The following is a 72089-nucleotide window of genomic DNA, read 5'->3' as shown; positions in this document are numbered from 1 at the left end:
GGTTCTTTCCAGGCCATCACTAACAAGGGTGGCAACAAGGGTTGCAATGGGAAGCCAAAAGCCAAATTTTTTGACACTTTGTGATCAGAACTTGTAGCACTACAGTGTATCCCTTGCAACTTTGCAAGGTCGGAAAAGTTTGTACAACATGACCAAATATACAGAGTTGTAGGCACGACGAAAAGAGGCATTAACACAGTGTTTACCCTAAACATATTTTTGTCACATCCAATAAACTTTAATTCAGGCCTCTTTTGTACCAGCTGTGCTGATTTCACCCCCCAAAATAACGCACCTGCAGCTAGGCCTTTCTATGCACAGAAAGTATGGTGATGTTGCAAAACATTTCAGGCTGCTGCGCGAAAACTACACGGACAAAAACGCTGGTGTTCAGCGGCGCGTACTAGAGTGCACAAGAGCCACAAAATAAGCTTATTTAGTGGAAGATCTAGTGGGCACCAGTAATCTAGGCCCAAGAGAAATCTTGTCAAATGAGGGCCTTTAAAGGTATTTCTTCCGCCTATTCTTCTCCCCACAAAAGCCACAGATTCTATGATCGAAATGGGAGCGGAAGCAGCCTTCCTGCAACACTATTTAGACCTTTGCCGGCAGCCTCTTCAGCCAGCGCCCACGTTTGAGGACACAGACCCATTCTTCCCTATTGAACCATAGCAGATCAAACCTAACGGTGTGAAATGGCGCGCGCACACACCTAAAATAAAAAAAGAAAGAAGTGCGGTTACAAAAAAAAATCGCGCCAATCAACCCCGTGAATGTGGTTGGAAAGCAAAGCTGTAAACGGCACCCATAACCATTACCCATGCGACGTCACTTAAATTCACTCACAGCGCTCTACAAACAGTAAAACCAGAGAAAAGTGAAATGCACTTAACCACGCCATTTATTACTTCAAATGAATAAATGAATTTATTGACAAGGAAAAGGAAAGGAAAGACCAGCAGCAGGCGTAAATTGTCACACCTAGGGGTGGACACCGGAATGCCTGCTGGTGTGGGAGTTGGGGCAGGGGTGAGATATTCATAGAGAGGAGAGACGGAGGATTGCAGTGACATATTTACAGAAGACAAGGGAGAGAGGGGCATATGTACAAGTTAACGCACACTCACACACGCACACACAACGTCTGGTCCACAAGAGGGAAAAAAGAAAGTAAAAGTCTAGACACACAGTCACTGGCTCCTCAGTCACAGGGAGTGTAGCGCCGGGCGGAGCCCAGAGGCGTCCAGGTATCCGCCAAGCGCCCCATGGACGCTGTCCCTCTCCCTGGTTTTGCCCGGTGGCCATAGGAGCTCGTCTAGCGGCCGAGCCCTTCCCCCAGGGATGCCAGCAGGTCCGGCCACCCTGCCGCATACTCAGGGCACTCGAAGAGCAGGTGCGGCAGGGACTGAACAGGTGCGCGGCAGTGCTGGCCGGCAGGGCTGTCGGCCAGCCCCAAGCGGTGTTTCCGTTCAGCCGTCCAGACAGACCCAACGCGGAGGCGCAGGATGGCCGAATGCTGCTGTCGGGGCAGCCGGGCAGCCCGCACCGGTGGTGGTGCCTCTCCAGCGGCCAGCCGTGGGTCCGGGTGCTGTGCCCGCACGTGCCGTTGTATAAGCAGGCAGGCGTCGTCCGCCGCTGCCTGGTCATCCGTGGCCGAGGGGGTCAGCTCGTGCGCCTCGGCGGCTAGCTCGTCCGCCCGCTCGTTGCCCTCGCGCCCGATGTGGCCGGGCACCCACTGCACCCGCAGCCGGGCACCCCTATCTGCCAGCCGCTCCACCTTCTCGCGCACGCCCCGAACAAGAGGGGAGTGCGGGTCGCCCTCCCGGATGCGCAGCAGAGCCACCCGGGAGTCGCACAGCAGGGCGCAGCGCTCGGGTGCTGGCTCCAGCTCCAGCAGCAGGTCCAGGCGCAGCTGGAACCCACAAGCTCTGCCGTGGCCGAGGATGCGGCGTAGTGCAGCCGTGCCTGCCGGGTGGCCTCTCCCAGCACGGCGGCCGCTGTAGCCGAGCCTGCCACTGTCACACAGAGCCATCCGAATAGGCCAGGGTGTGGCCCTCCAGGTCTTTCCACACGATGGCCCGGGCCAGCTGCAGCAGCCCGCATTGGGGAGTGCGCCGCTTGCTGGGCAGGCCCGGAATCTCCAGGTGCAACTCGGCCGCCAGTTCCGGAGGGTGGCTGGAGGGCCCCATGTCTATGGTGCCTACCACCTGCTCGTACCGGACCAGCTTGCGCCCCATGCGTGAATGCCGGTGGGTGCGCAGCCGCTGCAGCAGGGGTTCTCCCCCCCACGGCTCGGCGCAGCCGGTCGATGTGGCCCAGGGCACGCTGCTCGGCCGTCATCTCCAGCGTCCACACCCCTGCCTCAGCCAGCGTCTTGTCGCACTGCGAGTTTCGGGGCAGGCCCAGGCAGGCGCGGACACCCCTCCGATGGTCGCCCTCCAGCTGCCGCCAGTTTGGTCTCCGCAGGGTGACCAGTGGCAGCGCGTACATCAGTATCTCCACTGCCGAGGCACTGTACAGACGCAGGGCTGTCTTCTCAGAGAAGCCTTTGTCTCGGGCGACCATCTTCCGCACGGCCGATGTGGCGAGCTGTGCCCTGTTACGGAGCTCATTGGCGGCCTCGCGGAAGTCCACCCTGTGGTCCAGCGTGAGCCCCAGGTAGCGCACCCTGGTCTTCCACTCGAGGTCCGCGCCATCTATTTGGAGTTTCCTCGTCCGTCCGCGGGCGGCTGCACTCGGGTGTACCAGCATGGCCTCTGTCTTTGCAGCTGACAGCTGCAGGCCAACACCTTTGAGCTTGTACCGCACCGCATCCATGGTTGCCTGCAGCTGTTGCACGACTGCCTTTCTGCCTCCTTTCGGTCCCAGCGCCCACAGGGCAATGTCGTCGGCGTAGACCGACATGTGTACGTTGTGCACCCCTCCTCTGGGTAGGCAGCCTGGCAGGGCTGCCATCACCAGGTTGAAGAGGAAGGGGCTGATAACGGAGCCCTGTGGGGTGCCGACATCCTCTGGCCGAGGTTCCCCACCTGCACCTGTGCCGTTCGGCCCGTCAGGAACGCCTCGATGAAGCCCCGCAGCTTCCCCGCAATGCCAGCCTCCTCCATGGCATAGGAGATGGCGGGGCGCTGCAGGTTGTCGAAAGCGCCCTTCACGTCGAGCGGCAGCAGGGCAGCCACCTGCCTAGTATCACGGGTGTGCTCCAGGGCCGCCACCACGTCAGTGATGGAGTCGGTCGCCGCTCGGTGCTTCCGGAACCCCGTGAGCTGCTCCGGGATCACGTCCTGCTCCACCACGTAGGCCTCCATCCTGCGCAGCGCTACCCGCTCCAGCAGCTTGCACCCGCAGGAGGTGAGAGCCTTTGGGCGATATGCCGTGACCGCGTCGAGGCCCCTCCCCGGCTTGAGGATGGGCCTCAGGATGGCGAGCAGCCACTCGGGCGGCAGCTGCCCCGTCTACCAGGTGCGGTTGTAGGCCACCAGGAGCTTGCCGAACCCCACTTGATCCAGATTCCACATCATCTGGTAGGTAAGGCCGTCTGCCCCTGGTGCCGACTTACGCTTGCAGCTGCGGAGGGCACTGCGGAGCTCAGTCTCTGTGATGGGGGCATTGCTGAGGGGGTGGCGCACCTCCCCCGTCCCAGCAGCAGCGGGCCCTGATTCCACCTGGTGTGGTGGCAGGAATTGTGCAGCGAAGAGTTCGGCCAACTCCGTAAAGCTGGCCTGCTTGCGGATGGCCATGGCAGCCAGGGGGGTTGCGATTTCTCTCGGGCTTCAGGATGGAGTTGAAGATGCCCCAGAGGTGGCGGCAGCGTGGGTCGGCCTCCGAGCTAACGCATAGCTCAGCACAGCGCTGCCGGCTCAGGCGGTTGGCGTGACGGCGGCAAGCCGCATCCACTCGCCGGTACGCCGTCCAGTCCGCCCGCTCCCTCTTCGCGCGGTTGCGCACCGCCCGCAGCTGCAGCAGCTTCACGTCCGGCGAGTTGGCCCCCTCGGCTACTGTGCAGCTCTGGGTGGCTTGCCTGGCGCAGCAAACCAGGCCCCGGAACAGCTCGGCTCCTTCCCCCAGGTCCTGCTCGGCGAAGCAGCGCCGGAACTGGTCCCAGTGGGTGACGTGGTGCAGTGCGGCTCGCTTGGCTGTCCTGTCGGGTGGTGCGATGTGCAGCGGGTAGTGGTCGGAGCCCCAGGTGCTGGGCTCCCTCCTCCAGGTGGCCTCAACCCCGGCTGACACTAGTGTGAGATGTGGCTGCGCAATTGCCACAGGGGTGGCTGCGCAATTGCCACGCCGGAAGGTGCTCTCACCAGTGTTCAGCACAGACAGATTGAGGCGCAGCATGGCGTCCCACAGATGCTCTCCGCAAGCGTCCATCCGGCCATCTCCCCACACAGTGTGGTGTGCGTTGAAGCCACCACAGAGGAGATGGCGGGCTGCGCACAGGGACACCAGCCGATCCAGGAGGCACGCGTCCCAGGGCTGACCAGGGCGCACATACACACTGCACACTGTAATAACTGCACCACCCGCACTGAGCCTTAGCGTCACTGCCGCGCACTCCTGCACCACTGTCGTCACCGCACTGGTATCCAGCCCTGCGTGCTGCACATCGTTCCGCACAAACAGTGAGGCACGCGAGGTTCCTGGGGGGTGTGACGGGTCGCTACACACCACTGCCGAGCACTGGGCACTGTCACACGCCGTGGGGCTGTGATAGCCGATGTAGCCCGGCAGGCGAATCCCCCCCGAGCCGTCCCTTCCCACTCACACATAACTCTCCTGTAGAGCCACGACATGGGGCTCGTGCTGGAGCAGAAACGCACTCAGCTCCGCACGACGCAGTCGCAGAGAATTGACGTTCCACTGCAACACTGTAGGCACCAGCGGCTGTGTGCGGCGGCTCCTAGCCCTGGGGGTGCTCGGTGTGTGGCTGTCCCCGCGAGGGCGGCTGCTTGCGCAGACTCTTCTGACCTCGCTGGGCTGTCTGCTGCGTCCCGGCGGCATCGCTGCTGCTGCCTGGCTGCTGGCGCACCGTAGCGGGAGCGACAGGCGTCGGCTGGGGCTGGGTGGCCGCTCGCAGGGCCACACGGACATCGAAGCGAGAGGCAGGCGCCGGGCCTCGTGCTAGTTCTGCACATACATGGCGCTCGTCCTGCCAGCGCGGGCAGGAGTGGTCGAGCACGACGTGGGGGCCCCCGCAGTTGGTGCAATAAGGCTTCGCGGCCTTGCACGCTGTCTTCAGGTGGGAACCCCCGCATCGCCAGCACCTCCTCTCGCGATTGCAGCTCGCGGTGGCGTGGTCCAGCCTGCCACACCTGCCGCACTGCAGTGGTCGCGGTCGGCACACTCTCACCGGCCGTCGGAGCTTGTGAAGCGCAACCTGCGCAGGGGGGATGGTCGCTGAAAAGCGTAGGTACACTGCAGTCCCCGCGCGAACAGCTGACTGCACGGGGACGGGCGTTTCGAGGCTGGTGGCAACTGCCTCGGCCGTGATGCCCATGTCCTCGACCACGATGACGCCCGTGCTGCTCGACGAGGGCTCTCGCGGGCTCACGTGGATGCCACAGATGGTGGTAATGGCCAGGAGCCCCTCCATGGCCTCCTGGGTGCCCGCGTCCGCCGCCACGACGTTACGTTGCGCATTCACGCGCACGTCCAACACGCCAGGCTGCGCCGTGAGCTGCCCAGCGATTGCGTTGCGCGGCAGCTTCGCGAACGTTGCCTTCAGATCCTTCGGACAAAAAAAGGACTGTCCCGAGGGCTGTGGGGCGTGGGGGAAGCTTTTTTCCTTGTTGCGAAGCCTTCGTGCCGGTCTCTTACGTTTAGAAAGCGACACTACCTCCTGCTAGCCGTCCTGGGCGGTTTGGTTATCATTTCCGCCGCTGGCCACCAAGGCAGGAGGCCACGCTGCGCTTTCAACCGCTTCAAAGTCAGCGATCATGCAGCATACAAATAACACGCAGTATTTTCCTTTCATGATTGGCAATAAAATAAAAATTACTTGCTTGGCGTAACCGCAACATAAGAGGGCAGTACAAGCCTCTCCATGACAAAGAGAGCCCAATGTATGTCATTTGTCCCCACTTGTCCTAGTAAGCTGTTCGGTCATATGATCGAACTCAAGAGAAAAATTACAAAGAAAAGTGACTATTGGGTTCATTACAGCGCTGATTGAAGTCGGGCTTGACGAATGAGTGAATCGGCGACATCGGTGCGCTCAGCGTTTTTCAGGCCTAGCGCTTCGCTGCTCTTATGTGTCATAGAAGCGATGGTCGCGGCTGTCTTTTTCTGTGATCAGGGGCCCTATTCTCGACTGCACAAATTGCCGGCATTTCGCCCATGTTTTTTGCGTAAGCACGACGGAAGCAATCAGTGACGTACTGCACCTATAGCTATGACGACATGCAGTGTAATTTGACGAGTCACTCATAAAGATCGCTACCAAGGTATCAAATATTGTGCAAGAAAGATATAAAAACACTTGGCGTGTAATATAAAAATTAAGACGGTAGCTGAGGCTGACAAGAAAAACACATTTCTGGAGGTCACATTTGGCGCCAACACCACAAGCCGATCGAGTAACGTTGATCCAAAAGCGAGCGAAAGGCGGATGTCGAGCTAAAAAACATCACACATTTTTTTACCGTATCTATTTATTTCTTTCAATCGCTTTTATTAACATAGCTGGGCTCTCTGCTTCAATGCAAGCTTTGTTGCGTTATCACCTTCCCTGCCGCCACCACCGCCACGCCATCGTCTGCTGCTATATTACAAGTTTATGGCGTGATAACAGAAAAAGACGGCCGTGACCATCGCTTCTATGACACAAAAGAGCAGCGAAGCGCTACGCCAGATAACCGCGGAGCGCACCGATGTCGCCGATTCACTCATTCGTCAAGCTCGACTGCAATCAGCGCTGTAATGAACCAAATAGTCACTTTTCTTTGTTATTTTTCTCTTGAGTTCGATCATGTGACCCAACAGCTTACTAGGACAAGTATGGACAAATGCCATGCATTGGGTTCTCTTTGTCATGGAGAGCCTTGTACTGCCCTCTTATGTTGCGGTTACGCCAAACAAATTATTTTTATTTTATTGCCAAACATAAAAGCAAAATACTGCATGTTATTTGTATGTTCCATGATCGCTGACTTGGAAGCAGTTGAAACTATAATTTGTTTCGGTAGGAAACATGCTTTAAACAGCGCGCATGCGAAACTGCGCCTGCTGCAATTGCCGCACATTTCGCGGCGCCGTAAGCCGGGGCAATATTGTGCCCTATTTTGCTTGTATTTTGCGACAAAAACAGCCGCCATTTTCAAGCTGTTACGTAGCATTACGTCACTTTTACGCAGGCTGAAGTTGCCAATGCATGACGTAATCGTTCCCGCCAACTGTTTAAATTACGTCACGCCTTCTCTGCCAATCATAGAGGGGGTGTGTATTACGAGCAGTATTGTTGTTGAATAGCAAAGACAGGCTTACGTTGTCATGTCCGCCGCATTTTGTCTGGTTTTTCATTGCCGGCCAAGAATTATGCGCCTTTAGTAACGAGACATAAGGCAAACTTTAGAACTGGTGTCCGTAGACGACATGAAACGTCAAAATGACGACAGCACACACAACCGCTTTGTCAACCGGAAGCACGTGACCAAAATTGAAAGCCAATCAGAAAAGACTTCCGGAAAATTGCCTGAATTGCCGGCAATTTGTGCAGTCGAGAATAGGGCCCCAGGCCACAAACTTGTAACATAGCAGCAGACGATGACGTGGCGGCATTGGCGGCAGGGAAGGTGATAACGCAACAAAGTTTGCATTGAAGCAGAGAGCCCAGCTATGTTACTAACAGCGATTGAAAGAAAGAAATAGATACGGTAAAAAAGATTTTGTGATGTTCTTTAGCTCGACATCTGCCTTTCGCTCGCCTTAGGATCAACGTTACTCGATCGTCTTGTGGTGTTGATGCCACATTTGACCTCCAGAAATGTGTTTTTCTTCTCAGCCTCAGCTACCGTCTTAATTTTTATAGCACATGCCAAGTGTTTCTATATCTTTCTTGCACAATATTTGATACCTTGGTAGCGATATTTACGAGCGACCCGACAAATTACACTGCATGTCGTCATAGCTATAGGTGCAGCACGTCACTGATTGCTTACGTCATGCTTACGCAAAAAAAACATGGGCGAATTGCCGGCAACTTGTGCAGTCGAGAATAGGGGCCCTATTTTCGACTGCACAAGTTGCCGGCAATTCAGGCAATTTTCCAGAAGTCTTTTCTGATTGGCTTTCAATTTTGGTCACGTGCTTCCGGTTGACAAAGCGGTTGTGTGTGCTGTCGTCATTTTGACGTTTCATGTCGTCTACGGAAACCAGTTCTAAAGTTTGCCTTATTTCTCGTTACTAAACGCGCATAATTCTTGGCCGGCAATGAAAAACGAGAAAAAATGCAGCGGACATGACAATGTAGTCCTGTCTTTGCTATTCAACAACAATACTGCTTGCAATACACACCCCCTCTGTGATTGGCTGAGAAGGCGTGACGTAATTTAAACTGTTGGCGGGAACAATTACGTCATGCATTGGCAACTTCAGCCTGCGTAAAAGTGACGTAATGCTACGTAACAGCTTAAATATTGCGGCTGTTTTTGTCGCAAAATACAAGCAAAATAGGGCACAGTAGAAGCATTTTTTTAAACCTGCAGTGGTGCAGGTCAGTGCAGTGCGGACCAGTGCAGTAAGGTCATGACGTCAAGCTTCACTCGGCGTTTATCCAATCAAACGAGACGAACCGTCGTCTGCTGGAACAGCAGATGACGACAATAAAATTGCGCCACCGCAGACATTTTTCAATGCAATAAAGAAAATGCAACCATTTTAAAATTTGTTTTTTGGTTGTAGTTAACAAAATACATTCACAAAACACACATTTACAGACCTCACCCTCATCGTGCGTTATAAAAAACCGAATGTGTCATCTCAGAGAGCAAACATGGATGCTGTGAGAGCCCTCGCCGCCGAACTTCTCGACCACAGCTCTTCGTCTGACGAAGAGTCGGGCTCCGAAACAACCATGCTAATGCATGAGCTGTCCTTGTTACTGTACAGGGTGCAACGCAACCGAGTGCCCTTGTACGTGGAAACGGTAGTACCGCGCTACATGGACTTTGAATTCCAGCGACTTTTCCGGCTACCGCGCGACGCGGCCAGGCACCCCATCGAACGTTTTGAGGCGTCTCCTTTTTACCCCAAGGCAGTGCATGGAAGACCGCGAATGTCGGCCGAGAAAACATTTTTGATTGGGCTGAGGTATTTGGCCACGCAGATGACGATGAACCATATCGCCGACAAGTTTGATGTGGCCGAGTCGTCGGTACAGAACAGCCTCAACCGCCTGCTGGACTTCCTCTTCAGCATTTCAGAGGAAGTTATCCGCTGGCCGACAGAGACCGAGCGCGAACGCAGCTTCCAGGCTTTCCGCACCATGGCAAAGACGAAAAGCGGCAAACAGGGGTTGCCGAACGTCATCGGCTGCATCGATGGCTGTCACATCGAAATACCCAAGCCAGCGGTGTCCGAACACTCGTACTACAACCGCAAGAAATACCACTCGGTCCTTCTGCAGGGAATATGTAACGAACAGAAACAGTTCATCGACGTGTTCGCCGGCTGTCCCGGATCTGCGCATGATGCCCGGGTCCTCAAGAAAAGTTTCTTTTATGAGGACGCTGCTGCCAAGTGTGAAGGTGAGCGCTAGATATTCCTCTGTTGAACTGAAGAAAACGGTGGAAGCAAGACCACTAAGTTGCGTAGGAACATGCGTGCGTGCGTACGTTTGCGTACATATATAAGTGACGAGGGTTCGACAGTCCTCTGTGCCGGATGGCGAAAAATGGGAACAGCTCAAGGGGGAAAGTCAGATGTATATGTATATGGCAACCGAGAAGAAACTCATATTTTTTATATTGAACCAGAAATAGGCAGAATTTAATTCTATAGCTAGAAATTCAGTTTTTAGCTTATTTTTGCCTGGATTGAAATTTTGTTCCGGCTTGCCGCTATTACTTCCAGTGAGCATTTGTCATTCCAGCTCTAAGCAAAAAACTCTGCAAGTTGGAAATAATCGTCTCTAGCTAGACTAAGAATATTTCTAGTTTCAAGCTGCAGATTCCAGTTAGAATCTGTAAATGTAGACAGAAATGAAGCTGGCAAGTATGTTTTGTTGCTAGGAATGCGCTTCCCAAGTTTCATGGGGGAAACATGGGAACATTTAGCGGGAGCATCAGCTGCTGTAAACACATGCCCCCTTTGTAAAGTGACTACATTGACATGTTTTTTGTCGCAATATTGAGGTCACTTGTGTCCAGCTTATTTTGGTTCTCTTGCATGGTCAACAAGCATGCATGCATGTCGCTCAAAGCTCCATTATCTTTGGTTTAGGCACTCCCACACGCTCTAGCCTCCGTAAGCCTTCCTTATAAGGAGGGGCTAAGGAGGCTAGACTTTACCTAACTGTTCGATACACTGTTTGTAAAAATCATAACGGTTATGTCAACTTTTTTTATCTGAGTAGACAGAAATAAAATAAAATATATTCAAGTATGCGGCAAACATAGGTCTTGTTATAACTCGACTATTGTACTGGTTAGTGTTTGTGTGTAATCCTCCTCAGCACTGTGTCAGTGCTTTGGCACGCTAAATTACTTTTGCTGAAGACATGCCCTGACGTGGAAAAGTTGGTGCTAGCTTTAATGTTTTGTTTCCAGCTGCTTGCTCACCGTCCTTCTAGCTTCATCCATCCCTGAATAATAATTCGAACGCAGCACTTGCCAATGTTCAACAGTGTGCTGCACGTACAGTGTAAGGTTCGATGTAAAAAATAGCACAACAGCATTTTTTTTTCTTTTTGAACACGGGTACAGGAGCCACATATGCAGAACAATAACTCAGTGGGGTGTTTCGAAGGTTTTTCTTGCGCGCAGCATTGGTGAGGGTCATTACACAGTTTCGTTCTTTTTTAGCATTCGGCTTCCAGCAATGCTTATACATATACTGCAGTTTCATGCGTAATGTGCTTGCACATGTGTAACGCAGGTGGCTACCTCCTTGCTGATTCAGCGTACCCTCTGCTGCCCTGGCTCCTTTCCCCGTACAAAAGTACAACAAGAGGGCTCGCACAGCACGAAGAGGATTTCAACAGGCTGCACAGCCAGCAAAGGGTCACCATTGAAGGTGCCTTTGGTCTCCTGAAGAATCGCTTCCGGAGGCTGTTCTACGTCAACGCATTGTCCATAAAGCAAGCCGTTCTTATCATCATTGGGAGCTGCGTGCTGCACAACCTCTGCATACGCGCCAGTGACGACGACAACACCGAGCTGCCCAGAGCAGGACTGGATGTTCCTCTTCCTGACGACGACAGCGACCTTCAGCCCTGTGCGGGAGACCTCAGGGACGAAATAGCCCTCAGTTTGTAAGGTCCACTCAAACCACCGTACTTTACGCACGCAGTATCATGCGTACGCATAGCAAACCACTGCGTTGTACGTACCCTTTGTACACGCATTGTGCTAGGAGAGATTGTCGTGTGTAGTGTCTTACATAGGAAAAGTCTGGTTTCCATCAGTTCTAGTCATTTCGGACAAGACAAACCACTGCGCTGTACGTACAAGCATGGTGCTAGAAGAGATTGTCGTGTTTAGTGTCTTACATAAGAAAAGTCTGGTTTCCATCAGTTCTAGTCGTTTCGGACAAGACAAACCACTGCGCTGTGGGGTACACGCATGGTGCTAGGAGATATTGTCGTGTTTAGTGTCTTACATAAGCATAAGAAAAGTCTGGTTTCCACCTGTTCTAGTCATTTGCGACAAGGCAAACTACTGCGCTGTACGTACACGCATGGTGCTAGGACATATTGTCGTGTTTAGTGTCTTACATAAGAAAAGTCTGGTTTCCATCAGTTCTAGTCGTTTCGAACAAGACAAACCACTGCGCTGTACGCACCCTTTGTACACCCATGGTGCTTGGAGAGATTGTCGTGTTTAGTGTCTTACATAAGAAAAGTCTGGTTTCCATCAGTTCTAGTCATTTCGGACAAGACAAACCACTGCGCTCTACGTACACGCATGGTGCTAGGAGAGATTGTCGTGTTTAGTGTCTTACATAAGAAAAGTCTGGTTTCCATCAGTTCTAGTCGTTTCGGACAAGACAAACCACTGCGCTGTACGTACCCTTTGTACACGCATGGTGCTAGGAGAGATTGTCGTGTGTAGTGTCTTACATAAGAAAAGTCTGGTTACCATCAGTTCTTGTCGTTTCAGACAAGACAAACCACTGCACTGTACGTACCCTTTGTATACGCATGGTGCTAGGAGAGATTGTCGCATTGATGTTAATACACAAGAATAGTCTGTGTGTGGTATCACTTTCCGGGGGGGTTGTGTTTTCTTCGTCACGCTTTTATATACTGACATGCACTGTTTGGTTTATGTGTGTTTTTGCGTACACTGCAAACTGCCATACTTAGCCAAATGGTAGACCTGACTTCGCTTCTGTGGGAGCGCTTGTGAAAGTGCATAGCTTAAAAATAAAAAAATCCAAGTTTAATGCTTTTACATGCTGAATCTACAACTAGGCTACAAAGTGTGCCGTTGTGGAGGGCTTCGGATCGATTTTAATACTTGGGGATTTCTAGTTTGCTGAAACCTCGATACACAAGTGTGTTTGCGCTTCGCCTTCACCAGAGCTTCAGAGTTTTCCAGTCGCTTTTTTCCCCTTGATGTGCAAGCGCGTCCTGTATTTATGCTTGTGTTGTGTACTTGGATAGTTGCGTGGGTGCCCCTCTAAAACCTCAGTACACAAGGCACTGTTGCAATAGATGCTCAGTTATAATAAGCATCACAAAACATTTTGGTTGGTTTCCCTATTTTAGTGGTTAGCAATACTGCATACAAGAGACATGGTTACAAAAGACGCCTCTGCTACTTAGGGCAACTGTTTTACCTTCCCAGATCAAATTCTTTGCTATTTAGCAGAGGAATGATGCAAAAAAGGCTTAAATGTGGAAGTCTTGTGGATTATGGCCTTGAAGATGAAGCTTAGCTTTGCAATCAGAAGGCTGCTGTTTTGAACCTCTTGAGGAATTTGTGTGTGCAGATGTTTGCCTTTGTGCACTCGAATACTTCAGAGATCATGTGATCCTCACGCAAGTAAATGTTGCCCTGGATGATAAGAACCAGGGGAGGCCGATGAAGACATTTGCAGTGCAGGAAGTGCGGGAAGTTGAGGCCTATAACCATCACCGAACACTTTAACAGTATTGTGAGCAGCAGCCACGCTTGCACACGGCAGTGCTTTACCTCCACGAGTTAAGGAGTGCAATGCAGTCACTAAAACTACTTTGAATCACGTTTTTTTTTGTCTGGCATGACCAATTCTCCTGTGCTATGTTTAAGGAAACTGCAAAAGTCATTCATAATAACTGATGCAGGGCGACTCCTCAGTGTGTTTACAGTTTATGGTTACAAGATACCATGGCCGTCAAGACACATTTTCTGGGTCCCTCTAATGTGCCCTGTAACACCGCCTAGTTGTCCCCTTAACTGTATGCATATGCACAATTTTCAAGATTTTGTTCTTGCTTCAGTACTTGCAACGCGCTAACTGAATCTTAAGCATTACACTGTGCTAATTTTTTTCGAACTTCTCTATCTTTTTTTAATTATATACAACTCATGCTTTATTGCTCAGTTCATGTACCCACTGTTCCCAAATAGCATTATGCAACAGACGTGTATTCCTATGTGTGTTGCCAATAAACTTGCTGGCATGTTCACTACCAGCACAGTTCCAGCTTCAGCATAGCCAACCCGAGCCACATTTCTGTTCCTGTGGATGACTTCCTACCGAAGCACGGCACATTCCATGAAATGCAAAACGGGCTATTGGAAATCTAGGTCATCTACACAAGCCGATTTCAGTTTCTTAGAGATGTATCAACCAAGAAGCGATTTATGCAAGTCTTCTAGCTTTGCTACCGCAACGCAGTTTGGTGCTTGCAAGAGCTGCTACACTCACTTCGACTGACCGCTGTTGTGTGAACAAATATGCTTGCTCAAACTGGCAGACAGTGTTAAACATACTTAATAAAAGCGCATTATTGGATGCTCACATGACCTCCGTCAACTTTGTGAGCCCGCTACGTTCTTCCGAATGCACCCTATAAACAAACGTACCAAAACAGTAGCAGCATCTGCGAAAGGGTAAAAATTTAAAAATAGGCTGAGTCGAATTGATCGATCGATCGCGATTGGCTCATAGTCAAAGGTGCCTTCCATACGACTGTCTATTCCAAAAAAATACAAACAATTTACAGGTAATATTTACAGCAAATAGCTCAGAACACCACAGGATGGGCAAAGTCCGGGCCCACATCCACGATGGCTCCCCTCTCCCCTCAAAACACCAAACACCCCGGTTCGCAAACTGATTCCTACCTACCAAAGGGACATCACAACAGAGCTTGAGCTGGGACTATCAAGTAACGCACATTTGTTCTCCATTGGCAACAACTGAATGCACGTGTACGTACAAACAGTCATGAGACCAAACACTGTCTCCCTCATGACGGTATACAGAGATTGCCTTTAATCCAATGCGAACACCACCACAAACAAAACAACAACCAAACACCTGCAAACTTCCAGCTACGACCATGACACCTCCGGCCGTGAAACCCCTGAAGAAGTCTACATACAATTCATGCCTGAAATCGCACTCCTAGCAAATGATGTCATCTATTGTAGCCCACCCCTGTTGCCCACGTACTCTCATCGCACCCTTTTGACAAAAGAACCATGAGTTCCTCGTCAGCGCAAATCGTAGCCCCAGCTGTGGACCCAACCACCCCGTAACTTTGGGCAGTTGAACATTTCCAGCTGCCGTGTTGCGGCTCTCCATTCATGCTTCCTGACCCCTTTGAGGGATTTCAGACTTCTCGTAACTCTAGTTAACATAACACGCCCATTCCTGCATGCTCTAATGCGATCATGAGCCTCATTAAATTGACAAGAAACACACTCCTGTGGTTTCCCAAAACAAACGGGAAAAAATATCTGTCAATAACAGTCACTCCTCTCCTCTCAGTCCCCAACACACATACTCGCCGCGAACGACACGCATACCAGAAAGACTCCAGTGGCTGCTATTCACAACTCTTGTATACTGCAACTCAGCTGGCATGAAAACCACGAAACACTGATAAAATGATCTGCTAACAGTCCTCAACCTTACAAAAAGAGTGCAGAGAAAAACTGGTGCACAGCAAATGTCCCTGCAGGCACTACCTGATGGGCACTGATGTCTTAAAACAATTCTTTTTACTCGCACTTCATTGCGTACCACTGTTTGCTCAAAACAAAAGGGATAGCCTACCGAGCAAGTAACCTTTAGGGATATGCCTGCACTACTACTTTCGCACTTATTGCAAAATACATGTACAAACTGGCAGGTAAGCTGTAGGCACATGGGTATTTGCCTGTTTAAGAAATTATATATGAACACATCCATTCACTAAAAATAAAGAGTTCCCTTTTGCTCAATACAATATTTCATCTCCTATGCATGCCTCGAGAGAGTTAGGCTTCATATATATGCGCATGTGCTATGTGTGAAGGTACGGCTTCAGTGTGCAAAAAAATGCACTTTTGTGCATAGTCATATGCAACACGTACAGAAAGCTGTAGATCGTGGTGCAAAACTAAACAGGCGTATAAACTGGCCCTAAAAATATTTCCAGCATTGGTCACAGTACACCCACAAAGATACATAAATATATATCTAGTCACACATTAAATAAAACAGAAAAATGGAAACGGAAACAGAAATTGATACTACAGAAGCTGGGGCGAGAGGAGAAAATGGGACACGTCAAAAAACCTCACATCCTCTGCCAGCAGAGAAGAAAAAAAAACTAATGACTAGGCTTTTTTTCCACTGCCTCCACTAGCCTTCTCAACAAAGCCTCTCTCACTTTCCTGGCCTCCTTTTTTTTCCTGTGCCTCCTCTCTGTGTTTTCCTCATTTAGGCGCATGGCATCAGCAAAAGTCTGCGCCAGTTGCTGCACATCGCGGCGTCGTCCCTTGGGGTCCTTTTGGTCCCTGGGTGCAGCAGCGCCCTGGCTTGTGGCATCAGCCTCAGGAGCCTCTCGTGGTGGTGGTTCTTCAGGAGGGCTGATAGGGTGAAAGAAAAAGCTATGAGTGCATCACAGGCATCATGACTGGTTACTTATAACGGCACACTGGTCCATAGACTGAACTAAAATATTGAGAAACAAGCTTTAGAAAAGCTACACCTACTTACGTTGCGCAATACCTGCCTTGCAAACAAAAAAATCAAGCCTGTCTTTTTTGGGGAGCATGCTGTTCTGCATTTCTCATGCATTGGTGGTGCTAGCTACAAGTTGTATGAAGAGCAGGAGTGATGCTGTTTTTGTTGGCTGACATTAAACTTAGCAAGATGGGTGCCTGAAAAAGAGGTGACGTGCCTCGCTGTAGTGGAGTAAAAGCCAGTGCAACACTTCATTCAACAAATTAATAAGACGCACTTGTTCATTAGGTAACCTTATACAGGATCAGTTCGTTGAAAGTGCGGCGAAAGTACATCGTTGCGGCGGCCGCCGCATCTGAACGCATCCCCCGGTAAACAGCGCTAGACACGTGTACCTCCCGTCCAAAGTCTAGCCAAAACTAAGAAATGGTTTGTTGGTGCACAGATGACATGTACTTACAGCCGGCGTTTAGGCAAAACCATCAAAGCCTTGTTCCTCTGACTCGCTAACACATAATTCCTCAACTTCAAATGGGAGTTCCGCAGGCGAATCGCTGTCGTCCTCCGACTAACTGATGTCTTCTTCGCCAACATCGTCACCACTCGCGGACGGGACCAGTCCGGCCTTTATGATCCCAGCTACAACTATTGCGCCACATAAAGGGAAAACACCACGGCGGACCACCAGTAAATCCAACAGCCTCGGTTGCAAGTGTCTTCGCCTTGAGACCGAGCTGCACTGTACACGGCCCCCTGCCTTCGGTTCGTTGCTCGAGCACCCACATGCGCAGACCCTCCTCGAGCTCCAACCAGCGTGCGTTCTTGCCGCGGTTGGCCTCCTTTGTAGATTTCAGTCTGGAGCACGCTGGTGACTTTGCGCCACTCCCGTATAATTTTCTCACTAATCTCGAACTGCCTTCCCGCTGCGCGGTTTCTATGTTCTTGGGCAAATGCAAGTGCACGTAGCTTGAACTTCGCATCATAACGTTTTCACCTCGTAGGCGGCGTATGGTTAGCGAGACCTAGGACACCACGCAAGGTAAATGCACGACGGATGCTAGGCTTCACCTACGGGGGAAGCTCGACGCGAGCTGACACAAGATGTCACGGCGTTCGGAAGCGGCCCGAAAATTGAAACTTGTTAGCAGGAAGGCGTCATTTTAAAAAGTGCAGCACATTTACCTCCTTCAGAGTAAAACTGGCTGTAATAATTTATAAGCTTCATTTCGTTTTTGTAACCCCATTTGATGTTACTGTGAATTTATTCCTAACTGTAGTTACTCTGCGTGGTGGACGGTGGCGCGCGGTTGCAGCAGGCCGCGGCAGGCAGTTATCCTCCCTGTTCTGTACCGTTATTGTTGTTTTTGACCAGAAAAAGCTACCAATTGTTCGGTTTGACGTCCAGAGGCGACGTAGCGGCTATGAGAAACGCCGTAGCGCTGGCCTTCGGCTTCATTTAGACCATAGAAATGTGTCTCTTAACGTGCGCTGACATCACGCAGCACACAGGCACCTTTTCGAGCGCAGACCACGCGTAGGCGCCACGGACCGGATTTACTCCTTACATAAGCCCAACCGGTGGATAAGACGCATCAAAAAAAATTTCAGAAAATCCGCGACTTATACTCGGGAAAATGCGGTAATTCATCAAAAGACGGATATATATATATATTGCAGCGAACCATGTATGTGTTTGCTGATTTATTGTTTGTTTTTCCTGCGGGGCCACGCCCGGCTGTGTTATCGCATTCCAAGCAAAGCGCGTTTTCCATTCTTTATTTTTATGCCGCACGGGTTATCACATTCAGATAAGCAAACGGTTTCGCCCTAACTTCGCTAGCCCAGAATAATCGTCTGTGATCTACAATGTTCTGGATGTCAATCGACGGTTCCAGAAACACTCGCGCCGAAAGATAAAAACCTGCAGAGCAGACGCCTCCGCATTTAATTCTGCGACGCTCGCTGACGCAAATCACTTTGTTGACCGCTGCTTCGCCGCCTCTGTATTCTTTTGACTTGTTAGGGGAGCACAAGTTCGCTCCAATAAACTTGTTTCTCCTTCAAGACAACTGCGTCGTCCTTGGCTTCGTGACATTATCTGCGAGTTATTCAAACCTGGTGTTGGACAGTGTACGGCCAGGTCCAGCAACAAATTGGGGCCTGAAATGATGCTGCTTCTCCAGGATTCTTGACAGCTGCCTGTATTTTACAAATGATCAGGGCCGCAGCTAGAGAAACAGTGGCAAATAAAATCTAAGCTTAACAATTACTCACCCCTGCAACGGCATACGCCTCCTTCCTCGATCTCCGTGCTGTGGGTCTGAAGCCCTCTTGTACGCTCTTTCGAGTGATTTCCACTTGCTATCAGCTTGAATCGGGGTGATTATGTCATCCGGGAATTTCACGTTCATGTACTTCGCCACGTCCTCCCACATTGCCTTTTTGGTGCGAAAAAGTTTCGCACCGTCGCAGAGCCTGGCCTGCATGGTACAAAATAGAACGCACAAAATGTAAACAAACTTTGTTTCACGAATACAGACAAATTGTGTTTTCACTGTTTCCTTGCCCTTCAGCACTTTCCTTTGTTTCATGCTACATATACACTTGTCTCAGATATAAAATGAGACCTGACATATGTGGCCAGCCACGTATATGTACGTAAGCGCATAGAATTATGCAATTTCAAAAGATGTCTCGAACGCTACGCGAACGATACAGTGCGGGAAAACATGAGCGAAATACGTAATCCAAGAATTACATCGTGCTTTCCGACATAAGACGCCGGAGTGCGAGAATAAAACACACAGACGTACGCACCTCACACAGCTCAATGAAATGAACCGTCTTTTTGAAGCTCCAGCCAGGCTCGTCGTCGTCGCCTCCGGTAGCGCCGCAAACGTCCGCCGGGTGATGGTTCGTGTCACCGGGACGGCCCGGCGCCACGGCAGCAGCCACTTCGTCGGAAAAATCGGCCGCCTGCACGTTTGCACTCGCCAGGCCCAGCTGCTCCGGCGGTACAAGAATGGGCACCCCGTCTGCGTGTATAATATATGTGTTGGCATATACAAGTACCGCAAGCTTTTGTCAGTATACATGCATTTCCGGACAAGAGGCAACCACATTAAGCAACATTGCCAGCAGGTGCACAGCCGGAACATTATGCAGTAAGCCAAAAGCGATTTGTTGAGTATTCCCAGCGGTTGCCCAACTCAAACCGCGCGAACTCGCACATGCCAAACGTAATTAACGCACCTTCTCTGATACACACGACTTCCCTTCCTTGCCAGATGAGCTCACCAGTCTCACTGATAACCGGGTGCAGCTCCTGTGTGCGGCCGTCTTCGCTCACCACAGTAAACTTTGCCATTTTTGAACAAGTTTTTTCGCGGCCGCCTTCGTGTCGTCTGGTCGCGTCACACAGCGCAAAACAAAATGGCGGCCTATGTTTGAAGTGCTCGCGGTTTTTATCGGCGGGTCACGGGAACTCACAAAAATGAGCATGCAACGTTGTGCAGTTCTGTGCAGCCATTTTGGTTTAAAAAATGGAAACGTGCAAGTGGGCGGAGCCACGCTTCTCCTGCAGTGGTAAAAAAAATGAACATTATGCTGCACTGCTTGCACCAGGTTGCACCAGTGCAGCCAGTTCAGGTAAAAAAAATGCCTCTAATATTGCCCCGGCTTACGGTGCCGCGAAATGTGCGGCAATTTGCAGCAGGCGCAGTTTCGCATGCGCGCTGTTTAAAGCATGTTTCCTACCGAAACAAATTATGGTTTCAACTGCTTCCAAGTCAGCGATCATGGAACATACAAATAACATGCAGTATTTTGCATTTATGTTTGGCAATAAAATCAAAATTATTTGTTTGACGTAACCGCAACATAAGAGGCCAGTACAAGCCTCTCCATGACAAAGAAACCCGATTGCATGGCATTTGTCCATACTTGTCCTAGTAAACTGTTCGGTCACATGATCGAACTCAAGAGAAAAATAACAATGATAAGTGACTATTTAGTTCATTACAGCGCTGATTGCAGTCGAGCTTGACGAATGAGTGAATCGGCGACATCGGTGCGCTCCGCGGTTATCAGGCGTAGCACTTCGCTGCTCTTATGTGTCATAGAAGCGATGGTCGCGGCCGTCTTTTTCTGTGATCACGTCATAAACTTGTAACATAGCAGCAGACGATGGCGTTGCGGCGGTGGCGGCAGGGAAGGTGATAACGCAACAAAGCTTGCATTGAAGCAGAGAGCCCAGCTATGTTAATAAAAGCGATTGAAAGAAATAAATAGATACGAAAAAAAATTGTGTGATGTTCTTTAGCTCGACATCCGCCTTTCGCTCGCTTTTGGATTATCGTTAATCGATCGCCTTGTGGTGTTGGTGCCAAATCTGACCTCCAGAAATGTGTTTTTCTTGATAGCCTCAGCTACCGTCTTAATTTTTATAGTATATGCCAAGTGTTTTTTTATCTTTCTTGCACAATATTTGATACCTTGGTTGCGATCTTTATGAGTGACTCGTCAAATTATATTTGCATGTCGTCATAGCTATAGGTGCAGCACGGCACTGATTGCTTACTTCGTGCTTACGCAAAAAAACATGGGCGAAATGCCGGCAATTAGTGCAGTCGAGAATAGGGCCCTAGGACCCTTAAAGAAGCATTTTTACAGGCGCAAGTCCAATTGATCCAATCCAAAAACGCAGTGTCTAGAGTGCCGTCCGACGGCACTCTAGCTGATCGTTGCAGGCATGACTAGAGTGCCGTCCGACGACATTCGAATATTTAACACTAGGCTAGCACCGCACAAAGAGTCTGTGGTTGTAGGGTAGAGGATCCGTCTTAGCGTATTGATCCTGAAGTCGGTGGTTCGACACCGCGTCTTGCATTGGCTTTTTTGTTTTCATTCTTTATTTGAAGTGTTTTTTGTGCCTTAGGTTAGTTTTGGTGTTTTAAATGATTTCTTTGTGTGGGTTAGGTTAGCTTATGTAATGTTTAGGTTGGGTTGCCAAGCTTTACGTTATCTAGAGCGATGTACTGCCAGACGCGCAATTTTGTCATAAAACGCCGGTGGACGTCGATACAGTTGAGTGCTTATAAAACCGTCGGACGCACACTAGACACAGCCATCCAAAATTGTAGAACCGAACCGCAGCAAACTTCAAAAATCGCGCGCTGAACGGTCACTCAAAAAAAGATAAAAAGCCGTTAAAAATTTTAAGTAAAGGAGTAATTTATTTCATTTATTAAAAACTTGGCTTATAAAACGTTTTTTTGCTTTTTATTATGCGAAAATATTTTACTCTTTAGTTTATGCGTTTGTGGTAGTAGTTTTCAGCACCACCAGGGGTCCCTCTGTCGTTTCAATTCAAACACAACAACCGTTGGTGCATCCGACTAAAACATGGAGGAAAGAAAAGGTTAGGAGAGGCTCTGACGTCACATTTGCGAAGCCGAGTCCCACCATGACTTGAACCCACAGAGCCCAGCACTCTATCCTATCATCCTTTGCTGTCTCCGGTTTGATTTGACTAACATGGCGTCACCCTGTCCTCCCGCTTCGAAGCGAAAACAGCTTCGTCGCTAATTCCTCGGTGCGATGTCATGTTCTAAGCTGTTGATTTCGTCTTCAATTTGCCCATTCTAACCCCAACCCAAAGTTTCAATCGAAAAACGGCCTTCGTTTTTGAGATAGAAGGACGATTTTTCAGCTCTTAAGCCTGGCAAAGTAGCGTTTGTCGTCGTCATAGCAACAGGCTCGCGGGATGGCGAACGCAGACGACGGGAGCATTGTTTGGGGTCGTACAGCACTGCGGTCTTTGCGCGCTACGTCTCAGCAGCGATAAATTTCACTTCACTTCACAACGAAGAAACACAAAGTGAGCGAAGAACGAACTGTGGCTCTCGCCAACGCTGAGCAAAGGGGATTTTCCCGGCAGGTCGCCGGCGGTGGCAGCGGCACGCTCCGTCGATCTCGACGCGACGTAAGCGTTGCTGCGGCTGGGTAGAAGTTAAGGCCGCCTGCGACGGCGGAGTTTTCAGACTGGCCTAATTTAAAAATGTTTTTCGTAGCGACTGCGCTGGTTTGCAAGCGTAGCGAGGCAGCCACATACCAAGCGCCTTAAAAATTTGTCCGTTCTATTCGACCAGATTTGGCCGCAGCAGTTGTAAACAAGTAAGCAACATTGTCCATGGGCTTAAGAAAAATGACGTCACTTCATCCACACTTTTTGCAATGCATTGGGATGCTATGGGCCTCTCGTGAGTATTCATTCCTTCATAGACTAAAACCTGACCACAACCGCCGCCAAATCGGCCTAAACACACCCAACTATGGTGGCAACGCTGTCTTTTTGGCCTCAAAATCTCCTCAACTTTGGTGTGAAAAATCGAGGGGGTTTGTCCATGCTGACAACGCTGATAACGTTGTTTTGTACTTTTCTTGTTCGTCCGTCCGTGCTTTTGCGGCACAGTTTCAACTGAACGGACGGACAGCCTGGCCTGTATGGGGTCGTGGTTTGAAATGGCAGCTGTTATTCCAGCTGATGTTCCTAGGGTGCTACCGAGCCTCACGCCAGACCGCGCCTCAACTTCAAACATTCAGCTTCGACGACGCAAAGGCGGAGACTTTGTGGCGGTCTACGTCGGTGGTAGCGACAAGCTCGTCAGGAGGTAAGTGTCTAATCATGTCATATTGCACTTTTTATACCCCGAAGAAAACACACAAGGTGTTGCTGGCTTAAGGGCTGGTGGTAGAAGTGTAGGTTCATTTTAAAGTGGGTAAGCTAAGTGCCATATTTCTTGCGTATTATGGCACGTAGCACCCGGAAGCATAGCATCGTGATTTTTTTTCTTACGGGCTCATATGCGTAACTGAGCTCGAATCTGCTAGCTATGGTGTCACTATGCTTACTACAGGTGACAGGTATTACAACGAGGTGAACGTTCACAGCCTCAGTAAGCAGAACAGGGGTTCTGGGTTGCATCCACAAATGCAAAGCGGGCACAGTTACGGAGGTATTTCCACTACAGCCGAAAATTTCCACTACAGCCGGTGCACATGTACAAGTGGCCGACGGGTGACCTGCGCTGTTTCTAAAGGGAGGCAGACCTACCTCAAGAGACTGCTTGAGTACGAGTGGCCGACGGGTGACCTGCGCTGTTTCTAAAGAGAGACAGACCTACCTCACGAGACTGCTTGTCGATGCCTTGGGCCAAGGGCATCACTGTTCTCGTCGCTGGTGTAAGTATTTCGCGAAACCTGCGTTTCGCAGCCTGTCTTTCGTAGAGACAGTGCAGTCAAAGTATATTCCTGTTGAGAAGCTGGATTATATAAGCGTCCGTGCGTGCGTGCGTGCGTGCGTGTGTGTGCGTGTGCGTGTGCGTGTGCGTGTGTGTGTGTGTGTGTGTGCGTGTGTGCGTGTGTGCGTGTGTGTGTGTGTGTGTGTGTGTGTGTGCGTGCGTGCGTGCGTGCATGCGTGCGTGTGTGCGTGTGTGTGTGTGTGTGTGTGTGTGTGTGTGTGTGTGTGTGTGTGTGTGTGTGTGTGTGTGTGTGTGTGTAAAAATACGATTTGCACCTGTCACCACAATTTCTGTTGTAATTTTTTAGGAAACATAATTGACAATTCCTAGCGCTCGCATGCAAAAGATGGAATGGATTCCACAGGATACATGCCGCTACTTATTCTATTTAGGGGAAAGCGAAATGAAGACACTCGATGCTAACAATGAACAAATACTGCGTACCATGTGGTGCACCCACCTAGTGCACTCACATTTGGTGCCCAAACAAATGGTGTTGAGTGCATTCAAAGCTGCTGTTTCTTTTTTTTTATCGCTAAGACTGCACTGCAGAGGTTGCTGTACATGGTCGTTTTAGAATTCAGTTATTTATTGCAATTTACTAATGAAATTGCGTTTCGGCAAAACTTTTCTCAAGCAATGCAAGTGGGCTTTCAAGATTAAAAGAGCCTCAGGTAATCAAAAAATAGGTAGCCATCGCTACTTTTTTGCTGACACGGGGCACTCCTTGACCGGTCTAACAGGGCCAGACGAGAATTTTTCTCACATTGCTCATGCCGTAGTCATCATCCTGAGTTTATTTGTGTATACTTCAGAACAGAGGCGTGTCTGCTCCATTTCCGATTTCTCCTATCCTGCTTTATCCAAATCCATCTGTTGCCCATAGGTTTTCCTCTCGCACTCATCCACCGAGTGTTCTGTTTTATTGAGGCCTCTTGTCCTTGATTGCAATCTTATAGGTGTGTGCAAGTTTTCATGTAACAAAAGGTGCTTTTAAACGAGTAGTGATGCTAAATTCCTTGATGAAAAATTAATCACAATGTTTGACTTCGATCTCTATGTACAGTGCTCAGCGATTGACACGCGATACTCGGAGCGCGTGGCTGCGGTGCTTGTTGCGCCACAGGTGAGCGCTTGTGAAAGCGAGCTGATGCATTGTGGTATACGATGAGGGTTAGAGCGTTCGTGACGCATGCTTAGTGCATCCGGGGGAGAGCCCTTCAGTGTGTGGTTCTAGACGGCACCATAGGGGTGCTACATGCCATGGCTTCAAAACGCTGCGCCTGCGTGCTGCGCCGCGCCGTGCGAAGCTGGGCGAGCTGGCACCACGCGCATTATGAAGAATTTGAATGCACATTGATCGCGATGTGTTATCGTGGCGCAGCGCAGCACGCAGGCGCAGCGTTTTGAAGCCATGGCATGTAGCACCCCTATGGCGCCGTCAAGAACCACACACGGAAGGGCTGTCTCCCAGATGCACTAAGCATGCGTCAGAAATGCTCTAACCCTCACCGTATACCACAATGCGTCAGCTCGCTTTCACAGGCGCTCACCTGTGGCGCAGCAAGCACCGGCAGCCACGCGCTCCGAGTATCGCGTTTCAATCGCTTAGTGCTGTACACAGTCACTGGCCAATTTTTTTGGAATGTCCAATAACTCGAAAGCATCATTGGCACTGCCTTCTACCCGGTTGTGCCAGTGTATAACGACGTCTGAAATTTCCTACGGTTAAGTTATTCGCCATCTGATTTTTCTGACTTATTCTTTGCCGCGACGAGACGTCCAAAATGGCCGTAATCGCAGCAGCCCCATTTCTGTTCTCTTTATCCCACAGCCTTTAAGTACAATTTTCACGTTCCACCCTCGGCCAACTTCTTCAGAGCAGCTCTTTCTCTTCCTTCACAAGACGCATTACAAGTTTCTCCGTTGTGGGTTACTACCAGTGAGATTGCGTTATCCGCGCACATTCGTTCTTTCAATTGCTTTCACATTCTTTTTTTTATACTAAGTAACTTCAAATTAACCAATATATTGGGTTTTAGCTTTCAATTATCAAGCAATTTTTTCTACTGAATTGCATGTAAAATTACTGGGACCTGAACATCACTTCCAATTAACTGGCTTGCTCCAGCGATTTAAAAGAGGTGAGGTACACTACTGGTTGGTATGACCTTTACTTTAATGTAAGGTTTGCAGCAAGTAATAACTCTTGGTTTCTTACTCATACCACCACATTGATGGGAAAGTTCTTTCCAGATTATAAATTTTGCACAGGTAGCATTGCAGTTCAGCCAACATTGGCTGCAAGAGTTTCACTTTTGTGCAAGGCTTTTTTGGTACGCTTTCTTACATGGCTTTAATGTCGTGCTAAAAAACGTACCCCAAGGAACAAGCCATGGAGTGAGGCTTGAAAGTTTGCATGTTGTGCGGCAGAGCCAACTTTTATTTCTCTATTAATAAGCTTAAAATCAGACCTTGAAGTGAACCAGAGAACAGTAGACCGTTTGCCCTTTGGAGCGCATGGAAAAACAACTAACGAAGCAGTGCATAGAGGAATGGCCTGAGCGGCGTTTGCAGTTCGAGAAGCTCAGAGTAAAATATGTTTTGAGAGGAGGCTGAGAGCAATGGATCGATGTAGGTGGAGAGCTAAGGTTTTCAGGTACATATACATGAAATGCCTGGACACGCAGTGGCTAAGGAGGACTAGATGAAATGCAGAAACAACAGTGGAGAAGCTAATACAGACAAAGTAACCAAAGGAGGCAAGACAGATAGAAATGAATAAATGGAGAGAAGAAATGGAAGCTAAAACGTCGTTAGAAATGTACAGGGCTGAGAAATTGGACAATAGAAAGAAAAATTTCTACGATAATTTTAAGGGAAGCATTTTGCTTCTTGAGGCGAGGACAGATGGCTTGCGAACTAAGAGCTTTGTGGGGAAGTATACACAAAGTGATGGGGTATGCGCAGTCTGCGGAAAAGAAACAAACTATGTGGCACATAGTGTTTGAATGCGAGGGTATCCATCCAAACCTAGAGAAAAATGCTTGGCTTCCAGAAGCCGCAGGGTTTCAGGGTAGCACAGAGGAAGTCAATTTCAGGGCTGTCGAGGCGACAAAGAGAAGATTAGAATGCTGGTAGACGAAAAGCAGACGGGAATATTAAATGCGTGTAAAACACAGGTATATTAGTTGTTTTTTTTGGTAAGATGACATGTCATCACCCCACCACAAAAGGGATACCACTATAAGTCATCATTATCATTATTAATGAGGTGCAAGCCTTATCTGCTCCATGAGGCGAAATATTTAGTGTTATAAGCAGTGAATAGCCCTGATATTTATCAGGTACGCGTGGAGCATGGCTTATGAACAAAAGTGTGCTAAAAGGAGAAATAACATAAAAAACGAGAGCAAGTCCTTGGTGGCTCTTACAAGACTGCGTGGCTCAATAACCTCCCAAATGGAGCCATCAGATTGCCTGGTATTTGTCGGAGCTGTTGGGGGACCACATGCTTGTGCCTCAATAGCGCGCAATGCGACCCTATCAGTTTACGTGATGTTTCTCGAAGGTATTGGAGTTACTAGCACCGTGTCTTCGTATGGAATGTGCTCGACGTCGGGTGTACTGCTAGATTCTGCACCAGCTAACTTTGGTCGACCAGGCAAGTACAATGAGAAGACCAATGTGCAGGAAGCATATATTCCCAGCTGAAGCCGCAATGCTTGTTATTAAAAACCACATAAGCAGACTAAGTGCCGCAAGGAATTTTTGTAAATAATAAATGCTTCAAACAGTAAACAATGTTGCAAATTGAATTATTAGCAAACACTAATCATAAAGTATTTTAATTCTCCCACCTTTAAACTAACATATAAGTAGACATTTCATTTTATCTTTAAAATATTTATAGCCTTGGTGGACTTGCTTATTTTGCCCATTTTTTAAATGTAAAACTGATGCTTCACCTAGTTATTCTATTGCTTCGGTTAAAGTGAAGCCGGAAATTTGTAATGCAAGTTAAAGGTGTCATGGCCATACAACGTCTCACGTGAAACACATATAAACATTTTTTCTGGCATGCTCATGCTCCCAACGCTGCTGGAGCAGCATAAAAAGTAAGGGAAGAACAGAAAAAACACTGCGAAACTGAACTAGGGCTGGAGTTAAACAACTGTATATCATGCTTTTCCTGACTGGGGTAAATTGAACAATGCCAACTGTTCAGCTACAAGGTTATCATAGGTTAGGTATAAAATAAATTTTATTGCAACACAGCTTTCTAAGGCAATCTGCTTGCCATTTCTTATTTAGAGGCACCCCTTAAGTGCCGGCTTTGCTTCTCTGGTTTCACGTCACTGTCGGCTTCGGTGTACACGAATGAAGAAGAGGGCACCAGAGATAAATGAGATAGAGCAAAGCGGAAGGTGGAGGAGGAAAGTATGGTGAAAGTGTGAGGGGGAGGATGCACGAGACATGCTCGGTGGCAGTGAGGCACTGTGGCAAAACACCAGAGTTGCGCCCGCTGTCGTGTGTTCACTGATGATGCGGTCACTTCTGAGACACAGCAGCTATGCGCTGTCACCGAGAAGACTACAGTTTGTTTTTGATTTGATTTATTGATTGTAGGGTTTAACACGCCGACGAAACGCAGGCGATGAGGCGCGCCGTAGTGGAGGGCTCCGGATTAATTTTGACCACCTGGGGATCTTTATTGTGCGCCGAAATCTCGTACACACGGGCATTTTGCTTTTCTCCTCCATCAGAAAAGCGGCCGCCGCGGCCGGGAATTGAACCCGCGACCTTGTGCTCAGCAGCGCAACGCCTTAGCCACTGAGCCACCGCGGTGGGTGACTACAGTTTGTACTGCGCTGTGATTTTGCATTGGGGGTAGCGTAATCTTGAGCAGTTTCCTTTTTTTCCTTTTTTTCTTTACACTTTTTTTTTCATTTTGAGAGTTATTTCTAGCTCAGTGTTCAGAGAGGTTCACAGTATACTAGTTAAGTATTATCATGTTTACGTTTGCTTTTAGTGCAGCCAGTGGTGAGCAAATTTCGTCTCAGATATTCTGCTACCAATCATATCAAAATCACACTGTACAAACTGCAATGGAGGACAACAATCCGAACGATGCGTACAATCAATTTATAGATGTTTTTAAACAAGTATACAGTTCACATTTTCCCACTAAAACATGCAAAAAAATGCGGAAAATACGTAAACAATGGATAACACGAGAACTCAGACAACAAATGAAAACAAAAGATAAGATGTACAGGACGTTTCTGAAAACCCGAACATGTGAAGATTTAAAAAACTTAAAAAGTATCGAAATAAACTAACTGCAAAGCTGCGGTCCGCACGGGCTGAATTTTACTCTAATATTTTTGATGTCAAAAAGGGTCGACATGACGTAGTCTGGGCGAATTTGAACGCGTTACTGCGCCGTAATCAGCTTAATACTTCTCCTCGAAACCTCAAAGTAAATGAGACAGTGTTATTTGGAATGGACCTTGCGAATGCCTTCAACACATTTTTTACAACTATGACGTCAAGCGGCTCGAATAATGACGCATACCAATACCTCCAATTCCAAAACATTCATTCGGTATTTTTAGAACCAATTGCCGCCGAAGAAGTTATCTCGGTCGTCTTGAATTTGAGTAATAGCACCAGTCGTGATATAGATGATATTCAGATTCGTCCTGTAAAGTATGTAGTGGATATTATAGCACCTGTACTTGTACATATATTTAATTCCTCCTTAAGTGCAGCAGTTTTCCCAGTGAAACTGCAAACAGCAAAAGTGTCCGTTCTTTATAAGAAAGGTGGCCGTAATGATTAAGGAAACTATAGGCCTGTGTCAATTCTTCCCATTTTTTCTAAACCATTTGAAAAAATTTTGTACTCCCGACTATCAAAATTTATTACCAAGCATAACTTACTGATCCCCAATCAGTTTGCTTTCTGTAAAAACAAATCGACTGAGCTAGCTCTCCTCGAGCAAAAAGAGTATATTCTTACGCAATTCGAAAGTAAAAATATCGTTATAGGTGTTTTCATAGACTATTCTAAAGCATTCGACCTGATAAATCATGACTTTTCTTGATGAAACTTGAATGCTATGGTATACGTGGGCATGCCGCACTGCTTATCAAATCATATCTTTCTAGCAGACAACAGGTAGTTTCCATAGGAAATGCGTTTTCAAACGTTAGACCACTAGTATCGGGTGTTCCACAAGGGAGCATACTCGGCCCTCTATTGTTTAATATGTATATTAACGATATAATAAGTATTAGTTTCTCCGCAAAATTTGTCATCTATGCTGATGACACCAGCATCTTTTTTTCAGGTCAAAATCTCAATGAAATAATTCACACATGCAATAACACAATGAAATTGTTGGAGAGATGGTATCAGGCAAATTATATGCGTGTAAACGAAAACAAAACCAAAACTGTGATATTTCGACCTAAAAACAAACAACTTCCTGTTCATGATGTTATTACTCTGAATTCACGACCCATAGAAATTGTTGATAGCTTTAAGTGGCTTGGTGTCGTCTTTTCTGCCTCTATGACCTTGGAAAATCACGTGAACAATGTAATAGCAAAACTTGCTCAGATTACCGGTGTTGTTGGACGTGTTAAATACCTTCTTCCAAAATCCACGAAATTTTTGCTTTAAAATACTCTTTTTTATTCCCATCTTAATTACTGCCATTTAGTGTGGGGCACAACTACAAGTTCTTGCCTGAATCGCCTTTTCCTTTTACAAAAAAAGTTCTTGCGCCATGTTTATAATGTCCCGTATATATCACCAAGTTCTGCTCTTTTTCTCCAGGCTCGCGTGATCAAAATTTGGAACCTATACGAATAGCGTCTCAGCGCTCAATTTAAAGTAGAAACATCTAGGAACATTAATTACATCCGAAATCTTGCTGACCTACGTCAAAAAAACTGGTTATACCCCACTAGGCAAAGAGAACAATGGATAGTGCCTACGGCACGAACAAACTCCGGAAAGGCACTTGTACGACACACACTTCCATCCCTTTTAAATAAATACGTTGCTTAGAGTTTCAATTTATCTACATGCTCATTTCGTGAATTACGTGGTATATATGCGAAAATGTGATATTGTTCATTGCTCTCTGTGGTACTGTACACGTGACGTAATTATACTCCAGATGTAACTATGTAAAAGTTCTTTGTATCTTTTTGTATCTTTGTATCTTTTTTCAATGAGGCAATTTGGGCCCCTTTTACAAATGTATCCTGTTGCAACTGTGTTTCTTTTGTTGCGCTGCCCAACTGCTGCTAATTAAGGGAGCTGCGGCTTCGTCAAGCTGCTTTAGACAGCTTTTATCTGCAGTTCTCCCTGTCTGTATCTACAAGGCGGAAATAAACATTCTTATTATTATTATTAAAACACGCATGGACTGCCGACAGAGCTCAGCACATTTTTTTTCATTCCAACTTTTTAAATGCTACTTTATCTTTATGCGCACAGTGGGCAATGGTATCATCATGCTGGATTCCAATGTGCCAGTGTATTTCTCCAACAATGCTCAAACCATAGAAGAAATCAGTGTTTCTAAAATAAACCAAACAGAACAAGCTATTCTTAGTTGAGCGCCAGTTTTTTTTGTGTGAGCCATGAATCTGGCGGAAAAGCCAGCTTGTTCTATTTCACACATCTAGAGAATGTAGAAATGTGTGGAAGCTTACCTCAGGTGCCACACACACCTGATTGAACATAGCTTGCACCATATGCAAAAAACAGTGAAAACATGTCTGTTACTGGTGGCTGGTCACAGAAAAGAACGAATAAATGCCGGACTTTTTTGAAAGACAACTCTAGCAGCAAGCCACACGGTCAGCAGAAGCAGCGCGACACAGGACAGTGAGCGTGCTGACTCACTGAAAGACAGCATAACTAAATAAAAATACCTTGTATCCATTAAAATTTTCTGCCAATCCATTATGGTGACACAATTGCTACAAGCGCATTCTCGTTGCACCATATTTTGCAACAGCGGATTTTGTGGTTTGTGGATGAATACCATGCTACTTTGGCTTTGTTTTTAAACTTAATGAGTACCCAAAATCGCACTATTGTCAGTGGCCTCTCAATTTAGCGAAATGTCGATGCTCGTCTGGTAACACTTATGTAAACAAACTTCCAAGATGGCTGCGTCCATGTCTATTTACGTCATGTGAGTTATCGAACTCAAATACCGCTTAATAATTATTTACGGTCTATATTACGAGGTTTTGGAGCCTAAGTGACGCACTCGAAGCCCAAATAGCTTCGAAGCCTACCGATTATCTAATGTTAAGCTGTGTATAGTACAAATACCAGTGGAATCGGCCGACCTGCTTACCGACCGGCGTTGTTGCACGTCAGGTGGCTATAACTTGGTTGCTTCATTGTTTGCGGCAGCGCCGTTGTTTTTATAGTACTCCTTTGATGTTCAGGCATGATTTGCAGTGAATGTAACCTGCCTGGTTGCATCGATATCGTTGAAAACCGCGAAGAATGACCGTTACGATTTGCCGATCTTCGGATCAAGAACTTGTGACGATGCGATGACGATTGGATGTCTTGCGACAGAGAGAGTGCGAATCAGTCAGTCATCGAACATTCTTTTGAAAACATTTAAATGTGATGAAATCTGATTTTTATGAGTTTGAAATTTACGGGTAAATTTGTCCGCGGTAAGGTGAGGTGACGCTCACAAATGTCGCAAACATCGGTGGCGCAGCTGCTTGTGGTGCGGACATTCAATGAGAATGTGTAGCGAAAATTAGACGTTGATTAAACACTGAAAGCGTGCATATTAACCGAACCTAATAGACAGGAGGATATTGCAATAGACGTTTGCATGTTTTGGAACATGCAATGAGCACCTTGCTTACACGTTGTTAGACTTCGATGGCCAAACAATTATGGTGCTTTTTGCTTCAGCTATCAAATATTACCCCACAATGGAGTAGGCTGGAAGGCTATCCCCATACACTGCAGGGTGTCATTACGTTCCAATGTCCATGCAATGCATCCAGTACTGGGGCCCCACTGTCGCTCAGCTCAATGCTGGGGAGTGCCACATTTTATCAGAAAATGTGATGTGTGCCTGACTGTATCAAAATTTGCCCGGATCCTCAGTAAAAATGTCAGGAGTTCCTCCACCATAATTTACTCTGGCTGGTGTTGTAGTAGCCAAGGCCAAAAAGCATTGGATAAGAAGCTATACACAAGTTTATGCATCTTGCCTAGCCACTAGTGCGTATGTATACAAAATATGCGGGCACACATATATGCATACACCAGCATATATTCTTACAGAATGCAATGCATGCTAGATGAAAAAAAATTGTTTACCTAATGTCAATTGATGTGGTAGTGCTTGAACAGACACTAAGCACTGCTTAGTGACTGTTACTTATCTTGTTTTGTGTGACTAGTTCAGCCACTATTCTGGGTTCGACAGTGCATGATGACCTTGGCATTGTTTATGCTGTGAAGTTCTAAAAGCATGTAGCTAAGACGTTGTGCTGCTTACCACGAGGTCGCGGGTTCGATTCCCGGACACGGCGGCCGCTTTTCTAATCGAGGCGGAAAGCGAAATCGCCCGTGTGTACGAGGTTGCGGCGCGCGATAAAGATCCCCAGGTGGTCAAAATTTATCCGGAGCCCTCCACTATGGTGTGCTCTGCCTCATCACTTGTGTTGCATCGGCGCGTTAAACCCTACAATCAATCAATCAAGTTCTAAAAGCGTGATGACGAACACGATATCAGCTGAATTGCATGGCCTGTTTCTTTGAAATATATTGGAGGGTAGAAGAGAAAATGTTTGGGCATGTTGGTTCATACTCACACGAGAAACATAGTGCAGTACAAACACAAGTCGAGGATGAGACAAGTGCAAAGTTTCAACAAATTCTTTATTGGAGGACCAGCGCATATAAACACATCTGGCTTGTAAGAGGAGAACAGGAAACAAAAACAAACAGCAAAATATGAGAGACGAAAACCGCCACGTGGTTTTCAGGGCGGGAAAATAAAACGTACAAACCACATACAGACATCTGGCCACTAGAGAAACGCTACTTTTTGTGCACTACTTGCCACGAATGGGACTCCATTTTTCAAATTGATGAATACCAATGCGGTTGTGTTTTAAGAAATATTACAAAAGGCAAAAGTAGCAACTGGTCCTGATAAATAGTGTTTTTAAAAGTTCCCTCAGCTTTCTTGCAATTCTCAAACTTACTAAATTTAAATAGGTATAAAATGGAATCACTAAGCTCACATGCCAAATTATTTCGGTGTCTGCGCTTGTGTCACTCAGTAGTGTAGCCCCAAGCTAGCACATCAGGATGGCTAGGTTCTGCTGTCTCACCTTTCGGAAGACGCTTCACTCCGTTTTCTTTATGCCGACGCGCGGGCAAGCAATGGCGGAAGCGTTCACCGCTCTAGCCAGGCCGTGGCCGACGCTGCAGCGTTCGAGATGCCGCCCCCGCGAATTTCAAGCAACACCTGGAAGAATCTCTGCTTCACTCGTGTTAGAGCCACGTGTGAGAAGAATTCAAGGGATATCCCACGGGCAATTGTTGTGGGTGTCGTTTAAAGCTTTGCTTTCCAACTGTTTTTCGTTTGGATGTTTTTCTCTCTTTCTCTCCTATTACAAACCAGATGTGTTCATACACACTGGTCCTGCAGTAAAGCATTTATCGAAAGTTAGCTCTTGTCCCGTCCTCACCCCATCCTTTGCTTCTACTGTGCTGTTTTCTGTGTGGTCTAACATTGTTACACTCTTTCTTTTTTTCTTTGTTGCACGCAAATTTCTTGCTCCATGCCCTTGATTGGCAGACTTCACAGGTTTACAAAATGACAGATGCAATTCAATAAGGTAGGGCACCTAGCAAACTTATACTAAAATGTATCTGTACTACTTGGATCACTACACACTGTCACAGCCATCACAAATTCGGGGGAGGAGCCGCACCCCACTAATGAGAGGGTGGAAAATGATGAGTGGGATCACAACTGTGCTTAAAGAAGCAGATGTGGTCCTCACTAGTGTAACAAAGTCATGGAAGCGTGATGCAGCTTCTTATGTGTGACAGTTACGAACGAGTACAATGCCGCTGTCTCCCTTCCGCATCATCATTCCTTCTCTCGGCCTTGCCATCTTTGACATGCTGCCCACGTCATCCAGCAAGATGAAGAGCATAACACTATGTCACCCATGCCTCATTGACATGAGGCCTCCTTTAAGGAGTTCGTGTGTGTTTGCTCATGAATATATGTGAAATTGCATTGTGCCATGTAATCCTGTAAAAGGAGAAATTGATTTTGTTCTCCTTGCAATCATTTGTCTAACTGTTACTGCCCATTTTTTGCCAGGACCTGTTACTCCAGGGAGCCACAAGCCAGGACGCAACAAACTTGGTGTAAACTTGGCACCACTGGGTTTATGTTGCTGGAGCCCAACTTTTGTTCGTGGTCCGCGGAGTAGGGTGCCTCATCTGTTTGAGCTGCGTGTTAGAGCCAGGACACTTGCGGAGCAAGAAGGAAGTGATTGTTATGGAGCGATTCAGTGATTTTGTTGCTCATGCCCTGGCAAAGTGCAAAAAGAATAGTTTTGCAAATAATTATTAACACTGCTAAACTTTTTTCTTTGCGTGCGCGTATGACAGTACTTAGTGGTGCTTTGTATCATTCGGTACTGAATTTTATCATTTTAGCTCTGAAAGCATTTCCAGCCCTGTTATAAGAAATTTTAAGTTTCCATTGCTGTCAATGCATACATTTATTGCAGCTTGCCTTCTTTTCTGTACAGCAGTTAAAATTTGTAGATTTTTAGATAGTGTAGTTGCAGACTATCGGCTAATTAAACCACCTGGGTGCATTAGGACTGTGCGCACAAAGGTAATTTTATTTGTCTTCATGACCAAATTGGCTGCACTAGAAATGCATGCCTCGGGCAATATTTTAATGACAGCGGCAGAGCAAGCATTGAGTTAAAAAAGAAATTCAGAGGGGGTGTATGAAAAACAGTTTTAGTCCCAACCAGCTTTATAGATAGTGACCTAGCCACGCTTGCCGATTCCGCGTGCCAAATTTGTTTTTCCTTGTTTGGCTTTTTTTAGTTCTTTCCTATGCCAGTGCACCAGCTTGTGCTGCTTGTGATCCCCATTCAAGCGTCGTGCGCTATTTGTTCAGCCTGTCGTTGACGGTATTTCCTCTCTTTCTCAGTGCGTTGCACTTATTATTGTCCCATTGACACTCTGCGAAGTACAAACCTACCATGGGCTCGACCTAGTGCTTCAGTGAATCGCTTTCTAAACGAAAATATTACTTGCTAGGTTGCAAAACGCATGCACCCGGTCGGCGTCCACAGAATGCGTATTTGGATATTGTTTACCAAACGCACTCACAACAGCTAACAATTTCCTTACAGGCTCCTAGCATTCCACGTGTCACAGAACGGTACACACATCCATGACGTTCTACGCAGGTCTGTTCCATGAAGCGGACCAGAAAGAAATAAACACGAAGAAGCACTTGGCATGCACTGTTGCAAATACTCCTCAAGAAAAAAATAAAACACAGAAACATTTGGTGCTTCGTCAATTCCGATTTCCTCGCGACACGTTCCATAAGACGTACAACACAAAAATAAATGTGATTGCAAAGAAATTGCTCCTGCAGTCTTTTTGGCTCTCTGCTTCAGTCAAGGAAGTGTCGCAGCAGCATGGATAGTGATTCTGTAACAAGTAGCTGCAGTGAGTGCGCTGTCGGCATTGGGAGAATGCTCGGCAACAAATCTAACCAAAAGAAATGCTTTTGCTCTCTCATCCCCTAAGAATATGATTATGAATCCTGTGCAATTGCCTTGCGTTGCACTTTCAGTGAACCTGATGGTGTATGTTGCATATAGCTGAGCAAGGCCCGCAGCAACCTGGCCAAAGCATTTTTCATTTTGGTTCCTATCGCTTTGGCATGAGGGCGTGGCTCAAAAAGATATGCTGAAGATAACTACATGTACGGTTGTCATTGCCGGCCTTGACCGGGGTCAACTGTTGTATACCCAACTTGGCCACTTGTAGGGCTGGCGAGCCACCTTGAGGAAAGTGCTACAAGAGGGGTGCAGCTTATCTGAAAGCGCTACAGCCCCTGAAGAAATTTTTGTCGAGTAGTGCTCCCGCTACTGGAAAAATAATATGCTTCCGCGCAAGAATGACGGCGTTGCCACGCTTGGCCACGCCGTCGTAGTTGGAACTGTTTTGCAAACACTCAAGCGTTTCCGCATCTGCGCAAACGAGCTTCACGCCAAAAAAAAGCTTCTCCATGTAAATACACAGTTGGTAAAGGTTCTGAACGTTTGCATGAACGGGTATGCTCAAAAATTAATAATGGTAGCCAAGCAAGCAGATATAGTACCTGTATGCTTTAGTTGTGCACTTCTGCATAGGTAAGTATCGGGTCGACTTGTTACTAAATGCTGAATTCGAGGTGCTGACTGGTGATATACATACTAACTGGAACGGTCGGTACTGATTGTTACAGCCACTACATCTTGGGCCAGCAGTCGCACTGTGAGCAAAGCGAAGCTGGTGAGGTTGGAGATCATTTAGCCCCTCCTGATGGAGCGTGCCGTTGCTACCCATCAATTTTTTGGCACACTGGCCCCCGTTGTCGCTGGCTGCCATAGGTAGGTTACTATCTATGAAGCCAGTCGTGGTTTTAGCCACGGCAAAGTAAAAAAAAACAGCGGAGATGGATAGATCCTTTTTTTCATCCTCTTCAGCTGACTATACACATAATCCACGTGGATTGTTTATTTATTGTTGTTGAAGTGCAGTTGCAGCATGCCAGAATATAATTTTAACATGTGCCTTTCATGGCCATTGCTATTGTTGTTGGTGCCTACGGTTTTGTACACCTCAATGTAAGCACACAAATATATTTGTTAATTGCAGTTGTACGCCTTATAGCATAAAACCTGCATTACAAGTGTGTGTCGGTGTATATATTTGTGTGGATTGTTATGAATAAAATTTATTTGCTAGTGCGATTCCTTTTCTTGTGTTGCATCTTGTCATTATAGTTTGTATCTGCTTGTCCAAGTGTCAGTTCTACCTGCCGCAGTGGCTCAGGGGCTAAGGCGTTGCGCTGCTGAGCACAAAATCGCGGGTTCGATTCCCAGCAGCAGCGGCCACTTTTCTCATGGAGGCGGAAAGCAAAAACGCCCGTGTGCACGAGATTTCCGCGCACGTTAAAGATCCCCAGGTGCTCAAAATTAATCCGGAGCCCTCCAGTATGGCGCGCCTCATCGCCTGCGTTGCGTCGCCGTGTTAAACCCTACAATCAATCAATCAACCAAGTGTTAATTCTGCAAGTAACCTTGACTGCCAGGTCCTGCCTAACAGATTGAAATGAAAATATGGCAGAAAAGCAAGCCATAAATCCTACTTTATTTTTCACTAAGTGCAGACAAAATTTTTACTGTGAGAGTTGTCAGCTCGTCTGTGTACACTAGCTGGCAGGAAAGGCCTCGACGGCACTATTACAAATTTAAAAGTTCCCAGTGATAACATGAATGGGATGACAACTTGACCAAAATGTTTAGAGGTGGCACAACTTTTCACTGCGACCGATAGGATTATCTACCTGTCTGCTCTTGCCTGAAATGGCAATGTCTGGTGTACACCTTGGTTTGCTCACTGTTGAAAGAAATACCCTAAATCCCGAAGGGCTGCGATAAAACACCGGTCTGTCAAGGGAGCACCAAATTTCTAAGTCAATACAAAATCTGAAAGTAAAGTTCTTCTATTAGTCTAATGTTGTTAAGTGACCTCAACAGCTGAAATACGCAACCTTTTTGCAGGAGGGGGGGAGGGGGCTTTGTTTTACGTGCCCAAGCTGCACATGCACCTTGAAAGACACCACATTAGGAGCTATGGATCAAGTTGGACCACTTGGGGGCCTTGAAATGTGCAACGAAGTCTCTATACAGAGGTTTTCTTTTCCACCTCTACCAGAAAAATGTCTGCCACAGCTGGGATTGAACCCACGTATTCGATGATGGTAGCAAAACATCCTAGCTGCTGGGCAGTTACAGTGGGTTACCCCAAAACACGCCTGCTTAGGTCGGCTTTATTGCATGACACCTACGCCATGCAAGAAAACCTAATGCATGCAAAACTTTGCACAAAGCGAATTTGTTCACTCCGGTGTACATTAGATGGAGTGGAATGTTACCAGTACAGAGTTTATGAGCTGAGAAGAACCATCTACTCAAGAGAACAGCATGAGCAAGACATTGAGTTATTACTTGTTGGCAATGCCTGCAGTAACATACTGGTCCTAGTAGGCATGCATAGCAAGGGCCTCTTTTGAATGACTGGAAGGACTGCATCCAGTCAAATATATACTGCTATTCACAGCATGTTGAAGAACCACATCCATGTGTGCCAAATTTTTTTCACTGCTCCGCGGTCTTTTCCTCACTTTTTTTGTAATATTTAGTGCACACACTCTCGTGTTAGGTCGTGATTGCCCAAGTTATCTTTGACCTCAGCTTTAAAAGCTGTTACACTAAACAAATGATATTGATATTCGAACGTAATTTATTATATTAGCTGTTGCTTTTTCTATTTGCACGTGATTTGCAGTACCGAATTTTCACAAAACAGTGCGACACTTTTCTGCTGGATATGTGGCAATTATTTGGAAGCAGTCTGTACCTGCTTTGCTGACATAAATATAAGCAAAGGAGGCATCATAAGTGGGTAGCGCAGGTCACAGCTGTAACTATAGCTTCTATGTACAGTTAAAAAGCATTGTGCGTTTCGTTGTTCACCCTTCGCACAAACGTAAGACTACATGCCCATTAAATTCTTCTGAACGGAACATACATATAACGACACACGTCAAAATATACGACTACAGATCCCACAGGCTAGAATACACTACTAAAATACTGAACCGGAGCTTGCACACTCTAGTAGAATGTAAAACCATGTTGAAGCACACTAGGTTATTTAGAAGTTCTAAATTATTAGTCACTAATGCTAGGCATAGTCCATCACAACTATGAGATAAAAGTGACGGCCGGAAGCATGCCACGGGCAATACACGAAGCAGCACAGGCACCAATGTCGAACGCTTGCTGGAAGCGTAACGCTCGCCTTCCACTCTCAGATTCCTTGGCACAAACGGGTGGTGGTGCCGCACCAAATGCACCACGGTGAGCCAACTTCACACAAGAATCGCACGGAAAACACTCAGCAGCAGTTCGAAGAAAGCAACCAGCAAGAAGGGCACATTGCACGAGCTTCCAAATAAAGCTGGGTTACTGATTCACTGTAGCTCGGCAGACGCGTCCTGTAGGTGATGGGCAGCATAGCTGAGCGAAGCGACTAAACCCTGACCGACACGGTCGTCGTTCAGTGCGCGTTGCAACACTTCACAATCGAACGCACGGAGAACACTCAGTAGCAGTTTGAAGAAAGCAACCAGCAAGAAGGGCACATTGCAGCAGCTTCCAAATAAATCTGGGCTACTGATTTCCTGTAGCTCGGCAGACGCGTCCTGTTGGCGATGGGCAGCACAGCTGAGCCGCAACATGGACGTTGTTCAGTGCGCGTTGCAAGCGTTGCCAGCGTAGCTGTGAGGGGCAGCGTTCAGCGTCAGTTGCGGTCAGGAAAAAGCAATGTTGCCAGCACGCGTTTGTACAGTATGCTGGCAACAACGTCCGTGTTGCAGTCAGGTTGTAGTCGCTTCGACCATTGGTCGCGTTTGTCAAACCGATGAGTTCCTCTGGCGTTTGTAAGGTTGTTTGCGAAAAAAATGCCTTTGAGGGAGTAAATAGGTAAATGGTGTTTTAAATGCATCTCCAAAATACCTTGCTCAAGTCTTTGTATGCGTGAAAACTGCCACGGTTCCCCAAGCGTCCGGAAACGACTCGGCACAAAGAAAGGTGAGTAACTATTAGCGTGATAAGTAGTAGTTTATTCCGGTTGTCGTTAATGAGCTATCACTGCACAGTACCGTAGTTTGGCGAATTTTGTGCGCAGCACGCCCAGCGCCACAATTTGTGAAGTACACGCTTGGGCTTGCAAACTTTTGACATTACCTTTCTTGTTAAAGAAAACTGTTGAAACGGTACAAGCAGTACAAAGAATGCACAGGCTATCAGCCGAGCTCGCGCTCATCCTTTATGGACTAGTTATGCGTAAACCTGAGACCTAAATTTGAGTGATGTCGCAGCACAACGATGGAGTGCAACGTAAATACGCCATTAGGGCAAAATGGGGGGGAGCAACTGTACAGGTGCCGTCAGAAGTAATTGGAGCACGGGAGCTGTGGCCCAACCGTATCGGAGCGCCGTGTAGCTGCACCGGGGTTAAACGAATGTCGAAAACACGCATGCGCGCCTTCCGACGGCGATAGCCCATCTATACCTCGCAAACCACCTCTTTTAACCTAGCTTCGAACATTGTTCGCAGCATACTGGGCTCGGCGAGGGCGCTGATACCAGAGTCGCATCTCCCAACGCCTCCGGCGCACTTCCAGCGCACGCGAACTGCCCGAAAAACGGCGCGCGATCGCAGGAAACTGCAGTGACAGTTTTTCTTTGGAGTATTTTTAGGTGTGTACGCTATCAGCGCCATCGCCGAGATGAGTATGCTGGGAACAATGTTCGCAGCTAGGTTAAAAGAAGTAGTTTGCTAGGCATGAATGGGCTATCGCCGTCGGAAGGCGCGCATGCGTGTGCTCGTCCTTTCGTTTAGCGCCGGTGCTGCTACACGGCGCTCCGATATAGTTCGGCCACAGCTCCCGTGCTCCAATTACTTCGGACGGCACCTGTACTTTTTTTTATAGTTGCCGCCTTTCATGCTGTAACCCCGTTTTTCTTGTTTTTCGCTCACATTTTCAGATTATATATGACGCTCTGACCGAGAAGAAATAATAGTAAATGAAAGCGTCTAAGTCAGAACAGGTTGACCCGACAGAGTAGTAGTGTCTTCAAGGCTCCACTCATTGTCTGTTGGGACTGCTACCAAGATGACACTAACAAAAAAAGCAAGAAGTTTGTAGTACGTCCGCATGTACGCAATATTTCTCACAGATTCCGGAAAATACCCAGTAGATAACGCCCCTTACTAGAGAGACTGAATCAGAAATTGTTTCCAAGGTCCCTTTGATGTGAAGAGCACAGTTTAGCGTATGGACATTACAAATACTAGACAGTTGTTGCGCATTATGGTGCGTCCGCAAACTAAAACTCAACAATACAATAATCCTACTCACATAACTAAAAAAAAACAATGGAAATGATGAAGGAATTGTCGTTGTTCCGAACACAAATTGTTGGGGTTAATACACCATCTGTTTCCAAAAACCCGCATGAAATGCATGTCGTGCGATTTTGTAAGCTGGAAAGGGTCCAATTTAATACAATTTGCATTGCCACTGACCGTTATCATATCTCTATGCTGCATTATTGTTGATGTGATCAGTTGTCTTGAGATATTCATGATGGGTATATTTAGTCAATTTCTGTCTGAGCTAAAAATGAAGCTAATAGACTGCACATTTTCCTTACTGTTTGTTCCATTTTAGTTGTCTTCTGTCACATCAAACAGTGACAAAAGGAGAATGGTATAATAGCTATCTGTAGGCGTGTGTATGAAGAAATTTTGCAATGTTATTGCTAGTTTGTGACATACTTTAGTTTTCTTCTGCTAACACACATTTGAGCTATGAATAGTACCAGACCTTCCCAAAATATTGTGTGCATGTGCAAGGCACTGCCCTAGAGTTTTGTTCATTCCAAGCCTTTCACTGTAGCAGGTTTGAGATTTTTGAATACGATAAGCTCATTCACAGGCAAAGGCCGGTGAATGAGCATTTCACTTTTTTTTGTCTTGTGCAGTAGGATATTTTCATGTTAGAGTAGTAAAACCCCTCAGCATCCTTGTTTACCTTAAGATCACAAGTTTTGCTTACCTTAAGTTTCAAACTGCTTTAGTGCTCAGTGCTTTAGTTGTGCACACTTTATTAGCGAGTTTTAGCTGACCGTTTTTTACGGTACGCTCCGCTCCCATAGCAAGACTGAGCGCCACTGTGCAGGCGTGGCACGCTTGACTGCGAACGGCATTGGCTCCGGTATCGCCGAGTGGGCCTCCGATAACGTAGCGAACCACCGCAAACGGTCAGCTAAAACTCTATATTATCTCGCATTTTAAGTGCGAATGCACTTTATAAGCGACCCCAAACCATCCACCGCCGGCGGTGGCGGCGGCGGCGGCGGCGTCGGCGTCCGCAGTGCTCCTCTATATTTAAAAAAGAAACAGCATCCGGCGCCAGGTTTCGATCCGAGGACTTTGCGGCCGCAGCGCGATGCTCTACCGACCAAGCCACGGACGCGACGGTGATATCAGTGTTAGTGACGCGCCTTATATCTTTAACGCATTCAAACTACGTCGTCAGCGGCGTGCGTTGGCGACTCAGCGGCGTTATAGCGGCTTGATAACTGCGTGGTGTACACGTGATACTACAAACCCGATGGAAGAGATGGAAGAGAAGGCGGCGAGGCGGTGGGCTGCGGGGGCCGAGCGCAAGCGCCGCAAGCGGGCCGACAACCGTGCATTCGCACTTTCACATTCTCCCCCTCGGGGAAATGCGGGGGAATTTTTTGCCGCATCTGGTCGGCGCGTTCAGGGCGTCTTTACAAGCCCTGTATGTGAACAAAGCTGCCAATGAGGTGTCGCTGATCAACCTGTCCGTGTGTGAGTAGGCCAAGCCGCGCTTGCACAGGGTCAATAAGGACGTTTTTGGGTATAGCTGATGTTGCAATTGGAATTTCACTTGCAGACTCATGATGTGTTCACAGTACAATTACCGCTTATGCTGGGTGCATCAGGTCTTGGCAGGATGTGGTATGCAATTTGTATGCACTAAATGAGAGAGAAGCTGGGCAAGTTGTTCTCGCTGCCCTTAGTGTTACCGCATTTCATAGAGCTACCCTTGTGTCTAGTTTTATTGTCTTCAAGTTTCACCCAGGAATATTTATAACTACGTTCATTGGGTTGCCCTAGGTTGTTACATGTACTCGAGAAGGACTTAAAGTGGCGTCAAAATGATGTTAGGGCAGGAGATGACAAAGGCTTCAATTTCAGCTTCCTACCTGGGAGATCAAGTTGTTGCTGTTTAGCCAGCTGCAGGGCAATTCGACAGGCTTGCAAACCTCAGAGCTTTGTCACTTGTGGCTTAGCAATGTTTACCACACCGTTATATCATATTTCCCAAGGTAAATGCGTGTTTTCTCCTTCTGAACTGCTATTTGTAGCTAATGGTTCAGTAATCATAAAATGGCTTAGGTGGTGGCCTCTGGATGGGAGGACCCTGGTTGGTCCCCTGCTCTGGTGGCCGAGGTGCAACTGGAAATTATGGGCAAGCGCAGCAAACAACGGATGCCCAACTGTGTGCAGCTCAGCTGGCCTGGGCCGTCGTCTGAGATGACTTGAAGGGCCACACCCTGGCCTATTCGGGCGGCTCTGTGCGGCAGTGACAGGGGTCGGCCTCAGCAGGCGCCGTGCTAGGGGAGGTCACCCGGCAGGCGCTGCTGTAGCGCGCTTTATCCTCAGCCACAGCCGAGATGGTGGGTGTCAGCCTGGGCCTGACTCCAGCGCTGTGCCCTGCTATGCTACTCCCGGGTGGCCCTGCTGCGCATCCGGAGGGCGACTTGTGCTCACTCTTGGTGCGGGGAGTGCTTTCTCGGGGCGCCTGGTTGCGGCCGCAGTGGGAGCCCAGGCACAGGGGGCTCAAGGGCAACGAACCAGTGATGGGAGATCTACGCCTAACCGTGCCGAAAGGTAAATCCTGCTACATCCTTCTTCATTTCAAGCAATCTGCGCCAATCTTGTGCCGAAGCTTCGTTTCGCCGGGCTTCCGCGATGTGTTGTGCTCTGGAAGGAGGAGTCCTTTACGCCACGGGTGTTGAAGGAATCTTTTACATAAAATGAAGTGAAAGGAAGTTTTTACAGAAAATGCGCTAAGTGCCTTCTGCGCGACTGCCGTTCAACCAATGTCATTTTGCAGAGCCTGCGATTCTTAAGCCCACAGCTGAGGAAAGAAAAGTCCTCTACAGCTCATTTTAGGGTGCTGCAAGTGATCTAACACTGCGACGAATTGACTTTGATGGATGAACACATGCTCGTCTAGCTTGAACATGTTGATCAAATCTGTCTACACGAATTAACGAGTATTGGCAGCAGAGTTTTCAGCAGAAGGAGCCTGACAACCAAACAAAATTCCCTCTCTTGGCTAGGCCAGTGAAGGCATTGCTGCGCATTCCACATAGAAAAGCGGTTGGGGAAATGGGCTTCAGTAAAAACTGCCGGCAACTTAATGAACGGGCTCAGTGTGTGATACAAACTGTTAATGGCATCAGGCACATTGTTTCTTTCTCCAAGCGTTTTCAAGGAGATGCAAGTCGCTTCAATTTGACACCACAGGTTTTGAGAGCAGTACAAACATCGAGCAAAGACTGCCAAGAGCGCATTGCGGCTTTAAAGCTCAGGCAGCTAAGCAGCAGTGTCTTGACCCAGCCAAGGCTGGTCTTAGTTAGAATGGCCGAAACAGGCTCCAGCAAGAAGTGGAGGCCACAAAAATAACATGGTGGCGAATGCAGAGCATTTAATTAGCCTCGGTATAAAGTCCAAGAGCTTCAGGTATGTCAAAAGTGGGCAGTCTCTTCTAGCTGAGGGTAAAGCTAGAATGGTGGCAGCACTGGACAAAAAGGCACAAAAAACAACTTTGGACCTCTCACGATAGTTCTACTTTCATGCATATTTAACCACAGCAACGTGGGTTTAGCACAAGTGTCTGTTTTGTTTCGTTACATTTTGCGCCTAAACAAGTTCAAAGGTGTTTTCAGGGGATCTAGTCACATTGTATTTTATTGCCATGTAGTCGTTTCAGCTTCAGGATGCTGTTTTCATGTACATCAAACTGTCCACATTGAGTGACTGTGTTTCGTTCATTCTGGTTTTATGAAAAGTTCTGTAGCCTAACGAATTGAATGCTACCCCGATAGCCATTTTTAAATGAAAGTTAAGTTCCTTCATGATCTGTTGGCTTATGTGGGAAATGTGCACACTCGCACGAACTCTTTTCGATGCTTGTCCTGATGCATTTCATAATCGCTGTTAACAGATGTCTGTGCGGCAGAAACTCTTCTGCACATCGGCATTTTACGTGTTTAAACATTTCTGTGTGCCCAGGATGATGCTTTGTGGCTCCTCTTAGTTGCTTTCCTCTCCTTCCAGCAGTATTTCTCAAACCTTAATGCTTGTTCTGGCTGCTCCAAACCTACTCGACCCAATCACATTACTGCGGGAGGGCAGATGAGCAGTCCTGTCGACCATGGCACCCCAAGCGGCAGAATATGATGCCTACTTGCTTATCCAGCGGCACGAGAACATCCGGCACCCGGACTCGAGGCTGTGTGGAGGCCGCCCTACCTGTGTGGGCTGCATGGCGGTCCTGAGAGCAGCCCTTGGCCGTCCTGTGCTCCATTTGGGCACCCGAGCAGAAAAAGACCACGGATGACAGCCATGCCTGCTGGCCGTACAGAGTGGCCAGATTTAACAACAGGGAGGCCAGCTGCTGGCCGCACGGCGGAATCTTTGGCTGCTGGACCAGCTGCTGTTGCTGCCGGGCTGTGCCAGGGAGCGGGACAGAGTCCACAAGGCCCTGGCTCCAGCTGGACGCCTCAGGAGTCATCCCCACGCTTCTCCTCCCAGCCTGGTGATTTGGAACAAGATTTCGGAACTAAGGTTTGTTTGTTTGTTTGTTATCTTCTCTTGTGCATGTGTGTGTGCCTTTTTTTAATACCCCTTTTGTTTGCGTGAATTTTAGGTGTTAAAAATGTAAAGGAACATTGTAACAATCAAGGTTCAGTGTATTGGGTGAAATTACGAGTTGTGGATTCTCATTATTACGACGCAACATTGGGAGCAGCACTCCTCAATAGAATTCATGTCGCGATACAATCCCGTGAAAGCCGGCTTCTGTTCTCTATCTTGCATGTTACATCTAGTCTGTGGACCGCCTTTCATTGCATGTTTGCTGTGCCTCACGGTCCATCTGCGCTTGCTTTTACGTGCGAATGGTGGACGTGTACATAGTTCATCCTGCCTTGCAGCAACACTTGCCGAGGTAATTTCAGCTGATACTCTTGCTGACAAAGCAGGAGATGCAGGCAACATTAACTAAAATTTGAAATCAAACAGCCTCAGCAAAACACCCAGAAAAAAGGAATACCTCTAAATACAAACTTTAAAAATCAAACAGCCTCATCAAAACACAAAGAAAAAAGAAAAACCTCTAAATACAAACTATGAAAAAAAATAAAGCTGGGGAGCATTCATGAACCCATAGCGCCTATCTAAATGGGCATTATTGTTCTTAGGTGTTAGGCAATATCAAAATTTTGCATTGTGTTTAAAAAGTTATAAATATTCCCAAATAAAACCTCAGATGGGCACCGTGAAAATGTGTTTTCGGGTCCTTGAAAACCCTTGAATTTTTTATTTTGAAGCTTGTACGAACCCTGACTAGTGCGAATTGTAGTCTGGAGTCCCTAGGCCATACTTCAACCACTTGCGGCATTTACGTGAATTTATTAGGTAAAAAAATCAATTCAAAAATGCTGCCTTCCTCTGCATCCTTCTTCTGATTTCCTATGACATTTTGTGTGACATCAAAACAAGATGGTTTGGCTGCACTACTGCGCGGCTCGACGACCCTCCGACACAGTCAGTCGGTCCAGGCTATAGTCTTCCGGCCGCCGGCGGGTTGTCTTAATTGGTTTGCTCAGTTGAAACTAAGCCATGACCCTTTTGTGCCTACAAATATCTGCCTTTAGTTTGTTAGTTTGTAGACTGTATTAAGCTTTAACTCGCTCCACACATGCGACGCTCCGCTGACTGGTATGCTAGTAGAAAAACATGAAAGGCCAATTGAAGGCGGGAGAAGCCTAATCAAAGTTAATAAAGGTACAAAAAAGAAAACTACGCATAAAACGAGGACACAAGAGGGGACGAATAGACACATAGGGTGCAGACTAGCAAGTGATTTTTTATTTGAGTGAAAAACACATCATGAAAGAAACTGCGATAACCTAGTGCAAAGAACAAAGATAAACAACCAAAACCACAGCCAAAAGACTGTGCGCAACACGGGGGGCAAGGAACCCTACTCTAGGCATGTGCAATCGCTTCGCACATAAACAAACAAGGCGAGGGCTGGGGTAGTCCAAGGGCACTAAAAATCACCCCCAAGAGTCCTGTTACGATGCGCAATCTCGGTGCTTAGTAGAGACACTGACGGTGAACTGATGCAATCTTCGCCTTTATTTTCAGAATCGCGTACGCTTCAAAAATCTCCGTGCTGCACGCACCCCTGTAACGCTTTGTCACTTCGCATGCTTCGAGGCGTGGCGAACAGCCTTTGCAGTCTTTACAGTGGGTGGCCAGGTTGCTGCCGGTAAAACTGCGGAGGCTGTCGGCGTGTGCCCTGAGTTGATCATTAATGCATCGGCCCGTTTGCCCAATGTATGATCAACCACAGGAGAAGGGGGTTTCGTAGATTACGCAGGCTTGACAGTTAAAAAAGCAAGGCTAAAACGGGGGCTAGTTGGTTATACATCTTCTTGAACTGCGCTGTTTTCAACAAACAGAGCATACTTCCAAGCTTCTGGCCACCAGAAAGGAAAACAAAGTACCTCGTCACTGGCCTCGCCACAAGGCCAGCACCACATAGCCAACAAAGCGTGCTTCCAAGCTGCTGGGTATCGGAAAGTTAAACAGGGGGCTCTGTAAGTTGCCACACAAAAGCAGCACCAGCCGAGCGTACTTCCAAGCTTGCGGTCACCAGAACCGTAAACAAAGCACCTTGTCAGTCGGAACACAGTACCAGCACCAGATAAGTCAGCGCACACCGATTTCATCACAGTTCCTCTGCGCGCTCATTTTGCTGTCACTGCAGTCACTAGAGCTGCTGGAGTTGGAACCTAGTGAAATCACGACGTTGTTGATTCTGGTGTCGATTGCACCATCCCGCTTCCAGGCCTCTTCCTCAAGACGCTCCACATGAGCGCAGTCCCGGGCCTAGTTTTCGCGAGTCACGAGGGTGATGGCTTCGTTGAGTAGTCGTTCAACTTCAGCGAGAGGGAATGAAGTGTTGTTGGCAGCAATACAGTAAAACCTCGTTATAACGAAACGGTATATAACGAACTAATGGATATAACGAAGCAATCGTAATTCCCCTAGAAATTCCCATAGATGCCCATGTATTTAAAACGTCGTTTTAACGAAGCTAAAATGTCCTTGCAATGGGTATAACGAACCATTTTTTCCCCAAGACGAGCACTTACTGACCTCTTTGCAACCGACAGGTCAATGTCTTATAGCGCGCGATGGTTAACGTCCCATTACGGACGAGGTAATTGAAAACTCCCGCTCGCAGGGCCGCCGCCAACTCCCGCGCGCTGCAACAAGCCGCCTGGCAACCCACGCGAACTGGCGCGTCTGCCGGCCTCCCCCCTCCGTGCTGAACTCGTGGACCCGCCCACTCTTCTGCGTCCGGGCATGTTTGGGGCGCTGCTCTGACCGCGGTTTTTGGCGTTGCCTGCGATCATTCGAGTGTCAGCTTTTCAATCGGATCGGCCGTACGAGCAGAAAGAAGATGGACGACGGCAACGGCAAACGGGAGCGCAAAACAATATCAATCGAGCAGAAGGCGGCCATGCTTTAAAGCCGTCGAGTCGGGCGCGAAGAAAAAAAAAAGTGGCCGAAGATTTCGGCCACCGTGATTCTGGCATAGCGTTGAGCACGCTGTCCACGGCATTTACGCAGTGGTGACAGCGACGATCTAGATGCTGCCGTCAATGAGGGTGCCGCAGGCGACTAATCCCTGGCGTCGTGGGACGCTCTTCCTCACGCCGGTGTCATCCCCGACTGCGACACCTTCGACACGTTCGTCAGTGCCGATGCTGACGATGCAGTGCCGATGCCGGGTAACGACGGAGGAGCAAACGGAGGAGGAAATTGTACGTGAGGTGACCGGGGTGCCTAATGAGGACTGCGACGACAGTCAAGAGCCTAATGTCGGCGAGTCCGACGTACTGACGTCCGCACAAGTGCTGGATGCGGCAGACCTGCTGCGCCGCTTCTTTGGCGCGCATGATGACAGCGAGGACGGAATCGAAATAGCGGCTGTAGCTGAAAAAGCCATCATTCGTCTGAAGAAAACGCGGCAGCAATCCATCAAGGATTTCTTTTTTGCAAAGTGAGCCGCAACGGCCGATGTGCTGTTTCGATCAGTGAAGAGCCATGTCGCGCGAATAAAGTTGCGATTCTTGTTGTTCTTATTTTTTTTTTCGCTGTTTTTTCTCCGCGCCACGGTCGTTTTTCTCTCGTGGCGGCTGCTGTGAGGTTCGGTGGTGAGTACATCCTCTTTTCTTTGTTAATTAGCGGCAGATACTATGAACATTGTATATAACGAACTAACGTTTATAACGAAGTAATTACGACTCCCCCTTCAACTTCGTTATAACGAGGTTTTACTGTATACCCCTTAACCTGGCTCCACACCATTTCAATAGGGTTGAATTCACAGAGGTAAGGAGGAAGCCGACCAATGTCATGACCAGCAGCTCTGGCGAGGTATCCAAAAAACTTGTTTGTCCTCATTAACCAGCCGAAGGAGGTCGGGCTTCAACTGGTCATCACACCACGGGATGGTTTTTGCAGTCAACCAAGACTGAATGTCGCCCAGTGCAGACGACGGGCTCGGCAGCGACGCAAGCCGGGTCCCAGTGGGAGTCTCTCTGCTCCTCCCTGGACTCGGGCAGAGACCCAGCCAGGGCCTGGCGTGTCTTCAAAGCCTTGCTGCGCCCTGCCACCACCACCCGGCGCCCGCTGCAAACTGCTGCCATCACCCGGGACATCACCGAGGCGGGCCTGGAAGAGCTCGTCGCGGACCAGTTCGCCCAGTCTGTCCAGGCCCACCCGCCCGCTCCTGTCCGGCGGAACATCGCTGCGGCTGTCCTGCCAGAGCCCTGGTCGTGGCCCTGTGCACCACGGAGCTGACCTTGCGGGAGCTGCAGGCCGGCCTGGACCACTGCCCCAAACGCAGGAGCGCCCCGGGAGTCGATGGAGTGACGTACCAGATGCTGCGCAACCTGGCCGTCACCCACCTGGGGCCGCTCCTGCTGCTCTTCAACCGCGCATCGACGACGGGCATCCTCCCGGCAGCCTGGCTGGTGGGCGTGGTGTCTCCGATCCTGAAGGCGGGCAAGCCGCCTTCGGAGCCAGAGTCCTACCGGTCGGTGTCGCTCACGTCCACGGCGGGCAAGGTCCTGCAAGGTTCGCACAGGTCCTTGAAAACCCTGAAAACTCTTGAATTTAGAAGTGTAAATTTCAAGGCCTGGAAAGTCCCGGAATTATTAAAGGGTCCTTCAAAACCCTTGATTTTATATGGAGATAACCAATGGCCCTATCATTTCACAAAAATTTAAAGTGTTTGTCGTGAATTTTAGGTGTTACAAATGTAAAAAAAACATTGTAACAATCAAGTTTCAGTGTATTGCGTGAAATTACGAGTTGTGGACTCTCATTATTACGAGGCAACATTGGGAGCAGCCCTCCTCAATAGAATTTATGTCACGATACAATCCCGTGAAAGGCGGCTTCTGTTCTCTATCTTGTATGTTCCATCTAGTCTGTGGACGGCCTTTCATTGCATGTTTGCGGTGCCTCATACGCTCCATCTGCGTTTGCTTTTTTGTGCAAATGGTGGACGTGTACATAGTTCATCCTGCCTTGCTGCAACACTTGCTGAGTTAATTTCAGCTGATACTCTTGCTGGCAAAGCAGGAGATGCAGGCAACATTAACTAAGTTTTGAAATTAAGCAGCCTCAGCAAAACACCAAGAAAAAAGAAAGACCTCTAAATATCAACTATGAAAAAAATATAAAGCTGGGGGAGCATTCATGAACCCATAGTGCCTATCTAAATGTGCACTAATATTCTTGGGTATTAGGCAATATGAAAATTTTGCATTTTATTGAAAAACTTATAAAGAATCGCAGATAAAACATAAAATGGGAGCCTTGAAAATGTGTTTTCTGGTCCTTTAAAGTCTATAAAAACCCTTGAATTTTTTGCTTTTGAAGCCCGTACGAACCCTGGTCCTGGAGCACGTGGCCCTGGCGCGCCTGCGGTGGATCGCCGACCAGCGGGCAGTGTTCCGGGAGCAGCAGAGCGGCTTCAGGCGGCACCGCTGCACTGCTGACTCCCTGGGCGACGTCGCCTCCATGCTCGAGCAGTCCCGCTACGACAAGGAGGTGGCCTACCTCCTGCTGCTGCAGAAGTCCCTGGGTGCAGAAGTCCCTGGATGGGTCTGCCCTGCTGCAGCGGTTCCGTGGCCGTCCCGATGGGCATGCTGCTGCGGCTCCACGAGAACATCGTGGTTCGCAGCTGCGCCGCCTGGAGCCGCCTCTGCCTGGCACGGGGGAGGCCCTGCAGATTGCCACTAAGCTCCCCGGGGTGCGCAGCAAGCGCACCACCCCCCACGCGGCCTTCTACCAGGAGTTGGCTGCTCTGCTGCACGAGGGCGCCAGCGGCCGTCTACACGGCCGGCTCTGTGCTGCCCCACACAAGCACCGCGGCAGCTGCCTGCACGGCTCCCGCACTTGGCGCCAGCCGAACGTGCCGCCCCCCCTTCCCAGCGTCGTCGACGGAGCTGGCTGGCCGGCCCGCACCTGGCTGCGGACCTGCTGCTAGAGCGGGCGGGTCAGGACAGCCAGGTCCTGGTCCTGACGGACTCCCGGCCAGCTCTGCTACGACTGTGGGAGGCAGACCAGCCGTCCAGCTCCTGCGGGCACGTGGAGATGTCGTTGGCTGCCAAGCTCCATGCGGTTGCCTCTGGCGGCTGCGACGTCCGCCTGCAGTGGCTGCCGTCCCACATTGGGATCCCGGGGAACGACGCGGCCGACGCCCTGGCCAAGGGTGCCCACCAGCAGGACACGCCTCTCTCCCGGGACGTCACAGCGTTCGACGCTGCACGCCAGCAGCTCACCCAAGTCGCCCTCGCCATACACCCAGACCGCCGAGTGGTGAGTGGTCAGGCCGCTCGGGTCCTCCCGGGGCGCCTGAGCAGGGACGCCCGCAGCCTGCTGCTCCGGCTGCGGCTCGACTGCTGTGACGTGGCAGCCCGACTGCACCGCCAAGGCCGCTGCGCCTCCCCCACCTGTGCCCACTGTCCCGAGCCTGAGACGCTGGAGCACCTGCTATGCTCCTGCCCGGAGTTTGCGGCACACCAGGGAGTGCTGCAGACTTCGCTCCAGCGTCTTGGGCTGCCCTACCAGCGCCTGGAGAGCCTACTATTCCCAGCGGGCCCCGACAGCACCCGCCGTGACTCCTCCCGCCTCCTGCTGGTCTACCTGGAGGCCAATCGACTTGCCCAGCATCTGTAGACGGTAGTCTGCTGGATGCGCCATTGCTGCTGCTTCACCAAGATTTATGTCGAGGCTCCTCGCTTTTCTCTCCCCTTTTGTTACTCGCCCACCTATCTCTTTATCACCCCCTTTCTCCTCTCTAATCTTTATATCCCCCAGCTCCTCCTCCCCACCGCATTGGGTTGTATGCAAGTGAGCCCCCAGTTGGGCTCAATAGTATCCCCAGTGCACTTCCTTTCCTTTTCACCCGAACCTCTCTCTCTCTCTCTCTCTCTCTCTCTCTCTCTCTCTCTCTCTCTCTCTCTCTCTCTCTCTCTCTCTCTCTCTCTCTGTCTCTCTCTCTCTCTCTCTCTCTCTCTCTCTCTCTCTCTCTCTCTCCACTTCTCAAAGCGTGGGCCATCCATTTCACTGTGGTAGTCAGTGGAAGCCCTCTTTGACGCACGGAAAATGAGACATGCCCCGCCTTCTCACTTCCAGCATGAAGGACGATGAGCCGGCCACCTTTGCCACTTGGTGCACAAGGCCCAGTAGTTAGACCTTTGCGAAACGCGTCTTCACGGGATGACACAGTGGTGTCCTTCCACACCGTGCCCTTAGTGTGCCCAGCATTTACCCAAGTCTCGTCGAGGTAGTATATAGTCTTGTGAAAATGAAAGGAACACGTGTCAGTTATTCTTTGGGGAGAAGGGTTAGTAAAGACAGAGAAGTCATTTATTGCTTGCACCTAACATCATTCTACTTCACAGGCAGGTATGTTTAGTTTTTGGTGGCACAGCGAAACACCAAAATAAAAAAAAGTTCGCAGAACGTACACCACCCACATGGCTAACGAAACCCAGTCATTGAGTGCTATCCATACATTATTAAACATGTCGATGCATACTTGTCCCTTCACTTGCTGAACCAGAATAGCATGCAAAATACGAATAAGAGACAGAGATACAGAAAAACGTCATGAAAAAAATACAGTGAACGGCAGTATGCATGCGGAGCGGCGTTGATAAGTAACTCTCAGGAATAAAATATTTGGCTGAACGAGAACTTCCAGCGTTATTTTTTCTTGTTACTTTTACACTGTCAAATAATGTTACATACAAAATTTTTATTTCAATCGCCGGAATTGACATTTATCCATCTGTCCGCCAAATCGAAGCAGTAAACACGTACCGTTTCTGCTTTCGCATTTCTCGAAGGGTCCGCAGATATATCCGTCGCCGTACGATGATGTCATCTCTTTCCAGAAGCGCAGAGTTACGTTTTCGCTACCAAAAGCAAATCCAATGTCATTCAGAAGCCGACGCATCGTTCTGACTCTCAGCTTCCGCAGCCCCATGTCGGGGTCGCTGGTCACATCGCTGAGGATCTTTTCCGCAGTTGGCGCCTCGTTGCGAATGAGGTACTGATGCACTTTCCGTCGGAGGACGGCAAGGGTGAAGCTGCCGTACCGCTGTACTCTTGTCTTTCCTGTAACTGCAGCCGGTTTCCCAGTCGACAAACGAAGCCTTTTGCGCTTTGGGGACTTTGGGGTGCCATGCAAAACCTCATTCTTGAGCCGTGCGACCGTACGCTCGCTTACGCTGGTAAGCTGGCTAACCGAACCAAATGCGGAAACGGCGGAGAGTCCTGGTTGCGTCAGTCTCACTTGGGCGTACACGTTGCAGACAACTTGCGTGGTCTGGTTTGACAGCTTTTGGTTGTGAAGCTTTTTGAAAATCCTTTGAGGCGAATCAACTGGCGTGCTGTCGGACAAAAAGTAGCTGCTGTTGGTGAAGACGCCATTTTTTTTTTCTGAAGAAAACCGTCGTGCCACCAGTGGTAATTTCCGCATCCAAACAAAACCGGAAATTTAAAGAAAGTAACGCTTACTGGCGATTATATTCTGGCGATTTATTGGCATTGTCAATGCAAGGCTAGAAAAAAAAAAGAAATATATGTTTTTGAATTGCATACGTTATGGGCATTGAATAATGTTTGTAGAAGTACTTGCAACTGCGCAGCGAAATGTCGTGGTTCGGCCGGCCACTTCGCCCCCCCTCCCGTAGCTTTCTCTCCATTGCCACAGAAAGTTGTCATAGTCAGGTGCCTCGATACACTCCATCTCCGCCGTATGGCAGCGCTGGCATCGCAGCACCTGAGTTGGAGCAGTGGAACGCTATAAATTTGAACTGACTTGAGCGAACTGTTACCTCGAAAGGAACGAGACAGGAGAACAGCAGCATGAGAGGTGAGCGGGAAAGAGAAGGGATACATTTACGTGCCGGGGGCGCCAGTCAACTATCGTCTTGCGTCGACATTTGCATAGAAAGGAGCAGATACGTGGCCAATTTTTTAAAACCTTGACTCTACACTAACCCTTTCAGCAAAAAGTATTATTAAAGAGTTTCCCTATTTGGCCTAATGTGAGAATGAATCTTTTGGGCACCTCTCAAGCTGTCTCAGTGTTTAAACGGAGTTCGCTGAAATTTACGAGATGAACACGCAATAATGGAAACAAACAAAACAGATGTTGCACAGCTTCGCTGTCTGTCCGTTTCCTTTACGGTGTACTCCTCTAGAAATTTCGGCACTCTGCATTTAAGCGTGTGGTGATACCAACTACTTTATTAAACAACTGCACTTAATTCTCTGGTCCTGTATTGGTCGAAGAAAGCTGGTGCTGTCCCAGGTATGGGCTTTTTTCCCTAGTCACAATATTATGTCACAACCTAAAGTCATGCCACACAAATCAGACTTTCAGGGGTAAAGCGATTTAGCGAGGATTGAAGGTTCCGACTGAGAAACCACGTGCAACCAAGTGTGCTTATAGTTGCCATGGTCCTCCCGTCTGCTGCATGTTTGAATGTATATGAGGCATTAAAAATATAAACAGATTGTATGAGTACACAGCCTTGCAGTTGTCATTTTGGCTGGTCCTGTAATTGCATGCAGGGCTTCAAGTAAGATAAAAAAAGTCAAGAGAGCGCATGAGAACTTTTATTTTTTAGCTGTGCTTTTTTCATTTCAGATATAGTTCTCTCTTCCACTCGTGTTCCTCACGCATGAGGCGCACTTGTTCCTCGTTTTTTGTACGTACAGCATTGGCTGCAGCTCACACAGAATTCGCTGCCAGAATCACTGCTTCTGCTGCATTCTTAATGGCCGTTTCATTAGCCTGTCCATGCAGCAGCTGCTCCTGGAGCTGGATATTTTGTTCATTCAATTCCAGGAGGCCCTGCAGCTCGTCAAGCACACCTGTCCTGGTGGTGGTGGACCTGCCCCGACGAGCTGCTCTAGCACCAGGAGAGGGTGGGCTGACTGCCGGAGGTGGTGATCCGGACTGCTCCCAAGCTAGGCACTCTTCGTGTGCTGTTTCCGGTGGGGGCGTCCAACCCGAGCGGGCCCCGGATGCTTGGGTCGCCTCCTCCTCCTGCTCCTGCTCCTCCTCCTCCTCCTCCTCCAAGACTTCGAAGGAGTACAGCTCCGTAGCCTCGGAGGGTCCGGCCTCATCGTCTTCTGGGGACTTGAAAATCAACGTGTGTTAACTGATACATTTGCTTTGTGGAACTGTTAGCCTGAGATATATGTTTTGGTGTTTTTACTGAGATTATATGCGGTCGAGGAACGTCTAGTCGCAGCTCGAGTTCCCGTCAAGAGCTCATATCCAAATGCTGCAAAACCTCAGCTTCGCTGGTTATCCACCTTCCTAGCGCAGGATGACTCGTGATTTCCTTCTAGCAGCCGCCTGCAAATGAGCGCCTACTGAGCCAAAGTGATTGACGAATACTGCACTTCTTTGCCGCGTGCACAGTGGTGCTAGGAAGCAGCTTTCCCTTAAAACAGGGGTCGCCCAAGTGATGGGCCGAGTTGCATGAAGCCAGCGCGGCGGGGGCCGGACGCCAAATTGACGGGGGGGATATGCAAACAACAAAAAGAAATTCCGCGAAAGGTCAATACCTTTTGACAATAATTCCCAATAATTGACAATAATCTGGCCAGGTGTCAATACGGGGGACAATGACATCTGTAAGCGACCAATTCTCTTTTCTATTAAAGGGACACTGAAGTGAATTTGTTAAGCTCCCGGTTTTGCTTTCACTGCGTAGACTGGCTCAAATTACTACGCTTTTCATCGTTTATCCGGTTGATAAGTCGTTAATTATTTTATAAAGCGGGAAAGAAGAAAAACTACCGTGCGCGCTCTGCGGCGGCCGCACCAACTAAAGGCTTTGACATCGGGAGGAGATGGCACCGTGATTGGACGATGTCCAAGGTTAGCATTCAAACAAGTTTCGGTTTCGGTTCTGTGAAACAACATGCTTAACATCCGATGGCATCATTGGATGGGCAGTCTCAATATCTCAGTAATCGCCGTACCGCACTTCTGCCATGTTGTCGGCTGTAAAATGCCTAAGATAAGCCTCCCAGGACTGCTTGGAATCGTAGACATCACTAGCCGAAGCCTACAGAGTGTATGAACGCCCTCCGCGTCACCGCAGACGCTCAAAAGCCATGCGCTTTTCCCCCATATTCGGAGCTTGCCTCACTCATGCCCGTATCGTAAAAAGCGTGTTCGCACCACGCCAAGGGTCTGCTGATTCTGGCCTGTGCCCACTGCCTGCAAGCCGTTGGTGCTTGTGGCAACAGCACGCCAACGAGAACTGGCTAGCGCGTCAGTGGCAGTCTGCGCGCGTTCTGTGAACTAACTCGTGGAGCAGTGAACGTTACGGCCCAAAAATGGTAAACTCAGTTTAGAAAACATCGGCCGAAAACGAAAAAATCAACTTGCAAAAAAAAAAAAAGGATGTACCCTCGGGGATTCGAACTTGCGACTTGCCAAACAAAAATGCTAGCGCTTTACACCACTCGGCCACGCGTGAGCGCTGCCGACCTTGGAAATATAAGGTATATAATGTATAACCAGTTTACACTTGTATATAATTTTATCACTTCAAGTACTTTAGTAGACTATTTGTTGTATAGCGCCCGTGCAATAAGCGTCCCCCAAACTTCTACAACATCTCACGCCTTGCAATTGCAATTCTTTGACGGAAAAGCGTTCACAGATATGCGGTTGCGCTGCTAACCGCTGTGCTTGTTCACCCAGCGCAAAAAAGTGCTTCCTGCTCCCTAGTTTTGCGCTGTACGGTAAAAGCTTCAGTTGATTTTATTTCCTTAGTACCAGTATTGAATTCGTTGACTCTTCTCCCGCCTTCAAGTGGCCTTAGATTTTTGTACTAGCGTAAAGCCAGCGAAGCGTCCCATGTGCACTTGTGCAGCGCTTGTGTGGAGCGACCCAGATTCGGAGCTTGATACAGTGTACAAACTAGCAAAGTAAAGAAAGGCACATTCTTCCATTCACGAACGTGTTATGACTTATATTCAATTGAGCGAGCGATTTGCGACAACCCGTCGGCGGCTGGCGGTCTAAACGCTGGGCCGACTGACTCGATCGGAAGGTCGGCAAGCCGTGCAGGAGCACAGCCAATTGCCAGCTCGTCTCCTCGTGACGTCACACGAAAACACCACAAAAAATGGGCGAGGCTGCAGAGAGGAGGACAGCATTTTCGAATTGCTTTTTCTACTAAATAAATTCGCGTAAACGCGCTCAGAGTGGTCGAAACGTGGCCTATGGACTCCAGACTACAATTTGCGCTAGTAATCCCGCAATGTTTACAAATCACTTCAGTGTCCCTTTAATAAACATTTTCCCTCCTTCCCTCCCTACCACCTTTGACCCTTTGAGGTCAAAACTGGCGTGTGGGCCTTCAGACAGAAAGTGACGGGGAGAGTGGGAGTTGTGATGATATGCAAGGGGCCGCATAATACTATCCTGCACGTTCCCGACCCTTGCCATAGAACCTTACTCATTCATTGGTGTTATCTCCACGGCTTCACACAACATTCAAACGCCCTGCAAGAAAGCTCTGTGCACTGGGTGTAAGTACAGCTCTTGGGCAAACAACTTGTAGGCACTACATGTTGTTTGTGCATACGTTACGCTAAATAATGTCTCTTCCCTTCCCTCCCCCATTGCTCTGAAGTATTGTTATATATGTGCTGGTTTGTTAGAAGCAAGTTTCCCAATTCATGGCTGGGAAATGCTAATTTATGACCACTGCAATGTCGAACAATTTGTCGACCAAAGCAGCAGTCACTGCAATGCACATTGGAGGAAAAAAGTGTACTTTCAGCAGTACGCTACAAGAAATGGCGGTAAAACTATTCTTGCGAAGTGGCCATTGTATGCATTGAAGGTGATGAACAGTTGTGTGCCGATGCCTTTTCAAGAACTTATGTTTCCTGCTTGCATGGATGTCTGGTGGTACCATCCTTTTGAACTATGCATTTTCATTCAGTGAGTGCCTGACAGCCCAGCAGTTCAACAAGCCCTTCTCGCAACCCACTTCTATCATTAGTTATTGAGGAGTTCTCATGGCAACTACAGTATGGTGTCAGCAAGAGAGAGCAGATTTGGTTGAAGCAATTTTAGTGAATGCATTGAACCATGAGAGTTTGGGGGGTTGGTATTGAGCACTTCATGCTATGTTTTTGTAATTTCTGACCTGGTGCCTTTGTTTCTTTTGTATTGCCTTTTCCCCCCTCACTGTGCTCAGCTCTTGTGTGTAGTTGTGGCCTCCACGCTTGTACGCAACACTCTTCAGGGGGCCATTAAGGGTAGACGTGACTTATTCATGGTCCATGTCGCTTGTGCCTGCGATGCCCGCCAAATTGATGCCAGTAGGGCTTGTGGGGTATCAAATTAAAGGTCTTGATTAGGGGTTTCACGTTGTGCAAATTAAAAAGAGCTTCCTAGTTATAGTCATGAGATAGTCACATGAGTCATAGATTGGGTTAAAAGTCAACATGATGCCACTAGGGCTTGTGAGGTATGAAATTAGAGGTCTCTATGAGGGGGAACCACGTGGGACAATTCCAATATTGCATCCTGGTTGTAGTGATGAGATAGTCACGTGAGTCATGGATTCGGTTAAAAGGTAAAATGATGCCACTAGGGCTTGGGAGGTATCAAATTAAAGGCCTCGATGAGGGAACCACGTGGGGCAAATTAAAAATTGCTTTCTGGGTATGAGATGGTCACGTGAGTCATATATTGGGTAAATGCAAAGTGACGCCACTAGGCCTTGTGAGGTATCGAATAAAGGTCTCGGTAGGGGTTTCTTTCTGGGGTGTCTTTGTTAACTTGCTTTTATTGCTAAAATAACTTAATAATAAGCAAAAATTGCAAAATGGGCATTAGCCATGACTTGTATTGCAGTGTGTAAAGCAATCTGCAAAGTGAAAGCAAGTTTCACCATGTTTTCCTTTTTCTTTTGCGATGGCAGTTGGCTGATAAGTATATGAGTAGTCGAAAGTTTTAAACAGTCCTTATCTTGTCGTCTGAATGCCTGTTGGTTTCGCTGCCCCAGATAAATTATTTCTCTCTATTCGGTCAATTTAACACCTGTCAAGAGCTGTAAGCATGGTTTAAAGAGGCCAACCTTCATTGCAGCTCTGGTCTGCAGCATCTTCTGCAGTCACATTATTCGTTTTGTTACTCACTGGATGCTGCCGTGAGCGCTTGTTCATGACACGGTGTGAACCAGACCATCTTGAGCGTTCTTTGTGGGATTTTTATGGGTTTACCTCCATCTCTAATAAGGAGTTCTGATTCCTCAGTTAGGTTTTCTTGGTTGAGGGGGAAAGAGATGGCTGTGGAAATGCGCCACAAGGGAGCGCAGCAGTCGCGAAGCTCACGGCCAAAAGCCTGAAGGCTGGTTAAATCTGTTTCAAAAATATTTCTCTGGCATGACAGAAGCTATCCTGAAACATCAAGCTTTATTTTTGCTATATTTTATATCGTGTCAACTTCGATCTCATGTAGTGACCTTAAGCAGAAGTGTTTCAGTATTAGTGTAGAGAGGGTATATATTCTGACAAGCTGAGAATAAGGCATTTTTCGTTAAGAAAACGTAAATAGCATTTGTGGCGTCTGTTCTAGGAAGTACGCAGTGTAGGACTGCACAAGGCATAAATACCCTATTTTTAAACATTCCTCTGCATGCATTCATGCCGTGATGGTATCATCCTCACCCTGCACGTGCTTGTTTGTCCCTTTCGGGGGCTAACAACGCAGAAATTTTATACTTAAAACTCATGTACTCTGCAAATGTCCTTTCACATGTGCTCATAATAATCCTAAATATGGGTTCCTGGAAGAAGGGCTACCGCATGTCAAGGCTAATATGAATGGGGTAAAGAAAATTGGGACCAAAATTTAACACCATAGCTGGATAATCAGCAAATCTAAGAGTATAGCAACACAAGTGGATGATCCGTGGGAGCTTCACGGGTGTTGTAGTGTCACTGCCTTCTTTTCTGGACGGCATTATTTTGGTGTGTAGGAGGGCGAAGCTAGACAATTGCTTTTCTTGGGTTTCATAACAAAGAAAGGGAACATTGCACTGCATTAAACAGCACCCAGCTGGGCTTTCTTATCTAGGGGGTGTTACCTAGGACAGCTGAGCGCAGCCACATTATTGGGATGCCAAATCCTGATAGTGTGGTCCTGCTCGAGCAGCCCTAGCCCACAGTCCCTAGATAAGAAAGCCCAGCTACATCCTGACATAGCACAAATACTAATGAAATGAGCAAACTGCGACTTTTGAAGGGAACTGCTTTTCTATGACGAATTAACGCGGCGTATTTTTCTAGTTATGGTGTTAACTTGAGCTCTAATACCTCTTTTCATTTCTCAGCGTTCGTGCCCAAGTTTTGTTTCTGCAAGTACTTTGCAGATCCTCGATCTCTCCGCAGTGAGTATTGAACTTCTTTTTGGTGTTTCCGTCTTGCTACCTGTTGATCTTCACCTATCTGGTGTCATGCCTGTGGAACTGCACAAAAAGATCACCACTGATTATTATACTCCCATTGTGAAATTTTAGTGTAGCTGTTAATTTGCGATAAATTGAGTGAAGACATGTGATAAGCGTATGTGTGCAATGTGTGCAATATGTGTGCAGTGCCATTGCAAATTCAGTAAAGTGAGGCACAACTGCATCTCCAATTGAGAGACTGTTTTGTGTGGGTGCATTTTAGGGGGGACGCGGTAGAATGGTCATAAATGGCGAAAATGTTGATTTTGAGAAAACCCAATTTTTGAAAGTATTGTACCTTCAAGCACCTGCATTAAAAATATCAACGCTAGATTTTATTGGGAAATGCTGTAAAATCATGTTTTGAAACGCCTCGGGGGCCACGAAATGCCCCGAATTGGGCAAAAGTTGTTTCCAATTCCCGCGTGCGCCGCGGGCGAAGGAGCCGACTGATCGCCACCATCTTGGCCTTGGTTTAAAGCTTGTTTTTTTGTGCCCATTTTGAGACATCTCAAAATGGCGTCGCTTGAGTAGAACCAGTGGAACGACCGGCCTTGCCAGTTTTCCAAAGGCTCCTTCTGGGCACCGATTGGCTGGAGTGCGCGCGCGCAGTTTGAGTTCGTCGTCTGACGTCTCCGTCATCTGACGTCCCCCTCCCCTGTGCCTCCCATTCGCTCGGTTCCTGTGGTTGTCAACCACTGCAACGAGGGCTTAAGTGCTGGGCTCTGAAAGTAAACGGCTGGAGACGACGCGAGGCATTCCGTGTCTATGAGGAGCACCTGGGGACCTCTGAAATGTACTCTCGCCCCACAGTGGTCTCACCTCATCTCACACTAACCACAAATTTAGTATACTTGGGGGGATCAGCCTTAGTGTCAGGAAGAGCTGGTCGAAACTTTTATGATTGTTCCTTAGTAGGTGGCACTCGTGTGCGACTACTTTACGTCTGCCTTTTGTACGTGGGTGGTGGGAAGGCGGGTTGTTTCACCGGTGCCTGCGACATTAAAGAAAAATGCATTCAGTAAGGGAATTTTGTCGAACAGTGGCAGGTCTAGTTGCCACACCTAACTGTTTGGCGACACTTTTTGCGTTTTGTGGTCGTGGCAGGTGGGGCCAGTTGTATTCTTTGCATTGAGCTTTTGAAACGCCAATGCTGTCCTAGGCGTCAAGTAGACGGGTTGTCTTGTCATGCTTCCAATTCTGTTGTGTGGGTCGGTGGGCATGATGAGCACGTACTTGGACTTTTCAAGTGCCAATGGTATGCCGATGTGTCGGAAAATTGATTTTGGTTGCGGGCTTCCAGCGTTGTCTCCGAGGCAGGTGGGAGTGACAAGCTTGTACTCTGTCCTCCTAGCATCAAAGTACTGCTATACGAGGACAAAGAGGACAAAGTTTGAGGCAGAATGCAGGCAAGTTGCTGTAGGAAGCCCTTTGATGGCAACGTGGTTTTTTTCGAGGGGGTCAATCTTGTTGCGTGACTTGGTTGTTGCTGTGAGTTAGTAGGCTGCTGGGCGACTGAGTCTGTTCATGCTTGAACTGGAAATCTTGCCTTCACCAGGGTGGGGTGGTGGCACGGGCAGAGGTTCTTGGATGGGGAAATATTTCCCAAGTGTTTCCTAGCACACTCATAGACAAACCTTAATGGTATGGCCTTGAGATTCTTCACAACCATGAAAGGTCTGCAATCGACAGAGATGCAATTATTTGCTACTCTTGCTCACCGATGGCTTAGTTAATTTTTGGTAGTTTTTTCTACCGTGGCATCAGCAGTGGATTGCCGTCATGTAAAGTGGAATACCCATGTAAAGAAGCAGTGAAATGTAAGCAGTGGAATATTCATGTAAAGAATAGCAGGAGTAATGGTTAGGTTGGTGAAACAAGGTTTCTGGATCAAGGAACAAAGTGGAGTACAAGAAAGGAAAGCTTTAAACGACACCCACAACAATTGCCCATGCGACGTCACTTAAAGGAGCCATGAAGAGAAAACACAAGTTTGGTTCATTCAAAAGATTGTCTCGTTAGAATCATACTGACACCACTTTTAACGTAAACTTCGCTCAAATAAGCTACATAATTAGGAAAAACGGGAATGGTCATGCGACCCACCAGCTCATTTCCCGCAACAGAACCTGTGATGTCACATGGGCTAAGCTCTGCGATTGGCGGAGGCTGGCAGAAGCAGACGCAAATTAGGTAGAGCTTACAAACTAGACGAACGAGCGATTTGCGCTTAAATTTAGGGCACATTCTTTACAAAGCAATAGGAATGATGGGACAAACAGTGGAAGTTACGAAAGCACATGTAAACATATAAGTACTGATGCGTTCTGCTGTTCGTACTGCGCACAGCATGCTTTGGTTTAGCTGCACAGCACTATGGGGCTTGGGGTTGTCTCAGACGACACTGGCCGACTGATGCAAGCAACGGTGTCTTACGTGACCCCATTTGTCGAGCGAGCACTGTTTCAGGGAACGAATATTTTCTCCCAGAACAAAAACAAGCCAGGTTTAAATGCGGGCAAAAACAAACCAAACGCTTGCCACGGTATGGTGGCGCCATCTAGGTTACGGAACGTAAAGAAACGCGGGAACAAACCAACACTGCTGCAGGGTGGAGACAACCTTTGAACGGTCCCGTGCCGCCGCAATTGGGCCAACGGGCTCAACGCGTTATTCTTTTCGTTTCCCAAGAGACCTAGCAACGCGAAACAGACAATATGATTCAAACTTCTTCAGTAAACCGCGTTGCGGCGATAATTTTAGCGCGGTTTTGACACAATGACTTGCTTCGGCGGCGAGCGAGCAACTGAACATGGCGGCGCCAGCGTTACGTGTCTCTACCCTGTACGGCGGATGCGTGAATGAAGGTACTCTAGGCTGCAGAGCGGTCGGTTCCCGTGATGTCACTTGGGGCCACGAAAACGCACGATTGAGCGGGAAAATCAAAATTTTAACCTACATTGTTTAATTTCTCAGTGAATAAAGCACCGTTTGTATCCGGACAAGCGCTGGGGGCACTATAAAACACGAAATCTTTCGAATAAAACCAACTTGCATTTTCTCTTCATGGCTCCTTTAAATACACACCCGTGGCTCTACAAAGAGTGAAACAAGAGATTCTTGCAACCATTACCTGGAATTCGCGGGGACGGCGTCCCGAACGCAGCAGCGTCGGCCACGGCTGGGCTAGAGGGCGGACGCCACCGCTGTAGCCCGGCCGTGCGTCGGCAGAAAGAAAACGGATAGGAGTCTTTTGAAGGGTGTTACAGCAGAACCTAACCATACTGACGTGCTAGTTCGTGGCTGTACCACCGCGCGACACAAGCGCAGGCACCGAAATATTTCGGCATGTGCGCTAAGTGATTCCCGTATATAGCGATTTAAACTAGCTTGTTTAGTAAGTGAGAATTGCGAGAAAGCTGAGGGAACTTTTATATTCTCTATTTATCAGAACCCGTTGCTGCTTACACCTTTTGTAATAGCTCTTAAAACGCAACCGAATTGATATTCACTAGTTCAGAAAACGGAGCCTCATTCGTGGAAGCACTGAGCTAAAGGTAGCGTTTCTGTAGCGGCCCGATGTCTGTATGTGGTCTGTACATTTTGTTTTTCCGCCCTGCAAATCAATCCTTAGCGTATCTTTTCCATACGACCACTTAGTTACGTCGAGTCCCAGGAGGTGCTGTCGAAGAAGTTAATCAAGCCGTGCGAAGGAAACACGCAATGGACGCGAAGCTGCGCCAAAACAGGCCCAAAACAAACGTCGCTAAAGCACACAAGGCCGTCCCGCTGACGTGCCTGCCAGTGTGTTCATGCGCCTGCGCGCTTGGAACGCTGGGTAACCATTGGCTGCGCCATCCACACTGCTGCTGAATGAAAACCATCCACCCCCTCTTCAGCCGCGTTAGGAGTTTCTTGTCGCGCACGCCACGAAGAACCCGTTGGCTGGAAGTCACAAAGATTTGCTTTAACAGAAATAGATTTGGGCAGGGCATGTAGTGAGATGAAAGGAAAACCGGTTGACAAGCAGGGTAACAGAGTGGCTACCGAGAAATGGTCTAGAAAGGGAAGGCCCTTTATGGAGGGGCGTAAGAAAATTTGGAGGCAAATGATGGGATAGACTTCAGTCCGAAAGGCCAACATCCTGTGGTAAACCGAAATAGTCTGTTCTTGATCATGATAATAATGGTGCGAAAATGTTTGATACTTTACGGCCTGCTGAAGTGCAGATATGGACATTAAATAAGCGCTGAAGTAATTTGTGATCATTGCGGGTTTACGAGCTGAAATTGTAGTCTTGAGTCTCTAGGCCACATTGCGACAACTCTCGCTACGTTTAAGTGACTTGCTTTCCTCCTCTGGGCATCCTACTTGCCAATTTCCTATGACGCTTCGTACGACGTTCCCTAGATGGCTTGGCCTGACTTAACTGCATGGCTCGCTTGCCCTCTGACACAATCAGTCAGCCGATCATTCATTTAGTCTGCCAGCCGCCGGCTGGTCGTCGCAATTCATTCGCTCAGTTGCTACTAAGCCCTGATACGTTTGTGCCTGGTAGAATGGGACTTCAGTTTGTTAGTTTGTAGAATATGCTAAGTTCAAGTAGCTCCACACAAGCGCACATGTGACGCTTCGCTGACTGCTACGCTAGTTGAAAAATTATAAGGATAATATAAAGGTGGGAGAAGAGTAGCGAAGTGAATATATGTACTTAAAAATAAAATCAGCCGAAGCATTGAATGTACAGGTCCGCGCAGAAGTAAACGGAGCACGGGAGTGGTGGCGGAACTGCATCGCGGCGCCGCGTATGGGCGCCCACGGGAACCAAGGAGCGCTGGTCGTGGCCTCCGCGATTTGCTGCGATTTGCTGCTGCGATTTGCCGCGATTTGCAACGGCGCGCCGCCGGTAGCCGATCGTGGAGGCCACGCGCTGGTCTGAGTGCGTCCGCACTGCCCCCGCCACCCTCTCTGATATGTTTAATCGCCGCTCTGCTGGCGTGTTACCCCGGGCGCGACGGTTTTCTAAAGGCAGCGCTGAGATATATAGAGGGGCGCTGGTTGCACTGCGCTCGCAGGCATCAGTGGTGACCGAATCCGCCGCTGTTGAGCTGCACGAAGCTGCGCACACTCGGAAACGTGCCTTGTTGCGCGCTGTAAAGGGTGGAATAAACTTCTAGCCGCTGCGTTTTAGCATAGCATGTCATTGCGACGTAATTTATTGTAAGCCGACAACAAAATTGACTTGGACAGTACAGACAGCATATTCACAGAGAACACTTTTGTTATTCGGGAAAAAATCGCTTCCAACATAATTTTTTTTTTTTAATTTGGGTTTCTCTCAAGTTACTGCTGCCACTCACTTCAGGTCTGTTCTGAAAAATTCCCCGCATTTCCCCGAGGGGAAGAATGTGAAAGTGCGAATGCACGAGTTGAATTTGCGCGGTTCGGTAATGTTCGCGAAAGAGAGATCACACACACACACACAACTACAAAGAAAGAAAGATGCATTTATTCACAGACACCTATTTGTGTTGTCGTTGTACTTGATTGCTAGAGCGGACCCACCGCGGTGGCTCAGTGGCTAAGGCGTTGCGCTGCTGAGCACGAGGTCGCGGGTTCGATTCCCGGCCGCGGCGGCCGCTTTTCTGATGGAGGCGAAAAGCAAAAACGCCCGTGTGTACGAGATTTCGGCGCACGTTAAAGGTCCCCAGGTGGTCAAAATTAATCCGGAGCCCTCCACTACGGCGCGCCTCATCGCCTGCGTTGCGTCGGCGCATTAAACCCTACAATCAATCAATCGATTGCTAGAGCGGATCTCAGCTTTGAAATTTAGTGTCAGTACTCCTTTAAGCAGGTGCATTAGCCCTTCTCACGCCCGATTCTTGGCCAATCCCCCACGTGGGTATGTGCCATGTCAGCGGCCAGGCAGCGCGCGCCCATCTCCCCCCGTTGCCAAGGAAGACGAGGAGATTCCTGGCCAATCCCCCACGTGGGTATGTGCTATGTCAGCGGCCAGGCTGCGCGCGCCCATCTCCACGTGCGCGGACATCGCCGGTGGACGCAGGTTCAGGGTCGCTTAAGAAGTGCATTGCACTTAAAAAAGGAAAATACAAAATGCCCATGCGGTGGATATTTTATATGTTGAAGAACGCCGTAAAGAATAAATACAATCATTAGCTTCTATTACAGCGGGCTTCATAGGGCCCATATTTTGTTGTCGCATTAACCCTTTCACTCCTGTTAACGAGTATAGCCGTCATGAGATTTTGTACCAAAATGGCCGATAACGAGTATGGGCGTCATCGGTCATTTTGAAGCCATGACGGCGCTTTTTTGCAATACGTAGTGGTCATGCGGTGAAGCCATATTTTTCTGCAATGCTGGGTTTAATTTCAAGTTGCAAAATTTTCTGAACTAATATAAGGTGCTCGTTAAAAATAACGTCGGTTTTAATGCGACGACAAAATATGCACCCTATGAGGCCCGGTGTAATAGAAGACAATGTTTGTATTTATTCTTTACGGCGTTAATAACCACATAAAATATCCACCGCATGGGCATTTTGTATTTTCTTTTCTTCAGAACAGACCTTAGCTGAGTGGCAGCAGTAACTTGAGAGAAACCCAAAATTAAAAAAAAAAAACGATGTTGGAAGCAAGATTTTTTTTCCGAATAACAAAAAAATTCTGTGAATATGGTTTCTTTATTGTCCGATTCAATTTTGTTGTCGGCTTACAATAAATTACATCGCAATGACATGCTATGCCAAACCGCAGCGGCCTACAAGTTTATGCTGCCATTTACAGCGCGCAACAAGGCACGTTTCCGGGCGCGCGCAGCTTCGTGCAGCTCAACAGCGGCGGATTCGGTCGCCGCTGATGCCTGCGAGCGGCAATGCAACCAGTGCCTCTCTGTAGCCCAGCGCTGCCTTTTGAAGACCGTCACACCTAGGATGACACGCCAGCACAGCGGCGATTAAACATATCAGCAGGGTTGGCGGTAACTCGTTACCAGTAACGGCGTTACCGGTAACGCATTACTTTTTTTGGTAACGTAGTAACGTACTCGTTACATTTCCAAAGAAGGAACGGGTAACGTACTTACGTTACTGATTTTGAGTAACGTGTAACGAAATTACGTTACGTTACTTTACTTCCTAGAACTAAATGTTGGCGAACGCAGCAGAAGATTTCTTTGCAAACCCGTTTGGAAATGAATGCACCTCCGTGTCCGGGGATGATGAGCTTTCGCGGTACTTTCTGGTGCCGCACAGCTTTGCACTGACGGAGCTAAAAAAACAGCTTCCCTCTGGTGCACAGGCTGTTTCTCAAAGTGAACATGGCAGTACCATCGAGCGCATCCGTTGAACGCTTATTTAGCGTAGGCGCGGAGGTGTTTACCAAGAAGCGAGGTAGAATGTCAGACGCCAACTTCGAAATTCAGCTGTTGCTCAAGTACAATAGCGGAGGGTGCTTCGGGTAACGGAGGAACTTGTTCACAGCAACTCTCTGTACTTCGACATGTTGTGAATAAAATATATTCAAAGTTTCAATGTCGGCTGGTCTTAGTTTCTGTGCTAATGAGGGAGGACGGATTCTTCTCTTAAGTTACGTGCAAGATGTTATAAATCAGCTTCATATATACCGTATAATGCGGAATATAGGTCGAGGTGGAATATAGGTCGACCCCCTTACCTTGTAGCCGAAAAATGCAAAAAAAAAATAATTAGGTACCAACCATTGTTTTATTGAAACTATAACTTGTTTCGTCTCAGATTACTCATTTAAAACTGTCTGAAGTATCGTCGGACGACTGCTTCTGGCTCGCTGTCGCCCACACAGCAGGTCGTCTTCGGTGCAGTCCAGGGAATTGCTTATGCAGCACTTCTTAAACACTCGCAAGACCATGTCATCGTGAAGCGAGCGCGATTCGGACACTCGTGTGCAGACCGTAGCGACAGCCAGTCTGTGCAGGCGGTCAGCAAACATCTTGGGGTATCCATTCGTAGAGACGACGCTAGCGGACAAAATTTGCCCCTTTGTACAGCAGCACAGGTGCACAGAGCAGCGCCCATGAAGCGAGGTCGTCCGAGCGTTGCATAGCGAGAGCTGCCCCTTCAGCTAACGCCGCTAGCAACACTTCTTGGCGATACCGAACTGGCGCAACGCGGACACGTCATTGGCCTTGGAAAACCCTCAACTTTTCTTTTAAACGCTGCTGTAAACTGGCACCAAGTGCATAAACTCATTTTGAGTAAGAAGAAAATAGCACGCACGCACTCGCCGACGGCTAGAGAAGCAACAAAACAAAGATGGCGTCGCGTCCGATTGATGGTGGTGGCGATGGTGCCTTTGGGGTTTGGATGGGCTCGATGGGCTGCCCGGTCGCCAGATGACAACTGCCAAATGACTGCAATATAGGTCGAGGGGTGACTTTTCGGCAAATTTTTCTGTAAAAAATCTCGACCTATATTCCGCATTATACGGTACTTCCGCGTTTTTTCTTGTAACTATTCGGGTGAAACCCTAAAAAAGAGAGGGTAATTAAGTTTCCGCGTGGACATATTTTAGCTATGGCGCTTACGCACATATCGAAACGTCGAAACAGGCAACAGCAAACGTTTTAGTTCGTGAATGAAAAGTAACGCAACAGTAACATGCGTTACTTTTTATCAGTAACGGTTAACGGCAACGCGTTCCTTTTATTTTGAGGTAACGTAGGTCGGTAACGCGTTACTTCTATTTGCAAGTAACGAGTAACGTATTTAGTTACTTTTTTTCCGTAACGCCTACAACACTGCATATCAGATAGGGGAGCGGGGGCAGTGCGAACACACTTACACCGGCGCTCCTTAGTTCCCGTCGGCGCCCATACGCGGCGCAACGATGCAGTTCTGCCACCTCTCCCGTGCTCCGTTTACTTCTGCGCGGACCTGTACAGTGCGCGTGAGGTTTGTCTACGGCAAGCGAGCGCGCGGCTCCGGATCATGCTGGCGACGTCAGCTGATAGCCGCTGGGTTAGAGATAGCCTGCCTTTACGCGTGCATGGATCTCGGACAGGCTCGGGCCGGTCGTTGTTTAGCTTGGGCCTCTCAAATTTGCAGACGCCCTCACCCGCTAGGTGCGCTTCCGTGCAGCAGTGCCTAGAGTTCCTGTATATCGCGTAGCGCAAGAGTTGTGCGTCTGATTGCCACATGCCGCGGGTTCCAGTTCGACAGAAAGCCCGCTTTCAGTGCTGCGCACAAAACCCCGAATTCAGTCAGTTCTGCTCAACTGTGCATCGGCGCGGCGGTTGTGGAAGCGGCGGCAGCGGCCGCCGCTCATCTGAAGCGGCCGAATATTGTGCGCCAGTTTTCGACCGGCTGCTCCTCGCCACTCCTCCTCGCCACTGCCGCTGGCGCGGCAGCCTACATATGAGAAGGGTGGTTTTCCCGCACGACCTGGAACTCAAGAAGGCGGGTGGACGCGCAACTCTGCTCCCCTAGGGGAGCTATATACAGGAATTCCAGCAGTGCCAGGCGTAAGCGGTGGCACCCGAGATAAGCGCGTAACTCGACGCTGTGCATTATCACACCAGGAAGTCACGTAATCGCAGGAAACATTCGACCGAGAGCACTGCTATAGTGCCTAGAAAGGCACTATAGCACTGCAGTTCATTATTGTTGCCTGATTTGCATTTTCTACGCGTGTGATTAAGAAGATACGTAACTGCCCGCGGGGACATATCACCGCGTCAAACGACGCGTCCATCTGGCCTGTCACCGCTCACGGCTGGCACTGTTAAGAATTCCTGTATATCGCGTAGCGCAAAAGTTGCGCGTCTGATTGTCACGTGCCGCGGGTTCCAGCTCGACAGGAAAGCCCGCTTTCAGTGCTGCGCACGAGACCCCGTATTCAGTCAGTTCTGCTCAACTGAGCATCGGCAGTTGCGGAAGCGGCGGCAATGGCCGCCGCTCAGCTTAAACAGCCGGCTACAGTCAAACCCGGCTATAACGAACCCGGATAGAGCGAATTATGCTGTATATCGAACAAAAATAATTCAGTTACGGAAATACATGGGAAACATATTC

General features: G+C 48.2%; 1 protein-coding gene across 1 annotated transcript; it reads left to right on the top strand.

The window, feature by feature from the left end:
• The first annotated feature begins 50420 nt into the window (after positions 1-50420).
• Positions 50421-52139, top strand: LOC144157837 (uncharacterized). The gene is made up of 2 exons (XM_077688573.1): positions 50421-51074; positions 51885-52139. The coding sequence occupies exons 1-2, from the start codon at positions 50474-50476 to the stop codon at positions 52001-52003; spliced, it is 720 nt and encodes a 239-aa protein (XP_077544699.1). The 5' UTR covers positions 50421-50473; the 3' UTR covers positions 52004-52139.
• The last annotated feature ends 19950 nt before the right edge of the window (positions 52140-72089 follow it).

The sequence above is a fragment of the Haemaphysalis longicornis genome, unplaced genomic scaffold (assembly GCF_048455015.1).
Source record: "Haemaphysalis longicornis isolate Haplotype H1 unplaced genomic scaffold, Haemaphysalis longicornis Haplotype H1 scaffold_10, whole genome shotgun sequence".
Lineage (NCBI taxonomy): Eukaryota > Metazoa > Arthropoda > Arachnida > Ixodida > Ixodidae > Haemaphysalis > Haemaphysalis longicornis.
Note: the sequence above shows the minus strand (reverse complement) of the source record. Positions and strands in the feature narration are given on the sequence as shown.

What these genes read in the sequence shown, in the direction of transcription:
- LOC144157837 (XM_077688573.1), top strand. Translation starts at nt 50,474, where the DNA reads ATGTCGCCCAGTGCAGACGACGGGCTCGGCAGCGACGCAAGCCGGGTC. An exon ending in GGCGGGCAAGGTCCTGCAAG is followed by an intron (nt 51,075 to 51,884) that starts GTTCGCACAGGT and finishes TTGCTTTTGAAG; the next exon opens with CCCGTACGAACCCTGGTCCT.